Raw genomic sequence first — 72,089 nt, forward strand, 5'->3', positions numbered from 1 at the left:
GTGCTCATTCCTTTTATTTGAAAAGTATGTCCCGGAGGCAGAGAAACTGCAGCACATTAAGGCCGGTTTATTAATCCATTACATCACCCAGTCCCTGAAGGTAGACTGCGTTAAGGTTAATATTTTCTGAAATATGAGAAAAAGACTTGCAAGGCAGGGCTCCTCGATGTACCATGTTGAAGGAGAAAAATGCTTTTGCTAGATGTTTTTGCTTTAATAAACTTTGTATCAAAGTTGAACTAAAGACCACATTTTATTACTGTAAAACGGAATTAAATAGATATTCCTTTCTCTAAACATATTGCTTCATTCCAAATCCCTATTAGCAAAATTACACCTCATGCTGCTTGGTGTTCTCGGAGCAATATTTGCCAAACAACATAATGCTTTCAAGGCACGGGCATAATCAAACTCCTGAGTATTGTAACAAGATTCAATGACATGGCAGACTTTGTAGCTCCTGTGAGGGCACAGAGTGAGCATTTTGGGAATAGGGCACAGTGTTTGCAGGTCCTGGCCGAGCGTGAAGGACAGCTGACAGCTTAAACTGTGTTTATTATGGTTTCCTCTGGGTGAGGTCACCATCACAAGCCATGCTCTGATGAAAAGGCCCTTGCATGAAGTGAACTAGCAAGCCACTCTCAGATTTTAACTGCATTAAAATGTCACAATGAGTTTAGGACTATGGTCCACTTGGTTTGAGGTCAAGATGGAAAAATCTATTCAAGAAGGCATATGAGACTCAAAAACAAGAACATTCCGAGGGGTTGTAATGATAGGTGCATCAATAAATCTAAAGAGAACATTTTCAAAAGGAATATATTTAATGTGCTGTTTTTAATAGGTTTAAAACAGTGTGTGTGCCTCATAAGAAAGTGTAGACCTCTGTGCCGAAGTATTGCTTTTAGTCTCATTCATTTCTGGAATGTGTTTAATCTCCTTAACATCACCTCTTGGCTACAGAGGGAAAAAAATTGCAGTTTCATACAGAAATAACCACATTGACCCTAAGATCAGAATCCAGACTGTGACCATCTAACTACACTTGAACACACAGAATTCAATACTCAAGAGATATTGTACAATATACAATGAACAATGTCAAACTGAATAAATAGAGAAACCTGGAGGATGTTGTGCTTTTTTCCTTATCATCTTATCTCTTAGTCATTGCATGATATCAAACCCTCAAGTCAAGTGCATTCAAATATTTCCAAGTATACGACCAGTAAGGATGTACAAATGATGTGCTGCTTCAGCCATTACATTACATTACATTATTGGCATTTTGTAGATGCTCTTATCCAGAACAACTTACATCAGTTACAGTGTTTTTACAATGTTATCCATTTATGCAGCTGGATACTTGCTGAGGCAATTGTGGGTTAAGTACCTTGCCCAAGGGTACAGCAGCAGTGCCCCAGCAGGGAAGTGACCCGGCAACCTTTTAGTCATGAGTCCAGCTCCTTAACCACTAAGCTACACTGCTGCCCCAGCCAATAAGACACAAATGAAATAAATAAATGGTCACCATTTGCTTGTGTGTGAATGGTAGCAATACATTTCTTTTTTCTTTCACGACCTCTTCCAAAATAACTCCACCTGATGTTTCCTGACTTGGCCCTGTGCTTGCACCTTGCTATTTTGTTTAAGTAAGTTTTTGAATGATGACAGAGTTTTGTTTGCTGAAGGTGAGTTTTTCTTTCACACAGTCAGAAAACAGATAATTGAAAAGGATATTGTGCTCATCACTGTAATAATGTTAAATAAACACATGAATTTATGTGTTTTCTAGCTTGCTTGTTTTCAACATTTAAAATGTGGTATGCTTCCTTTTAATATTATTTCACAGATCCTAAAGATTTGGCTCCTATAACTTTAAATATTCCAATTTACAGGCACAGAATGCAGCAATGGACAAAGTAAGGTGACAGAGAACTCATTTGAACTGATGTTTTTTGTACTGAGAAATACACAAAGGACTGCCAAGTGAAAATAATATTCAAAACACTGAATTCACAAATGCATGTCCTTCAATGATACACGTATTTTTTCCATTAAAATGAAAATGGAATACAATTCTTATTCAGGCATTTCACCACTTTTAATTTCAGACTTTTTAAAAGATTAAATAAAAAGGCTTTGAATGATCTCCTGGACTGTGCAGACATTCAGTCTGTGTGATATCAAAGTCTCAGACAGGCACTTTGGGTATCTATCTTAATCCCCAGTTCTGTGAGAATACCCAGCTTTAGAGATAAAAAACTAAAACAGTCTATATTTTACTGTTACCCCTACAGTGTCATGAAAATTTTAGAGAGAGCTATTGAATTATAAAGATACATGCTTTTCCCCTGCCCTGATTAAAACACATTTCAGACACATCTCTATACAATGAAAGCTGCATGACAACTGATGCAACTGATGTTCAGATTCCTTAAGTACATGTCAGATCCTTAGTACCATTGCATATATGTGTGTGCAATGCTAGCAAAAACATGCTAGCAAAAATGAACATATTATTTTTCATGCTTTTTAAATGGTTAACTTTATCTTAATAGTATAGCACAGCCCAAAGTTATATTGTTAAAAAAACAATGAATGTTGTTCCAGAATATATAAGGGTCACATTTACTTTCACCTGTTTGGTTCGTAATTTGAGAACTTTCCCCTTGCGTGGATTATATCAGCAAAATTCTGCCTGTAGTATACTATGAGGTTTTTTGCATCTCCTGTAGGGGGTGGGGGGTTAGTTAGGTCCTTCACATCTTTTTTTTTTTTTTGTGAACTGCTTTCTTGAATTGAATCGTCTTTTATTCAGTTCATACTTTTTCTGGTGAATTAAGTGGATTAACTAGACAAAAAATGACTGGATCAGTGACAAGACTGCCATATTAGTCTGACTAGTGAGAGTGAGATTTGGGATATTGTCTGAATTTTGTGTATGCTGGAGAGAAAACAGCCTGCAGCAACATACAAGGGCAAGCACCAGTAGCAAGTGCTTTAGGATTTCCCCCCCAAAGAAGCGTATGTGAACTTGTCCAAATTTATCAAGGTCAGTCAGCCATCCTGATTTTCTGTTCAAGACTGAACTTTCTTTGCTAGCAGAATCCGGCATACGTAGGTTGGGCCAGTGCGATCAGGCAGTGGCTATTGGCCTGGCTTCAGCAGCTACAGGACGGATGCTCCAGTAGCTGTAGCACCCTGTGGCGAGGTCACATACACACCTAGAATTTACAATGTTTCAATGGAGAAGGTGGCTTTTTTCTGTTTATGTTCGAGGCTTGGCATATTAGGGAAGTTGTTCTCCCGATTACTTGCATACGCAGGATCAATAGCCCTGTAAATAGGCTGCTTTAGTGGGAGTTACCTACTGTGTTTGGAGACATGGATTTCAAGCAGGCACTGTGCAGCTCCACAAGTCTTGATGTTATATGGATGCATTAATCTAATATTCTTTGCCCATTATCGGTCCATCCAAATGATATGTTTATTGACTGATCTCTGTAGGGCCTGTGTTGCACTGATGCTGTGAATCATCACTGAGAACTACAGCCTTGTAAAAGAGCAATGAAGAGTATAAGAGACTGAAGCAGTAGTTTTGGCAGAAGGAAATATAAGAACTATGTCTGCATCACCAGTAATAAGGAGCTTTTGGCAGAAGTAGCAAGCTACAGCTGGAGCAGGTTTTGTGTTTGATGTATAAGGAAACTTTGTCAGACATTACACTGAACACATTCAAATCAATCAGTGGTCTTGCTTGAGGTCATGAACCGGACAAGCTCAGACATCATAGCATTAACTTTAGAATCTTAAATCAACCACAAAATTTAGAGAGGGTGGGATTCTTGCTCCCCAAGAAGCAGCAGATTAAAAATTATTGTTCCAAAGCCTGGAAGAAGGACACGAGACACTTGCAGCAAAATTCAGCTTGACCAGAAAAGCATGTTTATATTCAGCGCCTGCAAGTAGCACACTTAAGTAGAGCTTTCAAATGCAAACAAACCATTTACATTAATTACAGAAAAATCTGACCAGGAACTGTTTCCAGTGTTTATCAACAGTTCATGGCATTATTTGTTTCACAGCTGTCCAGGTGCTCTATGATAGTTGCCTAAATCTTTAGCCAGCATCCTGCAGTAATGAAAACTAAAATGACCATAATATAGATGTAAGAATGTAGCTCACAGCTGATCTTTTTTTTTCAGCCAAACAGAAGATCCGGCACAATCAAAGTTTCCACTTGTCATTTTATCTGAGTGTGACATTTTATCACATGGGACTGGGCCTCATTCGTCAAAAATGTTTGTAGAAATGATCATATTTTGCTCTTGGGAAAAGTTTGCATGAAAAAGTTATGTTGGATTCAGAAACTTTGAAGGTTTGGGTGGAAGCACCCTATTTTGTTCTTACCCTTGTTCATATGATAATGTATGCCTACTGTTTTTAAATTAGCTGCATGTGCATGTTATCTGTAAACACCCAACAATCCCATATAAGGGCATTCTGACTTCTGAGTCACATATATAGCCATGTTGCTGAAAGTGAAAAATTGAAGATTTTTTTGAGTTCATTTCAAGTGTTTTTTCTTTTATGGTTTTCATTAGGATGTTCAAAAGGTTCATTGGTACCTTATTACCAATGCCCAACCATCTCTCTGGTGAAGTGGTCTGCAGTGTTAGTATAGTGTAGTATAGCGTAGTATAGTATAGTATGTCATTTGAGCAAATCAGGGTCATTTAAAAATGACATACCATATTGACACCAGATGCATTTTAGCAGCATCCATTTTCTTCATTATTTTCATTTGAATTTCAGTCATTTTTTCAGGCAAATTGTAGAAAAGAACCCTGTTCCAAGAAAAAATGAGCAATGTAAACAGGATTGACTTCTGTGTATTTCCACTCCCTCTGCCCTCTTTTTGTGGTGAGTCTGTTATATCTTCATTGATTTAACAGTGTTTTGGGACTGTGTATCTCCATGGCAGGGGACTAAAGTATGCCTCACTTAATGTGGTTCAAGATTATATCCTTTTTACTATTATTATCATTTCAGAAGAATAATTAATTGCACCTATGTAAATTAAAATGGGGAAATGGAGACTCAGCAAGCATTATATTTCAACAAAGCAGACCCCACTGTCAGTAAATACTCTGTAGACAGAATATATTTTTGGCTGATATGATTAACCTTGGTACTGTAGAAAAGCCAATGCAGTGTTTGTACAAGAACCCTCAGGTTGGCTTGAACATTATTAGGTCATGGTGGTGTGGTTATGATTAGGAACTGCAACAAGCATTCAGGGAATGAGGTTTCCATAAATTACACTTGGATGTTGTGGTTCAGGATTTTGGGTTTATAATTCATTATGCATATCCATTAGATTAGCAAGTACAGCTCTTTTCAAAAGTTCTTCTTTCTTGTTAGTAAGTGAAACTGAAAAGAACCACACAACTAGAGAGTTGTGGGTGAAGATTCATCATCACATGAAGGCCATGGGAGCCGGACATGGCTGGGCTTTGGTGGAAAATGACACAAAGATCCCTGTGTATCATTTCTGCTAGAACCAGTCATACAGCTGTCAGCTGCCTGGGTTAATAATTAATTTAGCTGCCCTCTAATGGGTAATTGGATATGAAAATGATATCAGTGTGCAATGATCAGATTGACAGTGATTGCTGGGGATATGAATCTCACTGCATTCTGAAACTGATAAATGCAAATGTACTGTACTGTAAACAGACATGTGCACAGATGAAAATGTCCTGCATGTGTAACACCATCAAATTATACAAAATATGAATAAATAGATTTGTAAAAAAAAAAAAAAAGTTTTGTAAGTGCTGGAAAATTACATATAATCTTTCTGGAAAATACCTTTTTGAACAGATTATATAATGTATGCTCAAATGCTATGATATATTGTCAATGTTACATCAAAGGCTTTTTTCTGGTGTTTCAGGAGACTGTGTGGGTGTCAGGCAAAAGAAAAGTATGGAGAGACTTCTTTTGAATTTTACATTTTATTGGTATAAACATGCAATAAAAATAAAACATATAAATGCAAATCAAATGTAATGGTGTCTTTCAGGCTCAATTAATATAGTTATCTTACAAATCAGTCAATGTTTAAAACTGTTTGGGTATAACTTTAAATGGTTAAACTTTAATTGTTGGTTTTGCTGTTTAATATCATTGTGGCATTATTAAACACACAGTAATCTTGAAATTCTTCAGTTTCAATAACTAAGCTTATAGTTCAATGTGTAGTGGAGTCACAGTCAGTTTTACTGGGTTGGATTGTCTGCAGTTCATTCTGAATTGTACATTTTTGTTGATAAGATGATGCTAAAGCATTATTTTAGGGAAGCAATATCATTGTTTTCCAAAAAACACAATACTCAGCTGAGGTGACTAACAACATCAATTGTTTGTTCAAAATTAAGACGTTATGAGATAATGATACTCCTGACTTCCCCTGGATTATTGGAGCTACTCAGATGACCCAAATGCTGCCACTTCATATATTTAGTTTCACAGCTCACATTTCACATTGTTATCCCAGTATACAAGTGTTTACTACAGAAATTACATTTGAACTTACTGAAATTATTTGTTGTATTGTTTGTAGTATTGCAGTATTATTTGTTGAAAACTATGGCTCCTTAGCAGTTCCTTCAATTCTAAAATAATAAATTATTAAAACCTTTTGCACATTTCTGGTCAGTCCAGGCCAATGGGTTATATATTTTTCCAGAACATCCCTCTATTGAAAGAGAGGAGCAAGATAAGCACTTGCTTATTGACATAAGTAATACAGTAGTAGTGACAGAACGTTGATGTCCATTCATTTTATGCTTAAATTTAGTGCTGTGGTTTGCAGTTTTCCTTCCTTCTGTCTGCAAACAACAAAGATGAAGAAAAGAACACATGTATCTCTTCTGTCAGGTTTCTTTAAAAGCTTTCATAATTAGACTATGCATAATACTCTCTCAGAGAATGACATAAGGTCAGACTTCAGGCATAACAACACAGTGCCTTTCTTATCCTTTCCCTACTATAAAATTCAGTGAGCATTTAAAATGTGTCTGATATTCTCCTTTTATATTTTTTTGTTACACATACCAAGGAACAGCATAGAAATATTGTGGAGTAAATGACTCAGAAAAGATGTATGGATACAATGGATAGGAAATTAATGGTTCAGGAAAATGCTCTAGCAATTACATTTTGGCTCAGAAGGAGGTTGTAGGAAAATAAATCAAAAACCAAACACAATCCTGCCAGTCACTGAGCACAAGCAAAAAAACCATTTGTTGCAATGAATGTTTATGGACCCCTGTTTCTTAATTATGTTGATAAACATGTGAAATATCTGCAGAACACTCTTTGGACAGTAAAGTAGTCTGGTGAGGAACCTGGCCCAGTAAAAAGGTTCTGGGAGGAACATGTCATAGACCACATGAGCCTTTGTGACATTTTGCTCATAAATTGGCTGCAATGCAATGCCAGAAAAAAGATATATAATAACAGAGAAAGAGACAGAGACAGACAGACAGACTGATAGATGGATAGTTACATTTTAAAGACTAATATCAGTAAAGTTAATGACACCTACATTACCAGACTGTCAAAAGTGTGATTATTTTCTTCTGCTAAAAATTTCCATGTTGCATATCTTCCCCCTTTGAAGCTTCGAAACCATTCAAGAACAGTTCAGGTCTCATTTTGATCAATGTCCATGGAGTATGTGGAATATAAATATGCCTTCACCAGCTGAAAACGGAGAAATTACTGTAAGCCAAATGAAACCATACATATTATGATTAAATTATGAATGACTTCAACTTTCTATGTACACTTTATGGAGCATTGCATCATGGCATATTAAAGCCTGTATGTCTCGACTGCTAAAGGACTTGTCAGTATGAAAATTTCTGCTAATAGGAAACCCTCCAGTCTCCATTATCTGTTTCTCTCCTCTTTGTATTCATTTATTTGTTTTAAGTAATCAATATGGCATGGACAGATCTATTTGAACCACTTGTTTTGATCAGTTAAAATTATGCATTGGTTGTATGTATTTACCTGCACAGTCTACTCCACTGAAAAGGAACGCTCCACTAAAAATGCCTTTAGATAGATACCCAGAGTATTTTAAGATCAGTTTTAAAATAAAAGCAATTACCATTCAGGGTCATGTCATTGGTTCTGGAGGAGTCTTGTTTTCTAATTTTAATGTAAACCTCTCATAAATATTTTGGGTTGTGGTGCTTGCACTGGACCACAAATCTGGAAAAAGAAAGAAAATGAAAAACTTGCAGGCCTTGGAAAATGCAGAATAGTAGCTGTGCAGTCCCACTAAAATTCTCATTTGTAACAACAATGGAATATGTTGCATGCAGATCTTTCTTGCTCAAATATAAGAAAAGCAGAGGCTCAGCAGTGAATAAATCTTCTGTGTTTCCATTTCTCACATACACACACAGGGGGATTTATAAGTCTGATGTAGAGAAATAATACTACACAGCCAAAGACTTCTGTCCAATGCGCTTGTTGCTTATTAAAGAAAGAGTAAACTTTGCATGTTCCCTCATATTGCAACAGTAAATCCCAATACACAGTGAGAAAAACTATGGAAAGAAAAGTGATTTTTTTTTTTTGTTATGTTTTTGTTTTCATCTTGGCAAAGAAAAATGTTTGAGATGGTTTTACTGTAATGTAAAATTCTTCTGAAAGTTACTCTTTTTCAGTTGGAAAAGAGGCAGTGATATTACTGAGGTGCTAGAGTGCATACAATATATTTCAACTAGCACACAAGGAATTTATAAAGTCACGTCGGGTGGGGTGGGGGGGTTCAGAAATGTTTAACAGTTAACACATGCAGTGCTGTAAATACAGTAAAGTTTTAAAGAACTGTTGGAGAGCTTGTAGCAATAAGAACATAGGTACAGACAGCCAGTAACACATCAATGAAGCATCAAACTAAAATAGTTCTTAAATAGCTTTAATATAAGCCTGGTATTTCCCAAATATATACTGCAAACAATTCAAAATGAATAATTCTAATGCCAAGTGCTTAAAGGGAGAATTATATGCCAAAGCAATGGTAAAGTGTTTTGACTAACATTACAGCACTTATTTTCACATTTACAAGGAAAGCTCTAGTTTTTAGGTGTCACACTGACTGAAAATTGGTCCCTGTACTTTGTCATGCTGCTCCAAAAATGGAGATAATGTAGCATTGCATAGTCTGATAGCATAAGTAAGGCTGGAGTTGTCTGATTTCCACCTCTACCAGGGTGCACAGGAAGACCTGGCCTACAGTTGTTGCAGAGAGGTCCACAGAGATCACAACAAAGGAAAATGAGACTACATCTCCATGTAGTGTCCATCCCTGAAAACAATGCTAGAGTTCATGAATTTGTACTTCAGGGAAAATTTGGACTTTTTTTTTTTTTTAAATGTGGAATAATCACCTGTTGTGGAGCTAAAGGGCAGATGAGAGATACAAGGGCAAGAAGAGGGTAATAGTTTCAGCAATAAAAATGACCTTTTTGTCACCTGGTGAACAACTTGGAAGTCGTGTAAATTTAATTTGCAGCCACAAATATTGATTTGAATTTTTGGAAGATTTTAGAAATGTTTGTATGTCCTCTTCCCATCTGTGTTGTCTGTTTTATGCATTCTTCTAAACCACAGAGAATCGTGAAGACATAAATATTAATAACACTGGTTGCTACAAAAGAAAGCAGGACCTCATTTACTAAATGCTAAATAGCTAAATCATCTGTCAATCAGACCTTTGATTTCAATGGTCATATAGCTCTCTGAGTTTTCGAAGTATAATTGTGTCAGGACTCAGGCACGGACTCAGACGCGGACCACGAGTGCTCCAATTCCAGGTGTTTATTAACCGAATCGTCAAACAAGCAGGCAGTCCAAAACAGGCAGGGTCAAAATACCAGGTAGGCAGTCCAAGGGCAAAACAGCAACAGGCAGGGTCAAACCGTGAAGGCAGGCAGATCAGGCAATCAGGACAGAAGGGCAAGCAAAGACAATGTCAAGGAACAGGCGAGGCAAAAACCAGCAAAATCCAAACAGGGAAACAGGCGGGAAACGAGACAGGCAGAAACACTGAAACGATCTTGCAAACAACACAGAGACAAGCAGGGTAGATATAGGGCTGGGCTGATAGGTGATGGGAAGCAGGTGTGCAGGCAGGCAGGTGGAGACAATCAGGTGGGCGGAGACAGGGCGGAGAGTGGGGCAGGGCTAAAACACAAGGAAAACAAGAGCACATGGACAGGGAAAAACAAAAACACAACAACTAGGGGGCGGGAGCCCTGACAAATTGTATAGTTGTAAAAGTATAATGAATTTGGTATCACTAGCAAGCTTATTAACACTATTTTCAATTATGGAAAATCTCTTTTTGTTATTGTAACTCATTTTGCTGTCCAGAGTCACATATTAATGTCAAATTTACCCTGCACAGATATTTTTATCAAATTGGTTTGTAGCTGCCGTCCAATGTATGCAATTTACTTCTGTTTCACCAGAAAAGCTTGAGATGGTGCTTAACTGTAAGCTTGTTCATACATTGAACTCTGTTGCAAAGGCGTATTTAGTGCTTGCTAAAAAATGGAAAGTTGTGACAGCCAGTCTGAATATTAGTGGACTTTGATATAAGTCTAATTAAGCATCAGCTACAGTCTACACTTCACAGCAGTTACATTCCTCAGCTTTTTGAGCAGGAAGGGGAGGGGTGGGGGTGCAGTGGAACCAATCACACCAGACACAGCCAGTGTGCTGACTTACGTGGGATAATTTCGAGGTGGTCACAGCAATCACATGTGCATCTGAAAATACTTAACTATAATGAAGTGAACCGTGATTCAGTGTTGATCTAAAGCACCTGGGTGTTTGGATCCTTCCTCCAGAACACACTGAAGCATGTAATTGTGATTACCCCTCCGACTCCTCTCTGCAGCCGGGCATTGTGGAAATCCAGAATTGGAAGTACTGGACTCTGTGCAGATGGGGTCTCTTGTTTGAATGGTACGTGGCGCATTCCTCCTGTCTCACACGGCCTGCTCCGTCCATGCTTTTGTTATTCGTCCTTCTATCAGGACACAAAGCCAAAGAGAGGCGTGACGTGCATTGCAATCTTTTCCACATGCACGTCTCATCCTCAGTCAGAAGATCTGGGGTCACAGAGAGGATGTGGATAAACCTCTGGTAAGTTCCTCACTCATCATCCCCCTCACCATCACCGGAGACAGAGTGAAAACAGAACAATAGAAAAGGACATGTAAACAAATTAGATTCTGGTAATTACAATCCTGATAATGGTAATTAAACATCGTGGCCAGGAACGGAACAGAGGCCACTTAATGATGACCTTTCAGTTAATGAGGTAATGAAGTAAAAAAAAATGATTACAGAGTGAGGACCTGTGACAATCTGCTTATCTCTGACGCAAACTATGTATGTTGTCATCAACAGTATGATTCCTCAGTGGTTGCTGTAAAAAGCAACAGGGGACAGTGGCAGGATGAAGATTTATTGCAGAGAGTGCAATTTGTGGCTTCTCCTTTAGCTAGTAAACATTTTTTATCTTTAAATGCTCAAGTATGAATTACATTCATCTGTGTCCAATTGAGACCATGGCATATTTACAAGTGTATTGGATTTCAAAGACCTGTAAAAAACATTGGCAGTTAAATCAGTCAGCATAAACAAACAAAACATGCATGCATGCCATTGAAGCAAAGATGAATGTTGGATGAATGTGGATTAACACAGTATGTGACTAGGTGTCATTCAAATCCATGTGGAGCAGTATGTTAGGTTCCAGACTACTGACCAGAAAATATATCATTTAAACCTGTGCTGGGTGCAGACAGTTTTATCCTACAGTTAGTTGCATTCATCAGTTTGTAATACGTATTCTAGACATTTAAGTAAAAAAAGATCATCCTTATCATTGAACAGCAACATTTTTTGCTTGATGTGGTCTGTCAGGTAAATGCTGTGTTATGTGCATGCAGTGGTAATAATAACATTATATAGCCATTTGTAAAATTGTCACTCCAGTGACACACTGGTCACAGCAGTTAAGACTCATGTTCTTACATTATGAATCATGACTAAAGGATGAAGCAGATTTACAGCTGACATGTCTGCAACAGATTCATGCAATGTGTAATATTGTGTAGGTCCTCCAAAGAAACACAACTCCATCTGAGGCAAAGAAGGGACTTAGTAATACACTGAGCTCTACACAGAATGTACCTTGGCATGGACTGAGTGTCTAAAAGATGATAAATTTACATTACAAAAGGGGTAATAATGGGGGGAGCAAGGGATGGATTATTACCTCTGAAATAAAAGCTGCACTGTTACCAATTATTTCAATAAACATAGACTATCAATTATTTAGCTATTTTAAAGGTATTACAGGTATAATGGAAATCAGATGACAGAGGGTCATTAAATCTGCTCACTTGATTTGCTGGTCATATTAATTTCGGAAAACCTGTATCAGGGACTAGCATGTGAGTAAAACAGTGTTAGGAAATGAGCGGAACACTTAATAGGTTGGTAATGAGCATGAATTTTATTTCAGAATTTTCCAGTAAAAGGAAGTCTGTTACTGTACCAATCAGATGTCCTCTTCGTTATGAGTATGAAAATATGGAGTGCACTGGGCACTCACTCTTGTAATTAGATGTCAGTGTTGTTTTACAATTGAGCTTTTAATCGGCCATAACATTCTATGGTAAGAAAACGTGAGCTAACGAGCTAACACTTGAATTTCAAAGGCAGTCGCTGCGGTGTTATGCCTTGGTGATGGCTGTATATTTGTTGCCCTTTTGGAATCACAATGCAGCTACTGCAATCAGGAGTACGATAAATAAGCTCTTTAAACTGTGGTGTTTTTCATCCTGTACATTAACAAGGCTTTATATTCATGCCTTTTACACCAGTGTATAAAAGAAGGCTTGTTTTAAACTCAAAAGATGTAGTGTAATGATAAACAAAGAAAAATCTGTCACACAAAAGATGGGGGTGTTCACTCTGAAGGTGGATCTTGAGGAGATTGCTGGGCTAAGCCCTTACTTTAGAGGAGTTCCTGCTCTGGTTCCATCCAGGTTATTGACAAAGAATTAATGGGATCTTGTAACACTCAGCACTCAGCTATTGAGTGGCACCCCATTGATCTCGAGGTGTACCGCCATTAATAAACGGCTATCTGAATTACTTTTAAGGTGGAGGAATAGTACTCAGGCGGTCTGCAAAGATGGATCTGCATCCAGATAAATATTTTAAAACTTTGGCTTTGTTTATTGATTGAGCCGATTATTTCCGAGGATGGTACCCCGGAGACCAGACGCTAATGAGCCTGGTTCCATCATGTCCAGCCTGGATTTCCCACAAAGTCACTCTCCAGTGGTTTTGCTTGTGAATTATGGAATAAAACATTAACAACTTTTAAAAAGTTTTTTTTGTAAGTTAGAATGTGTTGGAGTTTCAATGCAAAAGTGTTGCTAGAAGATATGTTGTTTAGCTTCAGGTGAGTAAATGCATCTTGGTTTACAACAGGGGCTCTGAAAAATGCAGACACACTGTCTTAAAAATCCCCCCTTGTCCTGCAAGAGATAAGAATGTTCCCTTCTGAAAAAACCCTCTGTGAATACACCTGTTAAAAGGGAAAAGCTACAGCAAGCAAAATAAAGCTCATCCATAATGCACAACAAGCAGGTAGTTATCTTTCTCACCATGATATTGACCTCAATTCGCATTTTTCAGTGTAAAATATCAAAAGCAATATATGTACAAGACTGATATTTGACTATATTTGTAATTATGACAGCTTGGACACCTTCTACACCCGACTCCACCACATTCAACATACAGTTGCTGCCCTCAATATTTACCTGAAGTATGTCAATTTAGTGTCCTTGCTGTGTTGTGAATTTCTAGCTCCACATTACCAAGTCTGCATTGTACGCAGCATGTTGCCTCCGTTAGCAGAATTGCCGGCAGCACCCAAGATTGCTTGACACATTTTTTTGCCTCTGGCTGGCCAACCAGACTAAATCCCTGTTGTGGGGGTTGCTTGCCTTGGCTAGGCTACCCAAACAGAGGAAGTATTGGATTATTGTGATCCCATGGGCTAGGTGGAGGGCAAAATGATTCATGACATGGGAGTACTGCTGACCCCAAGGCGAGTGAGAGACCAGGCTGAGAGGAGAGTGGTTAATCTCTGTCCTCATCCCCAGCATCCTCCTGGCTGATGAGGCACTGAGATCGCGGCGCCCACCTGTGGGCTATAACAAATTGTGCCCACAGAGGGACAGGACTGCGAGCACAGAGGAGAAACAACAACTGCACTGCAATGAAAACAAGAGGGAGAGAGAGAGAGAGGAATGAAATTCAGATGTGCTAATTAAAGCCCTGCAAAGTGTACTGTGACTTCCCCCTGGCCTGGCGCCTTACACCATCAAGATAATGAGAACATTACTTTTATACTGAATACCTAAATAACTCCTTAAGTGATCGATAGTGTACATCATCATAAATCATGTCCAGGCTGCTTGATATTATTCAAAAAGTCAATACAGAGCTACACAGAAATGGAGGACAACTAATGGCAAGATATGACTGCCTTTGGGAAAAAATGGAGAACTATTTATGCATATGTATTGTATCACTTTTTCCCCCCAAAATAATGATAAGCAAAGGCATAGAGTCCTGTACTTTTGAGTACATCGTATGGCTTTTAGCCCAGCAGGAAGAGGAACGTTACCCGTGTCTCATTGTGAAGTTGGCCGCAAAAGCACACCATTAATTTTAAATGCAATTAAGCTGGCGTCTAGAAGAGAAATTAGCAGAGTTCCTTATTTAGCAGACAGAGAAGCCTTTTTAAAAGGGCATTAATACTGTGATTAGTCAGATTGTGTAAAATTATGCACAAAGGGGGCAAAATGAGGCAAGGGAGAAGTGTTCTGCTGGAATTGCATTGCTAGCACTTCACAGTGGTCTTTGAATCACTTTGATCAGCGCTTCCATCTTCATAAAGGTAAAGGTGGGTTTCATTTTGCATCTCTGTTGTTTAGACAGTAGTTGAGGATGGTGAGTCCTGGCACTTTTCTGTTAAGATGAATGGAGGATCAGCCAAGTTCTGTGGTTCAACTCCCCTAAAATGTTAGCATCAGGATTTAATTTACTATTTGCCGGCATTAGTTTTCAGCACATAGCTAAGGTAAAGGCTCAAAAATGTCCTAGTCACATCGGTTTAGTTGTATTGGAGCTATTTTATAATAGATAATATTATTATTTATATTTAATTTATTACTATATTTCTTTTATTGGTAATCATTTATAATAGGGCAGTGTAATTTATTTTAAATTAAAATATTTTAAAATTTGTGTTTGTAACTCTTGAGAATGAATTTTAGGGCTTAAACCCATTCTCATCTAAAGGTTGCACTGTGTAATATTCATAATGCCAGTGTGTGTAAATTACATGTTAATCATTTGAACAAACTGTCAGACAAAGGACAAAGGGCTTATATATTGCTATGAAAAGCCATATGATGTTCATGGATGTGTATATTGATCTAACACCTTTAATACTTATGAGGTAAAATGTGGGCATTTTTAGGCATACTGGCACAAATTTCAGACACTAAAGCCTAAATGTTCACTCAGTGCTCTCGTTTGTACCTTTTATACCTGCATTGTCCGACGTGATGAAATTAAACACACTGTCCTTTCATTCTTGCTGTCACAGAATTATTTCTCATTTTAAGTCTTTTATTTTGTCTTTCTTAGTACATTCCATCTGTGAGCTATAAAAATATAATGTGGGTGTGATGCTTTATCCAGCTTTATGAGAACTGCATATTTTGCATTTTCCACTGTGTTAATATGCAAATAAATGCTCCCTTTTGTTTCATTTATTTAGAATGAAAATACAGACAAATATAAATACTTAGGTAAGAGCATTGTCTGTGACTGGAATTAAACAAGTCTTGTGCTTGCGACTTCTCTAATGTTAAAGAAAAATATTACACCAATAAGCAATCCTAAATGATCAGCATTTTCACCCTACTGTTCAAATACTGAATACTTCCAGAGAATCTTTTGTGTGTTAAAACATAAAGACAATCCATTTCAATTTTGTTTTTTTCACTTTGAACATTACGTGTTTGAACTTATGATGTATGTTATGTAAATAATGATGTAATTGTTTCTCAACATAAAATACTGATTTAAATGTGGGAGAGAGACTGGAGAGTGAGAATGACAGCAAAAAAGAGCTTGCAAGCAAGGCACCAGTTTTTAATTCCCATTTGGGGTCTTTGTTTTAGTTTGTTGTGTTGTCTTGTCTGGCGTATTTTAGTCTGAAGCCTTCATTCAGTGAACTTGAGAATGGGAGCTGAAGAAGACTTTCTTATTTTATCCTATGACTGTGTGTGCTGCCTCACTTGCCCTGTGGCCTAAATAAACACCTGTTCGTAGGCTGTGATTTGCACCTTGCTGTTCTCCATGTCCTGTCATTCCCAAATGTCACACAGTGTGTTACAACACTGAATATGATATTTTACTTCAGGTGTGAGTGTAATTAAATGTGCAAATACGTATACAGTACTAATTTGTTAATTTTACTAATAATGAATGTTTGACTTTAGAGTTTATTGAATATTTATCTTGCATTTTATGTAGAAAAACTATAAACTATATATTTGTGACCCCGAAACATAAGTCCCATTTATGAATAGGATTGAACTCCTGACTATCTGGTTTATGGAATTAAGAAATTCCATGATTGAATTGTGTGGTAAAAATGGGGACCACCTGTACTTGTTGAAAGTTACACTTGCCTTGACACTCTACTTTGGAATGAAAAGTAGTTGGGCTAACATGCCTTCAGATACTGTTTCTTTGTTTCTTTGCCTTGCTTGTTTTTTTTGTTTTGTTTTTTTTTACTTAGAGAGTGGGCTCACACTGAATAGTTAATGGAGAAGATTTTCTGTCAAGCTATTGCTACATGTTTGTTTATTGTTGATGAAGCAATGAAGGTGGTAACAACAACACAACATATTTTGTGCATTAATGATTAGCTGAATTCTCTGTCTGGAAAGCTCACACAAATGCCCTAGGTAGAAGAGTGTGTTGTTGTTGCAGATGTAAAGTAATTTCCACGTTGGATATAGCTCACTGCTTTTTTCCACAAGGGGCAGAAATGCAATTATGGCTTCCACTCTAAAAAGTCAACAAGTGTAGACACGTAAACCCTATTTTTTGTCTTCACAACAGGAACCTGGTATAAAAAAATCCTGTTGGGAGAGTACTGGTCTAGGGAATATGATTGAGAAACAGTGGTGTTACGTGTGTGTATGTTTGTGCGAGCATTTGTGCATATGTGCGTGTGTGTACACATAAGAGGGAGCAAGAGTGACAGCAACCTTTGTCATTTGTAAGATGCATATTTCACTGTTTGTTTTATTATTTCTCACCTGTTTCATTTCATTGCTTAGTGCCACAATAATTAAGAAGCATTGTGTGCAGCAGTGAGCTGGTTGCAGTGGGCTTGTATCTTTGTTGAAAAGCCTGTTTATGTAATGAAACTCTGTGGCAAACACAAATTAAATGAGATATTTTTCTTTTTCTATGAGAGCAGCACCCTTTTGGGGGCATGTATGCAGGGTTGCTTCAAAGATGATAATAATTATAATTTTACTATATTACATTTCAAAAGAACATATCAGACAATATACTGCAAAATAAACCACAAGAAACTTCAGTATTATTTACTAATCTACAGTATACCTCCTCTTTGTGAATCAATTCTGTATTGCTTTAACAATATACTAAGAGTAAGACAATTTTCTATACAGGACATACAAATATTATTATCATTAGTAGTAGTACTAGTAGTAGTAGTCGTAGTAGTGGTGGTGCTGGTGGTAGTAGCATTCTTATAAATCATAATAATAAGAGCCTTAGCAACATAGTCAGATCACATTTAATTCTTTTGTATTTTGTATTTGTATTATTAACTAAATCTGATCTGTAATTCTGATTTGTGAACTTGATTTGTGGTTGTCATATGTTATTTCAGTCACCCTGAATAACAGTGTCTAATAAGCAGTTGCTAAGAAACTTCAATGTGATCTAAAATTTGTTCTCATCCATAGCAATCCATGTATTTAAAGTGCAGTACAACCTGCCCTTTTGTACTCAAAATTATATATTTTCCTGTTTAATGTGAATTCATGTAAGCAGTGGTTGTAGCATGTTGTCATTTATCAACAGCAGTACTAGATTTTCAGCAAACAGGGAAGAGTTAATGGTTAAGACCATAAAGGCACATTTGGGTTGGATGTGTCTGGAAGTAATGTAGGGTACAGTATTTTCACTTGAACCTACTCTCACACTCATGTGCTTGGTCTTCTGGTAGCTGGTAGTCTTGGCATTTTAATATCTGTACCCAGTAGTGACATTTAGCCGGTATGCTGTTCACTTTGTGCAGGAAAAAATAACATTTAGATGCCAATTGTAACGCTACGGATACAAATATGGAGAATGTGTTTTGCTACTTCTTTGCATTCCACTAGTGTTGGGTTTTAAAGTGCAGCTGTTAAGGCACCTGCAGAATAATTTGCAAGCTGGCATTTTGATTCTCAAAGGGCCCATTTTAGATTGTGATTGGACACCTGTCAGTGATATGAGCTTATGAAATGTTATTATGCTGTAGTTAATGATTGTTACATTTCAACCAATCACACAAATTGACAGTAGGAATCCATAAAGAGGGAAGTTTATGTCAGCACTGCTCTGATAAGGCAAAAGCTCAGCAAATTAGTGTCTGTTTGGATTTTATATTTGATCCTGATTAGTGCATACAAAATGTGTTTGTCAGTTATCTTGAGAATGCTGACAAAAAGTGAATCTTCTTAAAGTACTGTCAAAAAGTTTATGTGTGTGTGTGTGTGCGTGAGAGAAAGAGAGAGAGAGAGAGAGAGAGAGAGAGAGAGAGAGAGAGAGAGTGTATGTGTGTGTTTGCTCTTGTCCCAGAAGAAGGGTGCTGAATAACAGGCCCTGTTTGACAGACTGGGACGCAGAGAGCTTGACAGCCTCATGCCAGGCCCAGGATGAGCAAGAAGGGGATTCAGAGCTCCATGTGTTTTGCCTAATAGGAAGCCAGTGCTCAGCGTTTCCTCAAGCAAGAAAAGACAGTTGAAATCTCTGGGCAGTTATCTTGGTGCTGCCTTTCAAAGATTTCCTGTCAGATCACGTCTATAAAGGGAGAAAGGTTTTCAATAATAAAAAATACCTGGCAATATCCCCAGTATTTACAGGAAGTGAACAGAGTTTGAAACTTTTGTCTTTATAAGGCAATCGGCAAATTGCAAAGGTTTGTTTCTCAGTCATAGAATCAAGTAGAGTGCTCTATAACATTTCAGGTATCAAAATGGAAATCATGTGCAAATAAAGAAAAGAGAGGAAAAAGCTCTTCAGACTAAATTAAATGATACCAGGCTAGAAAAAATGAAAAATGTGACCTATCCATGACTAACAAATATTAAACCTAGATATAAATGTTTGAATTCTCAGAACTTCTTCCAGTCTTCTGAAAAAGGAAAACAATTATAAAGATAAAAAATTATGTTAGACTATTTCAGATGACTGGGCACATCAAAGATTGATTTTGTTTAATTTAATGAAGTCACTGACCCACTTGTTTATCAAAAAAGTGCAAAGTTGGAAACCCAGTACAAAGTGATTTATGTTTTATGTTTTCATAAGTCGCAGCTTTGACTTTAAATAATTCTGAAGTAACTTGCATATTGGCAGAAATCAATATATCTGGGCAAAAAAATCATGTGTACTGTCATATCATTTAAATGTTTTCACGAATTACATTTTTTTTTCTGTTCTGTTTTTGTTGTTTGTCTTATTGAGACAGGGAGATGAATAAATATGGATATAATTTAAATTTTTTTTAATAAAAATTAAATGCATTTTTTATAGCACATTTTTACAATCAAGTTTGTCACAAAGCACTGTACATGTAGCATAGTGGGTTTTCCAGAGGGAATCAAAAAACTGAAAACCAAGGCCAATTGGGAAAAGATTGGAAAATTATTCGGCAGCACTTCACTTTACAGATCGGTAATAAGTGGGTGATATCATGGTAATGAGTGGGTAGTTTCGTGGTAACGTCATTTTAATGTTGTAGAACCCACAAATTACAAAGTAATTACCAAGTTCTTTCTAAACAATAACCATGCAATTGCTGTGGTTTAAATCTATAACAAAATGGTAATATCATGTAGTTAATATATAATCATTTAAACATTACAACTCAGGATTTACTTATTATCAAATAATATTTCTGTAATTGCAGCAGTATTATGTTGGCCATAAAAGAGTAACACGTTCATAAGAACATGGTTACTTTTAATGGTTACAACATAATAATACACTTATCAGGGGGAGTATCAATGTAGTAGTTAGATGGTGAAATTCGGTATTTTGCCTGTTATTACCCTGAAACAAATGAAGTAGTTTTAGGAAAACTACATGCTATCAGGGTTGTAAAATGCAAACTAACCTTTCCCACCTTAATTCTATATTACAGCAATACACACCAGGTGATGACAGCAGTCTTCCAAAACAGTGCAGGTAGTGTTTGCACGGAAATAGCTATTAATCATGTTCATTAATCATGTTCTTTTACACAACAAAATGTAGGTAACAGAGAAATAACCTAAAATCAGAGATATAAAGTGCAACAGTACGTTGGGTGGTAAAAATCAGTTATTCTGGATGGCATTCACTGGTTGAAAGCAACCAAGAGTGGTAGAAATACCTGGATTGCACAACAAAAACTTTATCAAACTTCTTGCCAGCAGCAACTAAGACATCCCTTTGATCACATTATTTTTGTTCACATTCTTTTTGGTCAGCAATGGAGACCAATATTCTTTTTGTTTATTTCACAAGATAATAAAATTACAAATAAATACCAACTAAAAAATAATGACAACAATACCAAAAACTAAAAAAATACTGAAAAGTACCAAAGAAAAGGGATGTCAGGAGAATAGACAAAAAAACTGCACAAATCAGAAGAACAACTAAGTGATTATTTTGTAAGCCACAGGCAACAGATCTCCATTTTCTTTCTTTTATTTATTTTTTTTCTGCAGCTGTGGCTCACTGTCTAAGAATGTTTTACATTCCTTTGCATAGGACATGAGTTTGGAGCCTGTGAATTTTGGGATGCGCTCCGTCTCCTCATTGGCAGCAATGAAGACTTTTGCGATGACCGCTGTTATTGCACTTATGTTCCTATCCATGTCGTGATGCTCACAGCTTCGGCGAGAAAAATCATTACATTTAAAATGAAAAACTACAGAAACTTGAGTTATGTTAAATCTTGAATTTCAAAGCCCAACAACACTCAGTAATGAATGCACTTAACATGCACTTTACATACTTCTTTTTCCAAACTCCACACATTTTTTCGACTTGGTGCTGGTCTTGGGGTGTCTCTTCTTCTTGTTCTTTTTTTTCCCCCGTGCATCAGAGGAGGAGGTGGAGGATGGAAATGACTTGCTGCTGTCTGCATGTGATGTATCAGACTGTCTCCTTTCTGCAGCGGATTACATAGGAACAGTAATTATCAATTTACATGGCCTACCGAAAATAAATATTGCACAATGCCGTAAACACCACAATGTGCTGACAATAACACTATAAAAAATTATTTAGGCAATATACAATAGAATGATAGAACACAATAAAACTGCACACAAAATCATTGCAGCTAGCTTATTAACTAGCCAGCAAATTTAGCTTGGGTGCAGGCTAGTGTCTTCAGTTCATTCTACTACACAAACACAGCTTTGAGCTCCCTAGCATTTAAACTGGCTGGATCAGCTTTTTTTTTTTTAACCAAGGAAGTTAGCTAGCTTAATTTCATATACTATTTTGATGGTCATGTAAATAGATGGTCATTAGCTAGTTAGCTAGCTATCACTAGCTAGCTTATTAAAAAGCCTACAATACCTGATTAACAACACGAAACATACAGCTAACATGTAGTCAGATGGATAAATCAGAGAACGGGCAACTAACAAACAAATCAAATTTTGCTCACTGAAAAATGTGACCTGCTTAGAACATTGTTTAGATAGCTAAGTGCATGCTTACCTTGTCAGGGCTCCAAGATAACTGTTGTTGAATGGAGGTCACGCTTGCTGGCAAACTCTCTGGTTGCTTGGCAACCTGTCCGCGTGTCAAAGTCACACTAACTGCAGAAGTGTTGATGGGTGCACAAGCTAGCGAACATGAATCTGGCAAAGAGGCTTGTGGACACACTAAGGAAGGGCAATAAAAAAATCATTCATTGGATGCAGAAAATAAAATTGCTATCCAGAAAAAAGCTATGTGGGTTATGTGGTTGGTGAATGAAACTGAAAAGAAGCGGTTGCACCAAAGATGGATACAGATGGTAAGAGAGCTGGCTAGAAATTAGGTATTTGTTCATCAACATAACTTTACTACTTTTGCAGTGTGGCTGCTTGAAAGTTACAGAGCCAATATTACGCAAAAGCATAATTATCTAAGCTAAAATTGTTCTGAATGAGCTAGAATTTCATATCGATGTGTTCATGATGAAATATGATCAATATGATGCTTTAAAAGGAGGCTTTTGTCATCATAAACTTTACATGATGAGGTGATGTTGTGTCTGAAATTAGACATCCTCAGAAAATGTCATCAGGTCCTGCAAAAGTTTTAATTAACAGTAAATTAAAGTGTCAAATGATCAGATGTGCCTTTGCTGCTTGCTTGTCATGAAGTTGCAATTCTCCACCACCTAAACGCTTCATTGTCATTTGCACCAAGCTAAGATGACATTTCCTTTGGTAATGAATTTCACCTCACCCACTTAATTTAAAACTGCAAAATGTTTTACTTTTTTCAATTAAACTGAGGGAAAAGATCACAGCTATTAATATTTTATGTCTGTATTTATTCATGTATTTATTACAATGTATGAATATGTCATGTCAAGTTTAAGTAAACAGACATTTTTAAAATATGCATTACAGACAACTGAGTTAAACAGCAAATTAAGTTAAAATGAGTGTTTATTTACCAATAATCTTAATCTTAGAAATATATGGGGTTCATTTATGACTGACCTCCAACTGTGCGGTTACAAATAGCAAGACTTTTTGAGCAAAAGAAAATGTCAGCATTACCATACATTCTTGAACATAATTGCATATCTGCATAAATACATAGAGTAGTCTTCACATTGTATTTTTGCCATTTTAATTGTCTAGCATGTTGTATTTTCAGCACTCTTTCATCATTTTAACATGTTATGGGTGGACACCAATAAGAATGAACAAATACATAGCATTCTAGTATATCTGGAAATACCATCATCCTTGGCATTGAGATTTTGAAATTATGGCAAACTAGCATTACAATGTAGTCCCTGCATTACAATGCAGCTTGAATCCATCCACATACTTCACTACACTGAATGTTAGGAGTGTATGACAAAGCATTCCTATCGTCTGTTTCATTCTCATATCCCTCCCTGAGGGAAGTTTTCTTGTTCATCATATTGGCAAAAAGTCATTGTGTATTGATTGGATGCTTAGATCAGTTCCTCAATTATGGTATCTAGAGAACCAAAGACTGCTGGACCAGTCTGGAAATTCAAAACATTAAGTCTTGATCAAACTGTCTGCTCGTCATGTTTGCACCAACAGCTGTCATACCCTGGCTTTGTCAAACAGATTATACCAAATGTGATATGTGAGCATGCACACAAATGCATGTACATTTAAATACACTACAGCAATAACTACAATAACTGTTTTAAAAGGTTTACAATTATATATTATATATTACAAGTTTAACAATTTCTGAAAGTACATGTAAATGTGAAAGTACAATTATGGGGCAATCTTTTATTAACAATAAAAAGCAGTACATGTCTACACTAAAATCTCATAAACAGGAATGTTGTCTGTTCTTCTCTCTCTACCCAACCTCCCCACCCCCCCAACACACACACACACACAGGCACACACAGACAGTGAGCAAGAACATTTGAATCACTGCATTCAGACTGTGTTGTCAGGGATGAATACTTTATGGACTGTATTTCTTTAAAAAAAAAAAAAAGTTGTCAAACATATTAACTGTATTTCAGTCAGAAATTTGCCATTTAGTATATTCAAAATAATCAGAGTGAAAAGTGCTGTAAAATGAGTCAGTCCTCTGTCAATTCAAGTGAAGCAACTTAAACAGCTAACAACTTAAAATAATAAGTCCCTTGTGTGACTACAATAGCCAATGATTTAGACTAATTAGTTAGCTGCTGAATTAAAATAATTCTATGTAGCTTGCTTTCCAGTGCAGAAGCCTGTTAGTCAATAACCTACAAATTTGCATAAATATATCAGGTGAAATATCAATAATCTGTTCAGTGGACACTGTCACCATGTCAATTAGTTTGCATGACTTTATTAATTAACAAGCAGCAACGGCGTTAGGTTGATGCATTCTAATTATATCAGGGTGAGTAGCTAAATGCTATCGCCATTATTTAACTAGCCAGTTAACCACCCATTAATGAACACTGTTGATAATTAGCTAACTTGCCCATGCTATATGAAAACTTTCATTTTAAATGTTAGTTATATTACATAGTAAAGGAAAGATTGTCTTCTACACTTGCTTTCCAAATGCTTTCCCTTTGTACAGGGCTAAAACAAGGGAAGCTGCAGTCATTGAAGTGAAAGAAATGGAGTGAAAGTAGTTCAGACAGGTAATTCACTAGATTGACTAGGCACTGGCAAACGTCGATGTCAGATGATTGCACCTACTTTCAATCATCTAAAGACAGGTGTTGATATCTTTCAATAGGTAAGGAAGGGTTAGGGTTAGGGCAGTTTTTTTAAAATTTCCTCAGAAAGTGAAATGCATTGTGCTTGCTCTGCCTGCAGGCAAGATTTTTGGCTTTGCCTGATGGGAGACTGGCAGCTTCTCTGCCCCCACTCCATTGCCTGCTACTGGTCAGGCATGGTAGGTGTTTGTGAGTTTGTTGAGACTGTTTTATGGTCTGTGATCTGTATTTGCATGTATAAATGTACAATAAAGTTTTTTAATCCAAAACCTGCTAGTGTAATTGCTTAGGCATCTACTATTTGATATTTACTTCTATCCTAGACATCTGTCCTAGACTGTCCTCTGGATTCAACCAAAATTCATAAATAACTTTGACATACAAATGATGCAAGTGTGCTTTTTTTCAGTTATTTTTCATTTTGGTGATCTCTGAATTTGCCAGACAGTGTTTATGACCCAAACCTTGTATTTATTTGTGAGTGACCATTTAGAACAAATTTTGAATTAATGAGGAAAGCCAGAAAATATTGATGTTTTCTGCTGCAGCATAGCAGAAATGCAGAACTGCATCATCCTTAAAATGAAAAGTAGCTTCAAGTCAGTGTCTAAATAATGGGACCTATGTAAACTGAGTCAGGGTCAACATTATGGGGCCTGCTATAATGTGTCATTCTAAAAACATGTCAGAGTTGTATTATAGGGTCTGAATCAGTGCATTCTTTTGAAGTTGACTCTAAAACAGTCAGGGTCCGCATTAGAGGGACTGCATCATCATGTTATTCTGAAGCCGAGTCAGTGTGTCTGCCTTAAATTTAAAATCTGCAGGTCAGGACCAGATCCATTGCGTCATTTTTAAAATAAAAAATTAATACATGAGTCAGAGTCTGGTTGATGGGGCTTCACTCATCACATCATTCTGAAACATATGGTCAAAGTCTGCATTATGGGACCATTTTGCCTTTTTGAATGGGTCAGGGAATCACTTTTCAGTCTCGCTTCATTTTTGTTTTGTTTTAATTATTATTCCCTGTGCAAATAATGCCTTGCAAAGTGGTCTGCGACAATATAATTGGAAAAGACGCAATACCAAATAAAAGTTTATTGATTGATTGAAGATACAATTTCAGTCATTATTCACACAAAACATTTACAAAGTACGCAAATTATTGCTTACTTTGTCACTGTTTTTGTGCACCCTTTATGACCGCGGCTTTGTCACGTCATTGAACGGAAGATGTCAGTGTTGATTTTAAAGCTTCAGGGCACATCCTGGCAGGCAGTATAAAGGGAGCGTTGTTTTTATTTCTTTTTACCTTAGGACTAGGGCTAGTGTGATTTGTGCATTTATCTCTGAGGTAATTATGAAGGCTATGCATTTCTGATATTTGTCTTATCCCCATAGAACTCCATTATGTAGGGATGACACCACCTGTCAGAGAAAATAGAATGTGTCTGTCTGCCATATTTTTCCAAAGACTAATTTACGCCTCAATTTCCCCGTAACTGTCATTGCATCTTTGTTCTTTTGCTTATTTACTGAGAGAGTGGAGGCCTGTTAGTGCCACAGTAATTTGTTTTGGTTGCCAAGGAAATAAGTGGTCATAAAACAGTACATAAAAATGGTTGTATTGCATCAATGGTCAATGCATTTGATGTCAATGCATGAAGAATAAAACCACCTTGACCACTTACTGAAGGAAAGAGGTTTTCACTGTGAAAAGCTATGAGCAAGCATCACAAGCATATACACATGAAGGAAGTGCATTACACCTTAAACTGTCTAGTTTATAAAGTGTCTATATTATAAGAAGACTAATGTTGAAAAAATGAATACACTGAAGTGATTACAAAACTCTTTTGCTATTGGACAAGAAAATGACCCCTAATGATAACAGAATCTTTGAGCTACTCGACATTGGTAGCATGTCTTCTGCAAGTGTGTGCAGCAAAGATTCAAGTCCAAAGAAAGGATGCTACAATAGAGGTTTTTACTTAGGTTTTTAGGTTTAAGGCCTTAGTTTTTCACCACTTATACATATGTCATTTTTCCAAATTAACAGTGTAATGTGCACATTCTGTGAGACTCACACAATGTAATGCTTGTTATGACCAGTTCATACTGCATGACTTCAGCAGATATATTACTTTCCAGCATTCTCTACATGAGACATGCCAATGAATTATGAGCATTTCCTGAGGTGATTCTTTACAATGGTAAAACATCTGATCTGACCACATAATGTGAACAGCAAACTGATGTAACTATTATGTTCAAAATCTTGTGGTCAGAACTGTCCATTAGAAGCTGAAGCGAGATTGTGATTCTCCTTTTGAACTTCATACCCATCTACTCAAAGGAGAGGACAAATTGTTTGGAGAGTTTGTACAGCTTTCACACTGAAGATTTCTCCTGACAAACTACTTTATTGACTGTCAACAAGGGGACTGTACATTTTACATTAGCCATCATCACCAAGCACAGAGAATCATATGAAATGAAATGCATATGAAATAAAAGACGTGTTAAAATGGAATTTAACAAAGCTTTCGGTTTTTTCTACCTAATATTCTGATGATAAACGAACACCCACAAAAGCTCTCTCCATAAACCTTGATATCTACCTTCTTTTATTCTAACCTCATCAGCTTCTTGCTTTCACTGTCAAAAGTGTTTCACCTCTAATGCCAATGTATCAAAGAAGCTGTACCCTACCATTTCTCACACATACTAAAAAAAGAATAATTTACCTCTTGCACTTACTGAAAGAAAAACAACTGAAAGAAGTGCTGGTCACAGTTAGATACTTAACCTTAAACCATGGCACATTTCAGTGAATTATGCATGAAAATTCATAACAGTAAAATTATATATTATTGCAATAAACCAGCTCAGCCATTTATGTTTTAATTTGGGGTATTTGTGGAAAAAATACAGTTTATTTTAGACACATGTTGTTATTCACTTTATTAGAATGACTATGAATTTGCTTATTAAATGCATTTAATACAAAATTATAATAAAAGTTATGAAATGCTTTGGGTAGTATTGCCAAGTGCATATGTGACTGCATACTATTAAATTATAAGATGTGTAACTTTTATGATGCATGTCTCATGCACTGTTAACAGCTTTTCTATGCTGGGTTTGTGTGTGTGTGTCTCTCTCTGTATGTGTGTGTGTGTGTGTGTGCGCACGCGCACATGAGCATTGGGAATGGTGTGCCAATTGGGTGAATAGCTGAATCACATTTTTTGCTAATAAGACCTTTTAGTATTAATATTAACAACATCTATTTATTTTTCAGGTTTAAGAAGCTTCAAAAAAGAAAGTGGAAAGTGATTTCAAAATAAGAGTTACATTTAAAAGCATAATAACTACAGCAATTAATGTCATACATCAAAAGTTCTAAAAAAGTTCCATTAATACCTGCCCCAGTCTAAAGCTAATAATACCATCCAAATCAACATCATTCAAGTGATTGTTCTCACATGTCCAATGTTCAATTTGGTATTTTAAAGTGACTTGTTATGACAGTAGTTCTCTGAGTATAACTCATAGATGAAAAGGATGTGCACATAGAACATGTGTCTATCAGATAACTTTCATATTTCCCTAATGTCTATAGTGTAGGCATTTGTAAATGTGAACGTCAGGATGTACAACAGCATTCACTGTGAAGTTTGCAATATTTGCTCATTTTGTTGTACATGTTTACTGTGTATCTACTGTCCACTACAATAATTTAGGAAGGAAGTACTCCACCAGCAGATTTTGGCTTTCAAGAGAATGCGCTATATGTGAATAATGCTATTGGGCTCACCACTTATATTTCCGACCAGAACAACACTCGATTTACTGTTTTATTTAATCAGTCATTTCTAATTCTTGACATCACTTTTTGTATGTCTCCAAAAACTACCAACCTTTTGGTATGATGCAAATAGTGCTAATTTGCCTCTCCTCAGGTGGTTGCTTCACGCAAAGGATGAATAATTAATCCAGACATATAACCAGTACTAATAAATAAGGCATAATGTATTCTACAACAGCCTCTTAGAAGCGAATTGCTCAGGTCACAGCACAGGAAAGTAACATCAAAATTGTTCAGTTTCAAAAAAAAGTTAAAAGTGGAAATTTCCTAATACTGAATGGAAGTTGGCTCAAAAAGTGTGAAGCAGGTGGTGTGATTGCAAACTGCAATAACAGCAGGGCTTTACAGAGCACCCCCACCACCACCACCACCACCAAAGACCAAATGCTGTGTCCAAGTGTTCTTTTGATATTTTGGGATGGTGCAAACCAGAGAAAACTATACATTTATTGAATGGACAGAGGAGGTGTCCACACATAGACTAGAGTCACCACTAGAGACACCACTAGAGTAACAATATGATATATATCAGTCTGGTATAATCTGGATAGTTATTCACCTGTATCCCAGAGTATTGTCAATAAATCATATTAATGTAGCCCTGCAATTAAGATACTCAGACCTGCCTGTTTATTTATGCATTTCCTAGAGCTGGTAATGTTCTTTATGGTTAAGCTAACATTGGGACTGATGGTGTCAGTGTCACTGTCCCTCCATAATCATCATGAAGACAATATAATGAAAATATATACCCTGGTGTGTGTGTGTGTGTGTGTGTGTGTGTGTGGCATGGAGACATATATATATATATATATATATATATATATATATATATATATATATATATATATATATATATATATACATAATTTGCTTTGGGGAAAAATTCATATGTAGGCATTAACTTCGTAATTTATATTTCTCTAAAAAAATTAAAGCATTTAAGCATAAGTCATTAGATCAAAATGTCTTACTTAATGTCTTATATAAATAATATTGGTCAAAAGTTTGGACACACCTGATTAAGATAATGGGAAACATACATTCAAAGACATTTTGATCAAAATTGGATTGCAAAAGGTCATTTTGTTCACATGTAAACTTGATACTTGCACAATTTTATTGGAATGACAAAAACTTCTTGCTCAGATTTGAGGGCTTGCATATGTACAAGTACAAGTGGTCTGGAGCAGTTGTTGAATTTATTCATACATAGAAACAAATTTATCAATTTGAACATGTGCATTATTTTGATCGTATGAACACTGTACACACAAAACTTTCATACACAAGCGAGTCTGGCCCACTGACTTTTGTATCAGGATGCATGTTGCACTTGAAGGTTAGAAGCACTGACTTGATTGTAATTACACTGACACATTCTGTAATAAACATAATTATGTAACTTCATTGGGCTCATGAGTGGCTCAGCCAGTTGCGGGGCTTGTTCCAAACACAGGCTGATGACCATCAGTCTGCAGTAGCCAAAACAAATTGATCTTGGATGTAAGTTCATTGAAAGGTTGTATCTGTCACACTTGAACGCTCCTACATGCTTAGAGAGGGTGCGTAAAGCAAAGCAAGCATGATGTAATACAATTAGTGATCGTTAAAATGGTGGGGGGTGTAGCTTTATTTCAATACAAAACTGTTAAACCAATTAATGATGATGCTTAGCAACTATGATTGAATGGTGAGAATACAATCAGAGTGGGTGTCTGCTTCAGTCGGTGAGACAATGTGCTATATTCGCATTTGCTTGTAGGGTGCTGTAATTTAATAGCAGGCAATTATAAACATCAATTTGTATCCCAGAAAATCATCTATAGTCTATCATATTTTTTTCTAATGTGTAAATACATCAAACATTGAAGAGTAGATCTGAGGAAGAGTAAAGCATAGTAGAACATGTGTAGGCATATGTGACAACTTGCATCTGAGGTGTCAACATCATTGTTTGTAGGACTGCTTGAGAGAGAGATCTGCTTCAGATGAGATCAGGTTTAATGACTAACATATATAATATATAAAGGTTTTTTATTGAATTTTTCATATTATTAGTCTTTGCATTTAACACAACCCTCTTTCTTGCAAGTCTCAGTAGAATTCACAGGGTTTTGGCTGATATAAAACCATCTGGTTCTGTCTTTGTAAAACTCTATCTTCAAACCTCAGAAATGTCAACTGTGTGGTGCTCATGACCCCCACTAATTGCTTTCATGATAATAAATAGCAAATCTAGTTAGGGAATACTGAAAGTCATACTTTTTGATACATTAGCTTCTGTGTGGCCCAATGTTCAACATTTAACATAAGTATGGTTTTTTTTTACATAATCAAGATGGGCAAATGGATGTGTTTTTACTGTTAAAAGGTGTGCTCCACAATGCAGTACTGCATTGGAAGAAAACTAAAAACAGAGACACAAACCATAATGGTGATACCTAAACTGTAGTCCACAGTATACCATTCTGCTGGAGCTGTATCAAATGCCTCAAATGTATGAAACGTAGAAATAAACATGGTATAAGCAATGATTTGTGACTTGATTAACTTCTGTGACTGGCAACCGAGAGTTTGGGAAACAGACATATAAACTGGGTGCCTGGTACCTTTACCATTTGAGATCTCAAATTTGTCCAAGATTTGTGAGTTATAGTGGACGAAAGGGAGGAGGTTCATTGGCTCTTAGCCAAGCAGTATTTTTCCTAAACACAATGTTATCATCCCAACACAGTTTTGTTTTACATTTTGCAAAAAAAATCATTTAACTAGATCTTTGACATTCAGCTGCCTGTGAGGAGACATACCACCTGGTGGGTGGCTTTGATGTACACTTTGAGAATTAAATAATTTAGTCTGAAGGCAATGCAGCTCTAGCCAAATCCAGAACTACAGAGGTAATTTTGATGCCTGCAGTTCAGCAACACTGGCATTCAGTACCCTTTAGCATGTAAACTTAATTTGATTTCATATGTATTTACAGACTTTTCCCCCTTTTTCTGCTGGTAAATCTAAGGAGACCAAATTATGAACAAAGAAAATGAAATTAAAATGTAAATAGGCTGAATTTCGTTTGGAATCAAAGCAACCATTGAAGATTTTCAACAGCTGACAATGGCATTGTGCCTTTTTCATATTAAAATGCCTGCAGATCTGTGGCCTAGTTTGCAGGCTGGCAGCAGGACATCTTAAATTTGGAATTATTATGTCTAAAAGGAATTCTTATTCACTGCTAATTTACTTAAGTGGGGATTCCACCTCCCTGAGTGAGTATGAGACTTTGCAAAAATAGTGTGATTTTAATGTACAGAGATATGTACAAATAATTTCCTTGTTTTTGTACATAGATTTCAGCACACTACTATGAAGAACAATTTTGTGATTTATTATACCTACTGTATACAGTAGAACACAGTTTAATCTCTGTATAGGAAATCAAAGGACTATAAAGCATAATGAATCTGAACCAGATTAATCCTGATGTCTTTTTTATTGCAATTAATGTCCTTAAAAACGAGTAGTCACAATGAAACTGGGGGTGGTGGAACCTCACAGGGACAGAGGTGCAGGAACAAATCACGTTGATGGCAACTATGATGAATAAAAGTGTTTGAGTAAACTTACAACCCATTGGCAGTACTTTGCCCTTGCAGTAAATTGTGCATTAGTTTTTGACAAGTTTAGTTTGTATGTCATGTTGTGTTATGTTAACCTTTCTACAGTAGTATTTTAGGTAATTTATCAGGAGGTTTAAAAGCCGGACCCAATGCAACCTTTGTCATTCTGTTTGTAGCCACTGAAACTATATGGACACTAAAAATGCATGTACTGAAATATACTAACTACAAGAGCCTGGAGACATGAAGGAGTCATAAATGTGGAACATAGATCTTTACTGTGCTGATTCTGCCAGTGATTTTTCGATTTTGACAAATGCTGTCATGCTCAATTAGCTGGGTTTGTAGAGGAGAGTTTAAAGGGAATGTTTGTGAATGAAATCATATAATTCATTAACTGTTCTTGTCATGAGGTGATATATTTGCTTTAGTGTTTGCACTCAATTGTTCTTCACGAAAATGCAGATATTAGCCTTTTTCTGAACGTCCCCATTCTGGTGTTTTTTTTTTTTGTTTTTTTTTTTTGCAAACAAGTGTAGGTCATTATCTTCATCAGCTCCATATGTGCATCCAGATAGGAGCACTTAACCTGTCTCCCTTTATCAGCAGGCTTTGGCACTCAAGGGGAACCAGGAAAATTACCCATTTTGGCAACCTTTTAGGCATACAGGATATTCCAACTACTGTGTGCTCATGCAGAAAGTAAGTGAATGAAGTTCACAGTACAGTAATCACTCTGTTTTTACTGGGGCGCTGTAACTATTTACCTTACTTTGCACCAAGGGTATATATTGATAGCCTTATTATTGTCAATATTATTATTGATGCTGTTGTTGTTGTTATATAATAATTACAATACATACTGGCACGCTTGTTATTTGCTGATTTTGCAAAGTATATCTTATTTGCTAATTTTTTGTTTGTCAAAATGCAAAATATACAAAGAGCCCAGCTGGATAAATATCAGCAATATTGTCTTATTCCTTAACCTTCAATAGGTGGTCATAGTTATTTGGGACTACCAGTACCAGTTGAAACCAAGCTGGTTATGATCTGAATGAGTGAAGTGCTATCTCTCAGTTGCCTGAAAGTCAGAAATATAATGTATAATAATTAAATTCAACAGTAATGCTTGGATCAGATAGTTAGCTGCCAAGTATTAGGAATTCTGGGAATTTTTAAACACTAAGGGATCATTCGGATTCCATTTTGCTCAATATTCAGAATCATCCTGCTCCTGGGAATGTTCATTTTCCAGTAACATTTATAGCCTGAGATGGAAGCGCAATGTACCATATGTTTAGAGCTTCCTACAAAGCTTCCTGGTAAGAGGGGAAATAATTCAAGTTGTCACATCTGCTCATGGGGGAGTCTAGTAGGATTTATCACTAATTCAAATGGTTCCTAAACTGTTCTAATATCAACCAGAGGGGCTTTACTTTTTACCATAATCTTCTTACATTTTATAAACAGTCTGGACTATGAAGAAAAGATTCTGTTGCCATGCAGTGCAAAAGGAGGTTGGCTAACACAGCAGTAATCGTTGTTAATGGGAAGACAGAGGTGACTTCTGTCAACCAGGGTAAAGAGGGATTGCCGATTCAATAGTCATCCTCGTGAGTGAGATTAGCACTAATAGCACAAGAAGCCAGGAGACTTTGAACTGGCTGGAGCCTATTTTAAATGCTCGCTTTCACCCTCACGCAGGAGAATGTCATGCTTACTCTGGGAGCAATGGTGTGCCAGAGTTTTATTTCCCAGTGCTACGTGTATGGGACACTACACAGCCTCTTACACACTGAAGAAGGGAAGTATTTGTTGCAACAGTAACCTTACTGTGAACCTCACAACACTGTATAAAAATATCTTTTTCTGTGTACATAATACAGTAATCACATTATTGTGCCCAGAAAACTGTTCCCCCATGAAATTCTAAATATTGTTTCTGAACAGTTTCACTAATAAATCAACAATTTGTTAACCTTGTTTGCCTCCTGGTCCACTGTGGGAATACACTCCTGCATGAGTTCAACAGTTGTCACTGCGATGGTGATGAGCTTAAATGCACAGTTGGCAGTGTATATATAGTGGGTCTAGAAAGTCTACACACCCTTTTAAAATGTCTTGTTTCTATTGCCTTGAGGCCTGGAATGAAAACCCATTAACCCAGATTTTTTTTCCACTTTCATATTGACATGGTAACCTACAACATCAAAGAAAAGGCAACACACTTCTGAATATTAATTTAAAATAGAAAACTAAAACTGAAGTTGATTCTGATTAGTTCAGGATTAAACCAGCTGTTATTGCAGGTTTTCAGCAGATTGTTTTAAATGATCAGTTTGTTTTTTAAATCAGTTTGATTTTTAAATTAATCAGCTTCAAGAGTTCGTAACGAGTTGATCATTTGAATCAGCTGTGCTGGAGCAGGGAGAGATCTAAAACATACAGGACAAGGGGTACTCCAGGAGAGGTTTTGGAAAAAGTGATATATACAGTGCCTTCAGAATTTGGAAGGATGGCCTGATCTTGGTAGCGCCTGGGTTGTGCCATATTTTTTCCACTTTGTTAAAATGGATTTCACAGTGCTCCTAGGAAGGTTCAAAGCTTTGCTGGTCTTTTTATAACCTTCTTCAGCATTTTTTCTCCTAACAACTTCATCACAAAGTTCTTTGGTCTTCATGACAGCAGGACTGATCTGACCTCCCAAAACAAATGATATTTATTGTGTAAGCATACAAGTGGACACAGGTTGATTTGAAATGGACACAGATGTACCTTGTTTGCCATATTTAGTCTGAGCTCTCAAAAAAATGAAACACGTATCCTAATTTAGTTTGTTTACAGAAAGGGGATTGAATACTTATCAATTAAGCAGTTTTCAGATTTTGATTTTTCAGCTAATGCTGAAGATATCTAAATATTTTATTTCATTTTATTTCTGTAGAGTCACTTCAAAATGAACAGAAAAAAATCCCGTTCTAATATTCCTAAATTTGATGTTGCAACACAGCAGAAAGAGAGGTGACTAAGATTAAAACTGGGTAGAATGTAATACAGGTATACAGTGGAATTCCTACTTGGTTTACTCACTCTGTCCATTACTCCTCAGTGGTGCTTATAAAAGGTGAGTTCTGATGCAAATTGTTCCTATTTGTCTGTTTGCATTCCAGTGGTGACATTGGCTGAATATCATTGCACATTGGTAGGTACTATATTCATTACTAAGTCAATGCAGCTTAATATTTCCTGAAGTACAAACAGACATTGGAGGTAATAGGCTTAGAAACCAAGGCATGCCTTTACTAGACCACATATCAGGGGGCACATTAACCCATGAGACCAGTTCATTCATGCAGTTCAGCTTGTGAAATTTTCTCTCTCTTCCATTTTCAACAAAGAACTTCATACATCACTTAGAAACTCCCTTTTGAAATCATGATAGGCTTTCTGAACATGTGTTTGAAATCAGGCAACACATCATTATAAAGCGCCAAACATTAGGCTAGTTGAACCAAGTATGTCAAAAGGTGGATGTCTCCTCTTAAACTTATTATTCTGGTAATGCAAAGTAATTAAATCAGTGATTGCCAGATGTTTTGGGTTTGAACCATGCACACTGGGCATTACTTCCCTTTTATCAGATGTTGTAATTTATACTGTAATTTGCTTGTGTTCTTTGCCTTAGGTTTAATTTCACTGGTAGATGGTGGTTGGAAATCTCTGTTTACTAACAGCAGCATTGTTCACTTCCAGCTATCCCTTTGTTTCTCCCTTTGTTTCCAGGGTCTTCCCATAATGTATTTTAGCTTTTGTCTGGATTGAGCCTAAAATAAGTATATTCAGATTTGTGTTCCTCTGAAGAGCAATGCAGAACACAAAAGGACTAGCCTGTGTTAGTGTGTGTATGCGTTAGTGTGTTTTCATGGGGTAGCAAGCAAAGCAATGATTGGGAACTATCCTCAATTCACGATAGTATTATACATATGTTATTCCCCAAGGCATGGCTTGGCTATCCCAGTCAAACGATGAAGGGCAGCTTGTGCTCTCTGAGAGAACTGAAAGAGGCAAACCTTTCAGGAGGTCAGCTTGGAGCTGTTGACATTGCTCCCCTGCTGCCTGTGCTTTTGGGCAGTACCTCATTATCGCAAGGTCTGCATGGGAAGGAGCAGGAGTTCGTTAGGAAGCAGCTGTCAGTAAATAGAGAGGGCAGGGGAGATGACCAGGGCAACTAATCAAAAGACAGTTTTCTTTTGTGCTCCGGGACTGCTCAGACTCCCCTGGTAGGTAGTGAGTTAGCCGAGGGCCAGTCTTCGAACCATAATGTACATTGTTATATGTGTTTGGCATTCATGTAAATGAGTCTAATTACATTTTGAGTGAATGCCGAAGATAAAAAAAAAATGTTAATTTGATGTAAAATTGAATGGGGCAATCATAAGGGGAAATTCAAAAAATGGAGGATGAACTTAAATAAAGGCTGAATGGGAGGGAAGTGGAATATATGCTGTCTTCTTTCCTGTACTGCAACCCTATAATTTGGTACAACTGTCATCTTACTCAGTTTTGGTAGGTGTTGCTAGCTGGTAGTAGGATTAGGACTGGATGTATGATTCACCTGCTTGGTAGCTAAGTCAGCAACAAAAATGGTATGGTTTTAGAAACTGTAGGTTCAGTTCTCTGTTTTGTGAGATCCACTCTGGTTGGGGATGATCCAAGACTGACTTGGTTCTCCAGCAGCAAGTGCCCTGATGGAAAGCCACCTCTGAATGTGAAGTTCATTTGACCACCTCAGCCGAGTGGACAATAAACTATTGTCTGTTTTTTGTTCACAGCGCAAGACCCAAGTCCAGGACTGTGACTGTTTCTTGGTACTTCAGAACTCTTCTTCTGGTAGTAAATTCCTAGTGTCTGTAACATGTTTTTAGTGAATGCTCCAGTCATTACTATGTCATCAGGGTAGGTAGTCTGTATATCTGTGACAACACAGGAAGAAAAAAAAAATTTTGTCTTAAGGAAGATGGTCAGATAGGCTCCACAACAGCAGGGTGGTAGAATGATGCACCAGAATAGACCACCCAGTGTGGAAAATGCACATTTTACATGGATCATAATGCCAATGGCACCTGTCAGTCACATTGTTTGTGGTCGAGCCAAGTGGTAAATGAGACTAGACACTTTGGCAAGGGAAAAACAGCACACTCCGTAAAATCATTACACAATTATGCTGCAATATGCCTTGTACAAATCACACCATATCAGTGTTACTCAAAGATTGTTTAGGGGGCCAGGTAGAGAAACAGATTGGCTTTTGTGCTAGGACTGTACTCATGTCATAAGCCGATATCAATTTCCCAGGTAGGGTTTCATTTTTAAGTTGTTGAATTTCTTTGCATCTCAAACTTCTGTAACACACAGGTATGGAATGACTATGGTCATCTCTTTAGATTATTCAATGGTTTCTTTTAAGGGAGGGAATATCCTTGGATATCCCTGACAATCCATAACATCAGAATATTAATGTGATATGTGCATTTTTTCTGTGAGTGCACTGTGTCTCTTTGTCTTTCATCGGAGAAATATTGTCCAGTATCTCTGCCATTTGATTGGCACATTAGAATATTAACAGAAGGATTTGGCAAGTGTTAGCCACTGTTTAGTCTCTTTGTACACTTCCCAGGTTTTCTCTCGTCTGGGGGGTAGTGAGTAAAATACATTACCTTTTGTTTGCTGTGTTCTTACCAAAGAACACTGAAGTTAGGGCTGTTCCTACCAAGATTCCTTAGTGATCCTACAGATGTCCTGCAGTTGGTGGTACCATAGATCTACATTATTGTGGCCTTACAGTGTAGCTAGACTAAGTATATAAAGTAGAATGTAAATTTTTTTCTCAAACTTGGAATAAAATCCCCAAATGACACAACCACAATGGTCTGTAGGTAATTGGATGTTACTTAACAGTCAAATCATCTTGGTTTATGCCATCTGATGGTCTCTTGCTAGATGTTGTATGCTGTGAAATTATGAGTACTGCTGTCTGCTGCCATTTCACGTCGTGAAATTTTCAGAAGGTATATGTACTGTAAGAGTTTCAGTATTGTTGCAACAGAGAAGCATCCATTTTCACCTGTTTTAAGCCCTCATAGTTAAAAAAAGTGGTTCTTTGTTCACATATGCAATGCATGCATACAGTATCAGCTTGCAGGAAAATGAACTAATTAGGAGTCAGCCTTACTGGAGAGGATATACAGCGTAATTGGGTAGATTTAACGTGAACCAGGTCAATCCCCATAGAGAACCAGTCATTCGTAATTGTATTTGACACTCAAACCAAACACCCACGCTTAACATTTTTGATGTCTTTGCTGAATAAACATCTTGACATGTTGTTCTGTGAAAAATTATTTACATGATCAGAAGATGTCTTAAGCAGTGTTTGTTCAATAACTACATGAAAATGTCCCATCTGCTTCACATGTAAAAATTTCACATCCAGTAACACAAAAACTAATTGAAATACACATAACTTCATGACCTTGAACTAGCTATAACAAAGGGCTGTTCCAGACACACAAAAATAATTGAGATTCAGAAAGCAATTTTTCAAAAATCAAAGAGGTAGGATGAAATAGCAGGAAATCCAAGGCTGAAATCTCTGCCAAGTGTTATATTTCAAAACTGTCACACTCAATCAGTAGTTAATCCTAATGAATCAATGTATCCTACTTGAAGTTGAGGTTGGAAAACAGCTCTTCTGGTGTACATTAGAATCCAGGGAATTCCGAACATTTGGCTTCTGGAAAATAAAGACCAAGCCTCTGTGCCACCTCAGCCATTAACCTGATAGCTTTGCAGAGTGAGGTTACTGGAACAAAATGCTTGTTTTCAGTTTACGTTTTTAAAACGGTCACATATTTGGCTTTGCCAGTTTTTATTTGCAGATGCAGCCAGAGCTAGAGATCAATGTTAAATGTAATTTCCAGTTCTTAAGGTGATAAATGACTAAACTACTTGCTACTTTTAAAACAGCAGAAACATATTGTAATGACATTAGACTCTGATTTGTGGCAATGAAAAGGTGAGAAAGTAATTATCAGTATAGTACATAAACAATAAAACAAAAGTACCTTGATTATTAATATATCACTAAATTTGCCATTTTTATGCATGTTTAAAGCATAGGTATTGTCAAAAGAGTGGGTAGGCAATGAGGAAAATGTTGAGGGACATCATCTGTGGGGAACAGAAAAGAGGACAAATGACAAGTCTGGCTGACAACAGGTAGAATGCTAATTATAAATTGAGCTAGTGCTGTCTGCACAGAAGGCAGGGAAACTTCAAATGCAGACAAGACAAAAGGAGTGAATACCCCAATGCAGGGTGGAGTATAAGCTGAGACAGTTAAAGGGAGAAATGACAAGTCAGGAAATTCAGATGGGTAGAGAAAGGAAAGGAATGGGGACTGGTATCTGAACAAGGGAGGGTATGATGCCTTAGCTGAGGAGATAGAATGGAGCCAGTGATTGAAGGTAAATTTAGACAAACAGATGAGATTACAGGTGAGGGGTACTGTAACTCTCTGAACTTAAAGGCTTTTAGAATTGTGAACTAGTGACCTGCTGACCTTGGTTCACAGTTTAAATGGGGAAAAAAGTATACATAATCACTGCTAAATCCCTTTATTTATACTGATGGCTGAGTTAAGAAATCATTTGTGCTCTAACTAGCAGTTCTGTTTTTATGATTCAGTGGAATTCTTTTAATGAAGTTTAGTAGATGTCCTTGATCACAGTAATGTACACAAGATGACAATAATTGCAATAACAGACACAACATCAAACTAAATCATATTACAATAACAATTACAACCACATAAGTCTAAATGAAATAATGTGATCAATTTTTGATAATCATAAATAGTAATCATTAATATTTTGATAAAATGTAATAATACTTTGATAAAAGTATAGTTGATAGAATAATTGATGACCCTGATTATATTCTATTACTAATGAAACCACACTAAGGAGTAATAGCTGTCAGAATATTATGGATATCATTTTAGCATGTTTGTTTTCTTTGTACTGAACAGTATACGTGTTGCCAGTGTCTGCAAGCATCTGACATCCGCAGAAGAATCAATAAAAATCTTTTAAAGCAATTTCCAGGCACCCTGATGCTATTGATCACACTTGCCAAATATCTCTCTTTTATCATTATGATCCTCTTGTCTGCTTGCAGTCTATTTCCTGTAGTTCTTCATTCTCAAAACATACATGGTCTTCACATGGCAAAAGATTAATGACAAGTAAGACTGTGTTTGTACCTACACAAAAATGACTCTAGTAAAAGGGATGGCATGAATAATGTGATTGATATATTCAGTATCATGTTGCAATATTTTCAGTGTCTCTGAGAGATTTACAGACATTATTTTGATGGCTTAACTTGTGCACTATTGTACTATGGGCTTAATTAGAATAATGCTAGTCATCTGTGAGTTTTATGCACTGAGCTTTACAATAGAAACATTCAGCATGTGTATACATGGTATTCATTTTGGTAACCACTTATATTCTCAAGAAGCATAATATTTTTCTGACGGTGAATTAGATTGTGTGTGGTGCAATCGTGGTGTTGATACACCAGAACGAATGTAATTTGCACTGTAAATTGAACTCCAATGGCAGCTACATTTAGGGTTTTTTTTTAGTTTTTTAGTTGGATAGTTTATTTAGAGGATTGAATGGCTAAGATGTATGAAGCCAAACCCATGTTTTCCCTAAATTGTCAGCATTCAATGGACAAACTGCAGAAAATAATTGTTTTATATTATTTTCCATTTGGCCATATATTTAGTATTAGAGTGTTTGGAATATGTATTGCTTTGAAAAGAAACTTTTAAAAAGCCTTTCAAATGTACTAATCAAAGATACAAAATGATTCCTGAGGATTATTTACACTGGATTATGAAATGCCTGGCTTTCCTGCCTATCTTTTAGCAACTGATCCAGTCGCTGCAGTCATGGTACAATGCACCCCTGAAAATCCCATCTTAAAAATTGTAGGGATTTACCTGTAAGTCATAGTCTTCCATTGGTACAATGCTGTTATATGCAACACTTACATTTGGAACATTTTTTTAACAAAAAGGCTGAATAAATATTGGTTACATCAAACATTCATAAAATATTTATACTGTATAAACATTTGTAGTTATTCATACATATCCTTTGCTTTTTTCCTCTTTTTCATTCCACAGTCCTATATCTGGAATTTGAAAAACAGTTAATGGGCGCATACTTATAAGTCATAAACATGGATCATCCTAAACCAAATCATCATAATGTGGGGACTGGCTTTACTGAGATCAGTTCATCTTTTATTGATTACATTGTATTTTTTATCCATAAGTATTTCCCTTCCAACGTTTTAAGTTTTACTGCAGTGTCCCTTCTCTCTGATACAAAAGCTGTCATCCTTTCAATCACACATCAGTAAAGTGTCTACAAATACTTTGGAACCCATTGTTTTTGAGAGCACTAATCCAAGTGTGGGAGACTGCAGCGATCCTCAGAATTACTGATCTCATTAGAAAACTCTGAGGACTCCTGGTAATCTTTGTCCAGTGTGAATAGTGCTTTTTAGACAACATCTTCTGTTGAGAGATCAATGTTTGGGTGTTGACTTTTCATTGTGTATCTCCTCTTAAAGCTAGTTTGTACAACTCTAACATTAATTATTAAAACTAGGGTCATTTTGCCACTGCCTCCTGTTATTTGCTCTTGCAGTGTGGACCAAGAGAGACAGCAAGGGGTCTTTCTGCACAAACTGTCAGAATAAGAGAAGATGAAACTGAAAACACTGGAGATTAATTAGAGGCCTTCAAACCTACAAAGCTCTTCAAAGTGTTGTTGTTGGAGATTTACAATGCCAGTGACCCCAGGTCTCATTTAATGTTAATAACTATCTGTTAATGTTCCTTTGGCTATGTTTAGAGCTTGGAGGAACACAAGGGCAGGAGCAGATTGATGACATGCTGTAGACACCCAGCAGGCAGTGCCTGAGAGATAGAAAATACACACTCTAGCAATAAAAACCAGAAAATCTTATTCCTCCATTTAAGCCATTACATTTTTAAAATATATTTTCATTTAATAATTTATTTGTTTTTCACTACTTGCACAAATCAATTTGATATATCCATTGGAGAGGGGAGGCTCATTAATGTCGGATCTGTAGTGCGCTAAGCTCACCGGTTGGGCAGCAGAATCTGCTGATAATTGACATTTTCCTGAAATGAGAGCATTCATCATTCTATCACTTTCAGAGTTCTGTCCATAGGAAGCCTCATCACAGGCCATTGCCACTCACTCTCAGAGGACAAGCAGATGGTGCGATATAGGTATTATGCTCTGCTTATTTGTTTCTACGTTCAGCTGTGAATTCATTCTTAGGGGAGAGCAGAGGCAAGAGAGTAGAGAGCCATTTTAAAATTGCAAAAGAAGACAAATATTAGCGACTACAACCCAGCAGCCAACTGACAGGACACAAGTAGTCAATCATGAGTCATGTCAGTTTTACTGTCGGGCTTCATCTGATTTGCATTTTTATGATACCATTTGAACATTTGTTCTGTTTGGAAATAAAATTAAAAATTCAAATGTAATGCATATCTAGATTCAGCAATTATTTCATTTATGCACGATTGTAGTGTAATACCATGTGTTAAAGATTTGCTTTCATGTTGAAAAATCTGCCGTCTGTCAAAGAAGAGGAGGAAGCAGGAGTGAAAGGCAATACTGGTGAAGTTCACAAACTGCACAGAGAATGTTAGATTTTTTTCACCCATCATATAGTCTAGGAGTTTCTGGAACTTGATGATTATGCTAAACTGTATAGGTTTGTAATGAAGTAACAACATCAACAATTTCCCAGTAATACCAGTAGGGGTGAAAACTATAAAATCTATGTGAATTAAACACCTCTGTCTGAAAAAAAAATCTAACGGCTAAGATAGTAGCCAGAAGTATCCTTCCTCTGCTAAGCAGTTGTATTGATTGAGTGATGTGCAGAAACATATTTGTGGAACTGTATTTATGCCATTTTCATCACCATTTTAAGGTCATAAGAATACCAGAAAACATGTTAAACAGGTTGACTGTGAAAGTGTCAAATCAACAACTAATAGAACATGAACATGGAAACAAAAATAATTATTAGGCTCTTCCCTCTAAACTTTGACTGATGAGAAATTACAATAATGATATTTTCAGTGTCTTGCTTTCTAATTAAAAGGTTTTACAATGCTACAGCTGTTGCCTTCATTATTAAATCAAACAAAGTATAAGGGCATCTTGGGGTTTCCTTTAACCATGCCGGTTATGAAGGCTGAGTAAACAGTCAGACTGAGTACATCCTTTTTCTATCTCCATTTAGAACAAGAGAGGAAGATATCCACAGACAGATCATTTTGATAATATGCATTATGCAGCTCCATTTTATACTCTACAGTACCAAGAGGGTAAGGCAGCCCTGAGACAAGATGAGGTTTATCAGTCGCAAATGACTTGGCACACCGTCAATGCCTCTAATCAAATTTGAGACAGATGAATTTAAGGACTGTTCTAATCATTAATTTTCCACTGTTTAGCGCCTGTTGTAGATGCCAAATAACATTATGTGTGACAAGACCAAATAAAAAACTAGGAAGAGTAAGATGTGATGCATAACAGAGATAAGTCACATCACAGAAGTGTGTCTCACTAAGGGCCTACTCCAACTGCATTTGATACAGTTCATTTCATTCTCATCTTTCAGGTTTAGTGTCAGATGCTGAAAGAAGCGCAAAGCCTAATGAATGTGAGATAGTGATTTATGAAGTTTTAAAGCAGTCAAAGCGCTGCCAGTCCACTTCTCTAAATACGGAAGTCATTTGTATCAGCACTGACATGATTGACTTACTTCTACTACGTTGTTGCTAAATTGGCCACACTGTTAGGCTCAAGCTCGTTGCATGAGAGCCGTTTTCCAAACAGTCCATTGGAGCTTTTTATTATCTTTATCCACAAGCACTGCTTTCCATTTACGTTTTGATGGATGTGTCCATTTATTTCTGAGGTTGTGAGCAAATATCGTCTTCAATCTGTGACCATTCTTGCTGTTGAGATACACTTGGATATGTCATTTCAACCAGCCAGATGAAAGTTAGACAGAAATACCAGCCTAATGTAACGCAGAGAGATTTGAAAAGCAATTTCTTGCCTACTAAAATGTGCAGGATACGACTTCCATGTCCCTTTGTCCCTTATATAACAATACTGCTGCGGAAAATTACTTTATAAATCATCTTACAGAGTGCAGATCTATTCAGATGTCAAAGGATTCTCTTTTATGCTGTTGCTTGTCTTGATTTGAATTTTCTTTGGTGCAATTTCATATCTAAAGCTTGTTTAGATATCCCCTGACTTTTCAAAGCATCTGCACAGTATTATGCTTTGTCCACTGGTTTGGACCATGTTGCAATAAACGTGTGCTTTTCCTGAAAAAGGCAAAGAAGGAAGATCACTGCCATCGAAAACATTGTTTCAGTCAAAATTCACTAACAAGTTTTTCATGGTTCCTCTCCCTTTTCTTAATTTTTCAGTTTAAGGTATTGCATTTCTTATGTGAACCTATGAATACATCTGTATTATTTATGAAGGTTTATTAGGGCTTTGTTTTTATAGCCACTTCCATTTCCTTCTGTTGTGTTAGTATAGTGTAAGCCATTTCAAATACAGAAAGTGCTCCTCATTGGTGAATTTTAGAGCCCATACCATATTATCTAATATAGTATTCAAAAACAATCAGTGATATATAGGTTGTTTTTCTCATAAGTATTATTCAAAAGGGGAAAGACACTATAAACATCGTTATCAATGCGCTCTTCATTCCAGCATTTTATGTACAGGAAATTATTATGCAGTGTAGTAAAAACTGAAAAAACTTTTTGAAAGGCCCCCCACTCTTTTTAATGGGGACATATTAAATAAACCAGCATTGTCAATTAGATATAAAAAATAGTTTATCAGTTAATGATATTTATTTATTCAAATTGCAAATAAACTACTGTCACCATTTTAATAAACATTGCTCTTTATTATAAGCAGATGATATCATTGTTTCTTTTATACATGACATTGTGAGAATAGGACTCAAAGAAATAATAAGAAGGAATGGGATAGTGATTTCCAAATGATTGGCATTTATTAAAATATATATGTGGATTTTCAATATATGTGGACCTTGGCCTGTGAAAATTTTAATAAAATAAGGATGAAGGGAAATATTTCCCTTTTGAGTCCAGTGATATTGAGGTAGATTAACACAAAAAAACTCTGAAGGAATTAAATTAGTTTTTTCATAAGCTAAAACTTTTGAGATGCTGTCTATATGACCAGCAACCTTAGTCCACACAACTCAACACACTTTTGTGTGTTATTTTGTCTTTTATTTAGACCAGTGCAATCTGAGTAGTTTTTCTCATATGTTAATATGTTTTTCTATGCATAAATGTCTCACATTTAAGTTACTTCCAAAGCCTGGAAGTATTTCTAATTTAATTAATATGCAGACAAAGATTAAACTAATTTCAGACCCCTGTTCTATCCAGATTTCCGGAAAACATGTTTATAATATTTTAGAACAGAGTGGAGGTAGAAATGATGAAAACTTAGTCTGGATCCTGCCAATGCCAAGAGTTCTGGGTTTATTCTTACACTTTTTTCACTGATTTCTCAAGGAATAGGTTCCATTTTCCTCCCTGAACTCATCACTTAATTTATTTTCTTTTCGCAACTTATAAAAAATAAATAATGCTCTATCTAAAAAAAGTTCTTAAAACCTCAAATGTTAATTTGGAGATGATCGAAGAGGTTTTGATCAGTCAGACATCATTAGCTTCAGTTTCCAGCATACCTCGCTAGTCAACAGCAAGTTATCTTAACTGTGAATCAAAGCCGCCTGTGCTTCAGTCTGAGTTACTTCAGCTGCTCTCATTCTGTTCCCCCTGCATTTCAAAACCCTTTATGAACTCGAAACCCTTTAACTATGCGCCACCAACAACACTAATTATTTTAATTCAAAGATAATTATCTGTCGGAAGTGGAGAACTTTATCTTGGAACGTTTTAGTATGGGGAGTTCAGCCGACTTTCTCAATGCTGTGTGGTCCGTCACTCTTCTATGGTTGGAATGAAGCCATTTTGGAATGTGAGATGGATTTGTGGCTCATGGTTATTCATGCCCCGTCTGCAGTTACAGTACATGGCATACTTTTGTAGCTGAGTGAGACACCTGAGTGAAAGTTGTTTATAGTTAGCCTTTGTTTGCCACTCATTAATGTAATTAACACTGAATGTGAAACTTTATCAAGAAGTGTTCATTGAAGATAAGTAAGCTCAAAAGAAATCCCTCTCCACTTGGAAGCAGAACATCTGGTCTTCATTGGCCTAATTATTGGAGTAATGAGATGTTAATTTCAGCACTCATATCACATGCATGAGCAGGCAAAATCTATGCAAAACAGAACTTTATGACAAAACTAATAAATAAAACATCTTGATGGTGGTAAACATTAAGCAACTTTGGGGGAGGGAGGATTCTGGATCGTAATAAACCATGTTCTTATATAGGAGTAACTGTGCCTACAGGGCAGACTACATTCATTGCAGTTGATGGGCTTGCATGAAAAATGATGGAATTTTTTGTTTAGTGTGTGCTGAAAATCTGGGAGCCATTTAAACAGTTACTACTACTATTTTGTTCTACTAATAATAATAATAATTAATAACAAGGTTTATTTATTAATTGATATGCATACATTTTTCCTTTGTGTATATGCTTGACTACATAACACACCATGCAGACTTTGCTGATCAGGGCCACTAAGGATAACACATCCCGTTCTGGTATCAAAGATCAAACTAGTGCTAGTAAATGGTATGGCTTCACATTTCCTTAAAGAGCAAATTGACTCTGACGTCTCCTACAGTGAGGTGTGATACTCACCAGGTGTGCAGCACAGAGGACAGCTCTCTGGCTATAATACACACTTGCACTGATCTCCAAGACTCACAGGAACATTCCCTCCCACTGTGATGTCATCAAAGGGCTTTATTTCAGATGCCATGGCAACAGCAAACCTTGCCAATCAGTTGCAGGGCCACTGTCTGAGACCACAGAAAGATACAATACAGGACATTTGTTATCATATTTCTAATTAGTTTGTAAATGAACCGTTTAAATTGAAACCCATGGAATGATTTTTCATTATTTAGCCTGCATTAAATGAGTCATGATTTCTCTCTTCATTTTCTCTCATTACTGTCTGAATGCTAACAGGATGATGTTTTCTTTGACTTTTTTCTGCTGTGCTCTGAGCAGCATTAGCAGTTTCACAGGTTCTGGTAGACACAAGAATAAACAGCAAAGGTACACTCAGGTTCCCTGCCACAGCATGGTCTCCTTCATAAGCAGTGACACATTTGTCATGGACAGCAGCTGTCTTTCAGTAAAAAGGGATTTAATTTTCTCCCTTGCAGAAATTATATAATCTAATATGTTCTTTAATCCAGTGACATTTTTGTTTGTTTTTGTGTGTGAACATGCAAACTACTCTTAGAGGATCCGTTTTACTTTTTATAGTACTTAAAGCTGTTGTATCTCCTGTTTTTACCTGGATATAGGTGTTAGCAAGTGCTGTCTTTGAGTGAGAAATATCCTTGTGAGAAGTGATACAAAATCATATAGCTCGTAGCATCTGTATCCATATCACGTAGCATCTGTATCCAATCAAGGAACAGTAAAATGAGTGAAGCTAAGTGATTATTTAGGACATGACAGCCATCAGTTTCAAAAGAATGCTACTTGATCATTCATTATACATTTTAACATTATCCCTCCAGCCATCTATTCATTTATATTTTAATACAACTACATTAGTCCATGAGGTTCTAGCCTAAATTTTCAGAAATAACACTTAGAAGTTAAGACGAGGAAGAAGACACTATAGAAATGTAAGGTGTTCATTCTGTGATACATTACAGGTCTTAAGATTGTTTTCTTCATTTATAGGTGCACTTATATGCCAGCACAGGCATATTTTAGGGAGATTTTTTATCAAGCACTGCAGCTTTAGAGCATTGATGGAGGAGTGAACAGATGCTGAATTATCAGAGAAAAGCAAAAGAAAATAATGCAATAAAAAGCATCATGTTATTAGCACATTTTAGGTGACAAAACAAGAAGCTGAAGCCCTCCCTTTTTTTAGCTGTGTGGTTCAGTGACCTTCTTATCTGTAATAATAGTGTTCTGATTGACAGCATGATCCATCAAATAGATCCCATAATATTGTAGCTGAGAATCATATAGAGGAAAAAAGGCAGCTGTTAGTTGGCTATGGAACGCTGCACTTTTCAAGAGAAGCAGTGACACTTTTCCGATATTAAAGGAGGAAATGCTTTCAGAAGCCAGTGTTTTCACAATAGTGCTGGCAACACGAACCTACAGTGGATACATTTTAGCATATCACATTAATTTGTACAGTTGAGATTGAACTGCTTTATATACAGCAAATGTAATGGCAGGGGTTGTATCTGTTTCTTTCTATGAGGTTATATAGAGCCAAATATTAGTTTTCAAAATTTCAAAACTTCTGTCGTTCAAAAGGTATGGGAATATAAATGTCACACCATAGAAAAGGGAAATGTATAATACATGGGTACATCATATACGTGTATTATACATGTATTACACATTTCCTGTAATATACATTACACATAATATTTTAATGATTTAATATACTTAATGTGCACCTTCCAATGCTCTTGGAAGATTTACTGCACTTTAGGTCCCTTTTCTCTTCCCTTTCTCTACCTCTAAACATGAAACATAAATGTCATATTTGGGAGCAAAGATGAACCAACAGTCCATATTGGTTTCAAATTTATGACACATTTTTCATATTTCATTAAAGATCATTTGCTTTTGGCAAGAACTTGGAATCTTAGATTGAAATTCAGCCACAGATTGCTCTTGCAAACGCCCCAGATGCTGACTCATCTTCTCAAACAATTCTGTTGTAAAATGTGATTACTAAACACTGAATAAGGATGTATAAAATTTAAGTGAAGGATTTTAACCACCTGTGTTCCTGCTCCACTCACTGTTCACATACTTAACCCACGTTGTAAGGTCACCAAGACATCATGTTGAGAGGGTCTTCCAAGAATGAGAGAGGGAAGAGGGGGTGGATTGGAGCTGGCCCGCGATCAAGGGTTATTTTAGTGGGTGGGCACTCTACTTTATCCCTCTGTGCTGGTCCATGCACAGCCAGTGGTACTGTTTGAACATGGAGTTGGATTGTATTTTAAAAAGAGATTGATAAATCAGTATTCAGTAAAAGTCGGCACTGTTTAAAAGAGTGGTTCCCTTTTCTCACACCATTTCCCAAGGTAACAGGATGTTAAAAGAAATCTCTGGCTGTTGCTCTCCACTCCAGCAAGAGGTTTTGATTTGATGTAGTTAATGTAAAACAAGGCCAACTGTCAAATGTAAGTAAGTCACTGGTGGTACACTTTGTGCCCCCTATTTCCAAGAAATAATGATGCATAACCATCAAACTTCAGCCAAGCCTTGTGCTAACATATAAAAGAGGTGTCACTGGCAGTGAAGGAAATTATGCAGTCCACTAGTTCCCTGACTGTTTTGTCCTGTGACAAGCATGTATCCCTAAAGGAAAAAAAAATGACACAATGTTTGTATGTTATCCTATGAAACAAGCTTTCACCTATGATAATGCCCCTGTCCCCTCACCACAGACCACTGAAAAAAAATAAAATATTGTAAATCTGACTAAACTAGATTGGATGGCAGTTTATATATACTGTAAACTGTTCTATTCATTTCTAGTGTGAAGTGTAATTTCCAGTACATGTGTATAGGACACTGTTGGCAATGTGTTGGTGTACCTGAAATGTTACTATCAGTTCCATACATGGCTCTGTAATTTAAATTTGTAACTGTGATTAGAGTTCTGCTAACATTTACTGATCTAATGCCCTTATTTCCATTCTATTCATGTATATTTGAGTGTATACTTGGCTGTTGCACACATACCGTTTTTCAATTCAGGAGCAAAAAGTAATTCTTGGTAGTGTAGTAAATAGAATGAACTATCTGAATGGATCCAAAGTGATCTCATAACGGTTACCGTGCCACTTCACCAAAATGAATTAATGAATTTATGTATGAATTGTGAAAATGATTAAAATCCTGGTTTAGCACTGCAGCACACTGCTTTCTTTTGAGGGGTGTAAACAGCAGGTTCACTTTAATAGCCGAGGATGCAGAGGGCCTTTCCAGAAGAAAGGGGACCAGCAATCATTTCCTGCTCCACAACGTATGATACTATTGCTGCAGTGTTAGACTATCCATCACTGTCAGGCCTAAGACCGAGGAAATTGGGAAAAAAGTCACAGTAAAATGCTGAAGTATGAGATTAAGAATAATAACAACACAATTGCATAAAATGTTCTCCCAAATCACATATGCATCCTAAGTGTAGCATAATATGTGGAGAAACTCATCAATCCTGGGCAAACCTTCAGTCTCTCAGGCAATGTGAATTAGCTTTGGCTGGATCCTCAGTGACTCCCATGCCAGGAAATGACTTAAGAGTGCTGGTGTTGGAGAGTGTCAGAGTGTGATATAGTGACTGCTGTCAAGTTCCCATTCACTCTGATTCCATTCCACTCTCTGCCTCTCCAGTGATGGCAAAATCACCCTCACCTTGCTCAGTGAAGAGAAGAAATGTAATCCTTCATTTACAATTGAGTCAAATTCACTGTACATCAATTGAAGTCATTTGATTTTGCTTGGTTTGTTCAGTGCCATTGTAAAACATCGTCATTGACATATATGTGTGGTCATGCAGCACTGACAGATGTTTCAGATTCCTACCTTAAGTTTTAAAATGTTTTAAAATGTTTTGTTGACATATGAACTGTTTTGATTGTAGACAAGCATATCAATTTGTACCTATACGCATTTCATTATCATTGGGTGTGTATTGAATTAATGAGAAATGTAGTGGTTTGATGCGATTATATACTGCATTGCTGTATGTATCAGTTCCCAGGTATATGCAGTGGTTTGGTGGCACATGTACTTGGTTTGTTGGTAAAAGTATTGGTATTGGACATGTATTGGTCTGATCGACATATGTGCTGGTTCGATTAGCATTAATTATGTAGATACGGTACAGCATTATTTCTTCCTGTTTTTAGGTTTAGCGAGGTGTAAAATATTGAGTGCTGGCAAGATAAATGACTAATTGCAAGCTGCCTAGGTATGTTAACTATTCCAAAACAAGAAAAAAATGTTTGGTGACATAGCCACCTATTTTAGAAGAAGTCTCCCCTTTTTATTACAGTGACTATGAAAGCCCAGGCCAGGGAGGATGGTGGAAGTTCATTGGTGGTCTCAACATGTAAGGTGATGTCTCTGTGCATCTTACATTTTAATTCCGCAACAAACAGTTTTTGACAGTTTATTACATCTTCCAGTGTTTCTAATCAGTTTTCATAACAATTTCATAACAATTTTGGTCATTTCCTTGCTCTTTTAGATAATAGTTTATACGTCTGACATCATCAAATATGGGTTCCTCAGTGAAATATTTGAAAACAAGAAGCACTTCCATTACCTATTAATTAAAGAATGTTTTTTGTACTTTCATAGTGAGTTAATTCATTCCATTGGTTTAGACAAGTTTGAGAAAAACAGATATTCCAGTGGTGTCAGCATTGACTTTATTAACTTAACTTTATTATAACCTAAATTAACTTCCAATACATGCACCAGCAAACCAGTGTAAATGCAAAATCAGTCCAATACAACAAACTTTTACATGTATCAGTCACAATAACATATGTGTCAGCAAACCAATATGTGTGTACTTACATCCAGCCAATACATGAAAATGAAATTAATACATGTGCCAGCAAACCAATACACATTTTATGCCAAACGAACCACATCATTCCACTCATTATGAATTATATAACTCCAGCTAATCTAAAAAATACCTGAAGCCAAATCCTTTCATATAAGTACAATTCAGAATGATGTTTGCCAGGAAACCAATACATTTACCAACAAAGAAATACATAAGTGCATTAAACTAATTATTTTTTTCTCTTAAATAGCTCCCTATATTTAAGGCCCAGTGAGCTCATGCAATCAATAGCAATCAAATTTCATTCTTGTTATGTGCTTTTAGTGATATTTATCGTATCACATTGTAATAAAGACAGAGGCCAGGTGAAATTCAGATATTGTAGTCAATTACATTGGCTATCTTTTCTTAAGGTTTATGACATGGAGAAAAGAAACAGTCACCAACAAAACTGACACAAAACTGTCATTTTAGACTGCAGGGAGCCTTATATTCATATTGGCCCCTTGCTGTCCCATCAAAGAGCTTTTCATACAGCAACTTTCAATTTGAATATAAACTGCAGAGTGATACAGAAAATTGTGTAATAGCAGAGGATGGAATCCAGGCCTAATCCCTCATTTCACTGGTGTAACACAAGTCATTCTTCAAGCTTCCTGAGAAACCCCATTACCATGAAATTCAAAGTATTTCTGCAAACAATTTTCAAAGTAGTTGATGTCTGTTTTAAGATGGGAGTATAACTGTGGCAGGAGGCACACCAGAATGAGTGCTGATTACACTCTGATTGTTTACCATCAGCCAGTACACAGAATTGTCATGTCCGTGGATGCTGCTACCTGAGTTGCTTGTTGAGTTTCTTTCCATTCATAATCATAATAGTTAAATTTCCCTATATATAAATATATATATATATATATATATATATGCAAAGGGAAATTTAGCCAACCTCATTCATGTTTAGAATGTTAAAATTGCTGTTCCTTTCACTCAGTGGTTATCAGTGACAGCTCAGGGCCTAAGTCCCCTGACTCTAGTGTAGAGAGGTTCTTTCCTTCCTAATCATTTCCTGTGAGTTACCTTTCATGTCAACGCATATGCATAATAGTAACAACTACCCCAGTTAATGAGCCATTTTTCAACATTCCATTGTACATTTATTTTAATCTTTTTGGTCATAAATTCTGCAGCAATGATATCTAAATGTTATAATGTCATGTGCAGGAGATAGTTAGGCAAGAATTAATGTTATCATATTACCAAACCATTGAATGGGATATGATTCAAAATTTTCTTTGCAAAGCATGACAATGCCAGGCACAGTTTAAATTTCTTTGGAAAATGGTGTTCATTGTTTGCCCCCCACCTGCCCCAGAAAAGCCATCTGTTAAAAAAATCAGATCATTTCTTCTGCTGGAATTGAATGCTTTCAATTTGATAAATCCACAGATGACACTGAAAAGGCTTCGTGCCAGAGATATTAGCTACGAGCCAAACTGCAAAAGGCACAGTGTTTTAATTAAGCCTCAGTCATTCCGTTCTTGAGCATGAATCAAGTTCTCATTATGTGGAGCGTTACCAAGTAGCATAAGGTGACGAGACACTTGAATGATATGAATGTCTGGATGATTTTAAATCTTCGGCAGTGATTTCTGAGAGACACAAAATTGGTTACGAGCAGCAGAGTAAAATGAAAATATATTCTGTGGAGTGTCCAAAGTTCCTTTCATCACGGTTCCTTTCCATCGCTTTCAGTGAAGAAAATGTGTCTTTATCTCCTAAAGAGAAGCAGGACTGTTGTCAGACTTGACTTGCAGCTGTTCAGCGTCAGTGTCTCAGCGCAAGAGCATCCCCTGCTCTCTGCCAAACCTGTCAGTAGAATGGGATGTCAGACACTTTCTATGAGTGCGAGCGGGACAGTATCTGTCAACTGCATCTCCTCTATCACCTGCCAGTGCCCTGTAGTCCACCCCTCAACAGCTCTTTCAGGACTTCCTCCATCCATCCATCACACTTTTGCCTCATTGTGCCCACAGTCAGTAATGTAATACCCCTTTCTCCCTTTTTTGTTTATTTTGTTCTACCTGTTTATGTTGACAGTGTGTGGCCGCAGTGGTGACTCCATGCTTCTTGGTAATGTTAGCCCTTTAAGGTTGGTTGTGTGTGGCGGTGCCGTCATATTCAGAAAGGCTTGATTGGGATTTCTCACCTCTATGTCTAGCCTCATTCTTTTTTTTTTAATTTGAGTGGAATATACATGTAAGAGTATGAGTGGTTTTAGGTCTGTTGGTATAAATGTATGATACAATTATTTTGATTTTGCCTTTTTCCTGAAGCAGAAATAAAAATGAGAAAACAAATGTGCTGTATAGTTGTGAGAAGAACTCTTTAAATCTTTAAAGTTTTGGGTTTAAAGATGTAAATTCTATGGAATAGGTGGTCATGAAAGATTAACGAGTGATCATTGATGCATGTGTTGTTTTAATGCTGGATTAATATTTTCTTTTCATAAAATTTATTTGATTGTCTCAATTATCTCATTGAAATCATAACACCTCTGTTTTTGTCATCATATTGCATTCTACATGACCGTTGTTAAAAGGTACTGTTTTACTGTTCCTGTGTGCTTTCCATAATACAGCGTTTCCAAAACCTCTCCTAGAGGACCCCTTGTCCTGCATGTTTTAGATCTCTCCCTGCTACAACACAGCTGATTTAAATGATCAGTTTGTTATTAAGCAGCTTCAGGAGTTCATAATGAGTTGATCATTTGAATCAGCTCCAAGAGAGGTTTAGGAAACGCTGCCATAGAAACCACCATAGGTACATGCCACAAACAAGACTTTATATTCAGGTGTGACAGCACATGGGAATTTGTCAAAAGTAGGTTTCACAATCTGGTGGTAAACCACCAGCTTGCTGATAACAACTGTCATGAATTTGATTTTAGGGTTAAAGCACTCTTTAAAATGTCAGCTTCTGTTGTGCTGAACAAATCCATTACTTGCACAGAATAACCTTCAATCCTATGTGGTAAAAGCAAGTAAACAAAAATAGCTTAAGGTAGCTCTCCCATAGCCTTTTTTGTTCTCAGGTGAAAGGGTGTTAATATTAAACTTCCACTTAGTTTGCAGTCCAGTTCTCGATTTGTAATGTAATAATAAAAACATGCAGGAGAGAATTTTGCATTATATCTTAATACACAAAAGTCTACCATCCTTACTTGTATACCTGCATATGTCTCTGGTGTGTGTGTGCAAGTGTGTGTGTTGAGAATGGGTGGGGATTGGGTGGAGGTGCAGGGTAGAGAGGTTTTGTGTCAAAGGTTAGGCTGTCTGTAAGTGGGATTGGTACTGGGCTTAGGCCTTATAAAACACAGACTAACTAAATATTTACTGGAAGGCATTTCATCTGGCCTCTTATGTGTACTATATTTATTATACAATTATTTAGCCCCTTACATTGCACTGGCCAAAGTTAAGGCCAGGGGAGGCCAGCTACTGCCAAGGAGCAGATAATCCACTATCATGAAGTAAAATAAATTAACACTTAATAATAATTGACCAGATTCATTATTACTATCACTTTTACTGTATTTTTTTTTTGAGTTTAGAAAAATTGTGATGTGTTTCAGTGCTGGAACAGCAGAGACAATTAGGGTATTTGGTGAACACGTGTAGTGGTATATCAACATCATTAGCTATGACCACTAATTTTGTTTTTCTTTAAACCATACTATTACATATCTTTTATTTTCCATTGCAAAGCCTAAAAACAACTACTTAGGTTAGTTCAACATTGCTTCTCTTTCAGACAAGTTCAAATAAGTATCATTGATATTAATTCAGTTTACATCAGCATTTTAAATGTTCTCCACTGCCACCATGAAACTGCTTGCTCATTCCCAGGTGCACATTTAAACCATTCAAGGCAACTGTGAATTTGTGGACTGAGGTCAGGTGTCTGCGACTGCTTTTCAACATGTGTCCGTTAACAGAATAGGCAACAGCCTTCATAGGTCACTGTATTTATCAATACAATGGAGTCACTACCCAGGCAGCTGATTTGAGTATCATTCTCCTCGTATATGCTGTGCAAAGCCTATTTATTATTTTTCCTTCAACTGCTGATGGCTTCTGGTTACAAGAATCCTTGTACCATGTTTAACTATTTCAAACCTGTCTTTGCACATCCCTTCTCAGTGATTTTATTACATTACATTATTGTCATTTAGCAGACACTCTTATCCAGAACAACTTGCATAGGTTACAGTTTTTACATGTTATCCATTTTTATATTGATAAATTGATGTTGATATTTACTGAGGCAATTGTGAGTTAAGTATCTTACCCAAAAGTACATCAGCAGTGCTCCAGCAGGGAATTGAACCAGCATCCTTTAGGTTATGAGCCCTGCTCTTTACCACTATGCTACATTGCTGCCCAATTTATAGTCATTCTTTGGCTGTGTTGGTTATTTGGCCACATCTTGTGTAATGCATTTAATATAAATTATCCCTGGTTTTTCTGTGGCAATGAAAATCCTTGGTTAAATTAAACAACTGTTCATGGGCAAGGTTTAATTTTTAATTTAATTGCATTCTTATGCAATTAAATGTAACTCTTCTAAGCACAAAGTATTGTAAGGAAAGGTTACAGGGAGGAATCATTCAATTGGAGCTCCTAGACAATAACCACATTTGATTTTTAATGCTGATAATGAGTATACATTGTCTCAAAATTGTTGAATGCTTCAAAAGATTTATGTATGCAGCAATGATCAATCAGTGTATTTTGAGTCATTTTGCAAAAAAGTCAAAAGATGTCATATTTCTTGTTGGCTAACAAGCGACATGGAATCTGAGAAAACATAATTGGAAAAAACGGAGACTGGTATACAGGTTCTGCAGCCCATGAATAGTGATTTATGGCAAACAAATGCATATGAAACTAATAGGCAAAATTCAGCATTTCATGTCTGTATGTCCTTACTTCATTTGGTATCCTGCATATGTTTTATATCATGTTGACTTTTTTCAGTGCTATAACTTCCATTTGGATTCTTATTTATTTTACTGGACAGTAATTGTTGTCTTTCATGCTCTGTCTTTTTATGTTTTAAGAAGTAAACCATATCCAGAAAGGTTTTATTATTAACATTTTAAAAAATGTTCCAATTCTTGAGTTCATGTTGAAGATGTGGATGGCTTGAAGGAACAAAGAAATTTCTTCACGGTTTGCTCATGTTTTATTGTTTTGCTCATTATGTTGGTTTAGTCAAACATCCACTAATTTATATTCAGCTACACAGTTCTTTTCAAAATAACCACTATTATTTCAAGTCAGAAAAATGTTACAAGAAGCGGGAGTGCCCACCAGTGTCAAATGTTTACTGTGTGAAAACATCTTTGGCATAGTGAATTGATCATTTCATAGTGGGAAGAAGATGGGATCAGCAAGGGAGATACTATGCATACTGAGCTGTGGTCTTAATATCCTATGGAGAGATGGCATTTTCACTAGAAGACGCCATGGACAGGAAACTACAACACATCATGCTATCCGACTTGTCCTGGATGTGTTTATTTCACATTACATTACTGAGGGTTGATGTACAAGAGGAAAGTAAACGCAGCTCCCCAAAGATTTCTGAGCGCTGTTATCTACATGTTTATTGACGATGCATCGGCCAATGTCAGCGATCCTGACAAGATTGTCAATTTAGCACTTTAAGTGGACTATCAGGAAGTTATGTGCAGAGAGCAAAAGAGCTCCACTGAGTCAGGTCTCAGGGAAATTTGTGTGGTGGAATATTAATGTGACAGCATGACCCAACAATGTGACACCAGAACAAAGGCGAGGCAGCTGACAGATGTTATCTGTCAAGGAGAATGTTGGGGGAAACAGAGAAAAGACTGCCTTGTGCCAGCAGTCAAATGTCTGCCTGGACAATGTATTGTGGAAAATAGGAACCAATGAGAACCTTTATTATTTCATTTACTTTCTTTATTGCATTTCTTACCATCCATTTCATCTTTAAAGGTGTTGCGTAGCATTCTTGTCAATTATCAAAAATGATACTGTTGATGTCGGTATCCATGAAAACTATCAAGTGTCCTAATCTTTTCAAAACATGCTGGGACCCAGAGAAGTTTCATTAATTTCATACATTACAGTTAAAATGGCTTTTGATGAGAGAATCATTCTTTGGGTGATAGGTCAAACACAATTATCTGTGTTTTGCAAGCAAAATCAGTGGGTTAATCTCAACAGGTTTCAGTTTAGTTCGATGTAGAGCTTTTTCAGTTAGCCAGCTGTCAAGGCATGTGAAATCACTGTGATTTCCTAAAAGTGACTTATGGCAAAAAATTAGAAACATTTCAAGTATGTATTCCATGTTTATTCGATACATATTCCATATTTACGTACAATTATATTGCTATATATATATTGCTCTAATAAGGTGGTGATTTTGTGTAATTGTGTAATTATTTTTATTTTTTTTTATATTTTGTGTAAGGAAAGCCAGTGGCTCTCACACTAAGAATTGAATCACTTCTCAGTATTTCACAGGCACAGTGTTTAAATGCAATTAGCAGTTCTCATTCTGTCTGATCCATGGTTTTGTGTTTATGAGTGGGAGCCCTTTTCTCACTCTGTGCATGTCCGGGGAGCCTGAGCTCCCAGCCGCTTTTCACATGAGTGGTCCAACAGAATTAGCAGATGATTGATTCCACTCTGGAGGGAGTCATTTTTTTAATAGATATGATATTTAAATAGGGAAGCAGCCATTGACTTTGTAATCCCTCATGCAACACTCGCCGACTAGAAAGAAAAGTCAAGTACTGTATTTGTCTGAATGCCACGTTTATCTGCCCTTGTTCCCACAGGCTTTGGTTGTCAGTGTCTGTGGCTTTAAGCTAGCTGGCTTCCTGATATTATTGTACACACTCCCCAAGGTGGACCTTCAGAGAGACTTCTTCATTCATTCAAAAGCGTGGTTCACAGTTTTCACGGGTCCACAAACACAATGGTGTCTCATTGGTTGAGGGGTCATGAGTATCTTATGTTACCCACTTATATCTGTGTCTCATAAATACCATACTGTTGTTTTATATTTAAAAAAAAAAACACCTGCCTTTTTTTCTCTGAATCAAGGAAATGTCAACACATTTTCTGAACATTTGCCTTCAGTACCTCTCCTCTAAAAGATGGTTTTGAAAATTCTCTTTGAGTCCATTCAGGAGAAATTTGTACATTTGTACATTCTTTGTGCACTTCCAAGTGCAGTACCTTGCAATATAATGTAATAAAAGCAGAATAGATATCAAAGATATCATGAATTGAAGAAAACAGCAGGCTCTTCATATTGCCCTTCTGTTGCTATGTATCGTTCATACATTGAAGATATATTAATATATCAGTGGGAAAGTTCAGAACCCTGCATGGGCCAAGTTCAACACAATATGTGGCATCACTCCTCCTCTTTAAATAGTGTGTTTAATAAATGGAAACCTGCATAGCAAAGCACATATCGCACCAAATTGAACCAGGTCTGTTCTGGCCATATTACAGTAGATAATCACTTAAAGCATTGTAATCTGAATTCATCTCATGGTACCAAGCCCCCTGCTGGGTCTTAATGCATAATTGCAGTTCAGCCTCACTTCTTGTGATGGCTGCCCTCAGACTGCTTCTACAAAGCTTCATTCTCCACCTAATCTCACTCTAAACTATATCGTAAAGACATCGTGTCAAACCACTAATGATGGCTAAAATATAAAAGAGGTGAAGTAGAAGTAGCAGGGAGGGGCTGCTCTTTGCAAACTATGATTACACATAGATTCAGAACCTGATCATCTTTCTGTAGCAGCTATTACTATATTATTTCAAGGCTTATTTTTGTGAGGCTGCTTCCCCCTACATACATAAATCACTTTTCTGCAGCGACAGCAGGCTTGCTTGGGCAATTAGAGAGCAATATTTGAAATGGAACTGTGGTCCAGTACTCTGTGATTCTGTATAATAAAGCAAATGAACAAGTGAAGTTCAAAACAAAGATTTGGGGGGGAAATTAACGCACAATTCCTATACAAGTTATCAATCCTAGACAAACTGGTCCTCTCCATGACTATAAAAAACTTATTTATCACTTCCTTTCCACATTATCTGTTCATGGCATCCTTCCTTCCTCTCCTCACTTTTTTTCCCTGTTTATCATGTGCACATGAGGGATGAACAACCTCAGCCCATTGCGGGGTGTAATCCCTTCATCGGAAGCCAATCCAAATAAAGTACCACTATGAACACAAGAAACACAACCTTTGACTGCATGGAAATTCATATCTATTTAATGATAGTTTTCCTTATTATGTTATTATTATTATCCCATTATGATTAAATATACAGATCAAACAGAAAAAACAGCATTTATGTGTAACATGAAACTCATTAATTAGTGCAATTGTTTGGATTTAAATATGGTTACATTCTGAAACCATGCCAAAATCTGCATTGATAAGTTAAATAACACGGCAGGTCTATGCAATGCAATTTGCTGATTTAATATGTGTTTTTCAATATTACTGTAATTTTTTAGAAATTCTCTCAAAAAACACTGGACTGAATACTCTCATGAAAAAATATTATTTAGTTATTATTACTGCTATGTTAGCAGTATTGTTTTGGTAACCACTGTGCTATCATAGTTGTCCTGGGCAAGAGCATTGGCTAAAATAACAAAATAGGAAAATTACAAAAAACATTTATTTCTCCCTAACCTGAGGTAATCAAAAATGTCTAAAAAGAAATGATCATTTATGTTACAAATGTCTTCATACTGTCCAAAGGGATAATGTCTGTGTGGCAAGTTATTTTATATTAATTAAATTATATGCCAGTATAATGTATGTTTCTATTAAGCCGTGGCATTTAAGAACATCTTCACTTATTAATTGCAACCAAAGTAATGGCTAAAGAAATAATTGTGGGGAGAGTAAGATGTATTGACCAAAGTGAACATTTTCCCCATCCGTGTACTATTGTACATCTCCTGCTCAAACAGTGTGAAACACTCTTAACTTATACCTGTCATATTACAGCATATGGCAGTCTGGTAGATATATCAAGGTATTGAACACTATTTTTCTCTTTCTCTATCTCATTTGGTCATTTTGGACAAAAATAATGCATTTACAGCGGAAAACCTATTGAGTATTTAGGAACCTTAGTGTGAGTTGTGCATTTCAGTGACAGGAAGAATGATTTCATGGTAGAAGATTGGAAAATGACCCTTTGTAATAATATAATTTACATAAAAAATTGCTGATGGCACACAATAACAAATGTGCCGTAGGCATCATTGCAATACTGTAGGTTGTCTTCCACTGACACTGAGTGTAGCACAGAAATGTACAATTATGCATAATGCACTAATGGCAGCTTCGCATAACTGTCAAGGTGCTGGAGGAGGAAATGTTTCCTTCACAGACAGCTTGATGCTATCCCTGTTGCCAGCATGTTTAATTTAGCTGACATTGCAACTTTGTCAAGGAAAATAGGAAGTTAGAGACATCAGCTATATCCTTGTAAGGGCATCTTCATGATACTGTGGACTAAGGTTTGAGTTCAAATGTACAGTCATGGGAGTGAGCAGCTTTCTCAACATTAAAAGAAATGTACTTTTTAAAAAGATTCTTAACTTTAGTAATGCTGTTCTATGTTGTAGCTGGAAGGATAGCATGTAGGTAAAAATATTTTTTAAAAAACTGCTTTCATTAAGTTAAGTAACACGTGCAAACAAACATTCTCAATATGCAAAGAATATGATACAAGTGATTAATGTGGTTTTAAAACAGACAATATGGCAGCTAGTGTATCCTCACTAGCAATGATAAAACTACTAATGAGCATGATTAATTTTGAGAATATGAGAATATGAGTTCTATGATCATATTGGCTGTACTGTCAAAACTAATAAGTCAAATACTGGTTTACCTGGAAAGAGGGAAAACATCACATCATTAATGTATTCATGGAGAAATATATATTTAATGCTGGTTGATCCGTAAGGATAAGAGAGAGACACATTAATGGGAAAATGCAGCCATTATAACAACAAGCTTATGAAAAATTGATCATGTTTTCAGGCTAAATTATTTTCATTGTGTCAGAGGGTTAATTTGCAAAAGCAACAGCTTTTGCTTAATGACTTTATATTGCAACAGCTTTTGCTAAATGACTTAATGCTGTCCACTTTTCCTTCAAACATAATCATACAGCTTTATTTTAATATCACAAAGTAAAAGAATATTTGGTAAGATTTCACTCAAAAATGGCAAAACTTTCATAATTCTTTTCCACAATATTGTGAATAAAACACTAAGACACTAACACTAACACTAAGCAGACTAAGAGTGTTTTAAATAGTGACATGGCACTGCATCACCCATTTTGTTACTGCATGTTTTATATTTTATTTAAACTAACTTATTAATGGAATTGTGAATTAATGTTGGGTGCATATTTACTGTTACAGCCATTTTCCATAAGTCAGTTTGTCACTCATCATCATCCATATTCTTTTGCCACACTCATTATATTTAAAATCATTACTGTATGTAATACTTTACATTGAAGTAAAGAACCAGTGGCATGTTCATCATGGCTATAAAGTTTCACTTTGATTGCAACCGCCACTAGAAAATTATCTACTTTATAAGTAATGAAAGTACACTCACAAGGCATGAATGAAGGCACATTTGAAGCCTGAAGGTGGAACAAAATGCTGTCTGTAATTTGTAACCTTTGCTGTTCATGTTGTAAATATAAATGTTTACCATTTGATTGATAGGAGCGAAAAATTGCCTTATAGGTAAAAAGAACATTTTAAGATTTTTGCTCTTGAGTCCAACCCCAATCAATTTGTGAACTCACGTGTCAAATATGATTAATTGCACTGTATTTCAGTAACAATAGGAGCATTTTACAATTTGATTTTATAGATTGCATCCATATTGCCAGACCATTTTCAGCCCAATATGTAAAAGTCCATCTCTGCTCCATCTTCATCCTCATATTCTTATTTTATTAGTTTTTACCTGAAATGTTTGTATTCTTTCTGTAAAAAAGGTGAGATTTTATATTCATCTTCTGATTTTACGGTTACCTTGAACTACTACTGTAGGTAAGACCATATTTATTTTAATATATTTAGTTATATATGACATGCATACAGAGAGAACTACAAGGCAGTGTTTCGAACTGAAACATGAATTAATTCATTTTAGACCCAAAGTGCATTGGCTTTAAGTTCCATTTTTAATTCTGTTGTTGAAATGTTTTTGGTATAAAATCCTCTCTCCAGCTTTTCTTGGGGACTTTGTTACCCTCATTCTGTTGTGTTACTAATCATTTAGAATTTTTTTTTTGAATAACAGATGTACTTCAATGTTCAAAATTCTAGGCGAAACATTGGTCACAGAAATGTGATATTCGCTAAACCGACACGGCACTTAACTCAGACTTCCAAAACCCTACTCACTAGTTCTGCTTTGCTGGGTACATCCATAACCAAGAAAAAGATATATACAAATGTAATACATGAAAATGAAGTGATACAATTTTAGAACAATACTCAGTTCAGGGTGCTATTAAGTCAGATACATCTGTTTTCCAAATATAAGAAAACTCTGTTTTATGAAGATGAAGAAGCAGCCATGCTTGCTGTCATGCATTCTGTTTTAATGAATCTTAACACAATGTGATTGTCAGTTGTTTGCCTCTTGATTCAATAACTAAGGGCTCAGGTTATCTATCCATTGTTTGTATCATACTCCATGATCTCATTTTAGGCCAGTAATCCCAAATTCTTTTTTTTTAAAGAAATACTTATTTATTTATTCAACCCCTCCTTCTGTCTTTGAAATTGAACTTGGAGCTGGAATGTGTAGTGCTCCTCCATAATTTTCCACTTCACTGTCCACACTGTAGATTAATCATTGTGTCTCAAGATTATATTTTGTAACTAATCACAAAGTCCTGGTACAGACTGACTACACTAAAACAGTCACACTGGCTGAACATTACAGAACAGAAATAACCAAGACCATGTTCTGCCCTGATGAAACCCTTTTTTTATCTGATTGGATTTCATTCAACCTACGGTATATAAAACACACCTCATGCCTTTTAATTCAAGATGATACTCTGTTATAGGGCAAAACTGAGAGTTTTCACTCTTTTGGTGGATTTTCTTTCTTTTTGTGCTCTACTCTCAGTATAACATGTTTTGCTAGCCCACTACCATCAGTTGCACGTCTGTCAAGCATCACACGTCGTCAACTCACTCCCAGTGACATCCTGTGGTTCTGACCAGTGATTGGCAGGTTAGGCAGTGTGCACAAGCAGGAAATCAATAATGGTGGACCTCCAGACGGTACAGTGGTAGTCTTCGAGGAACTGGCCTGCTGGACATTCTGCCAATCACTGACCAGAAAATGTAAAACTAGCCAGCCATGAACAAATGCTATCTAAAGACAGAAACACAAGGCTGGGTGCGCAGAGTATTAAATGGATTTATGTTTTAAAAATTCTATGGAAGACCAAAAAAGAGCTAGAGTTTGTAGCTTTATATGTCCATGCTCTCATTTGTATGTGAATCCAGGGCTTTTGGGATTCTGCGTTAATACAAATTCAGTTTTTTTTTTTTTTTTGCATGTGGTTGTGCTCGGTCTGCAAATGGTAAGCATGAAAGAACAGGCTTATTAGTATCAAGTCAGCCTTCTGTGAGCATTGAAATACATATGGCTTTATCTTATAACCCCTTTAAAATGTGGCCTGAAGGGCTCCTGGGGCATTGCTATACTTTGTACTCTGCATGTAAGCTGTTCCATAAGTCTTTGATGTGTACTTTTTCAAAATGGAAAAACATTGGAATCTCCAAAATAAGCAGGCCATTGACACTAGGAAAAAAAACTGAACAATTCCAGAGAACATTAAAAATTGAAAAGGCAAGGAAAAACAGGTATTTATCTCTGACACTTACTTTTTACCCCCTGTCATAAGATGTGCAGCTGCTTCTGCCCTTGATAATAAAAGATGGATTGTGGACAGTTTCCACTTCTTTAGTTGGTATCTTCATCAAGAACAACATATAAGTGCGAAGATGATGTCTTCTTTAAGGCTGCTAGGAAAAGTCCTTGCCCATCTCTGCAATTATCAACTGCTTCTTCTGAAGGGCCAAACAAATTATTGGTTGTGTCAGCTACAAGCATGAATTCATAATTCACATATCAGTAGAAACTTAGTATAGGTTTTTTTTTGCCTAATTTTTTACAGTTTACACTACAGTCATTTCATTTCAGATGAGGGAATTTTAATCCAACTTGAACTGATTAGAATTGTAGACCAATTAAAATTTGTCTGTTTGCTGCAACACGTAATAACTGTTTCACCTTTCAGTCAAATTCAGTTGATATGTACCTGAGCATGAGTTTTCTGAACAATATAGATATCATGGCGAAACACTCTATGCTGTGTTCTTGCATTCCCTTGTGTTTCCAGTGCAACTTGCAGAAGAAATGGCACATACCCGAGAATTAAGTGACATATCACCAAATCAAAGGCAAATACCATTTATCCTGTTTTTATGTTGACTTTCAGTTGTATAACAGCCAAGCATCTGGCTTCATGTAAAAGGTAACACTTAACAAACAAGCCAAGCTGTTTTTTGTACCTGCATCATATCATGTATTAGTGAGTGTGTGTGTGTGAGTGTGTGTGTGTGTGTGTGTGTGTGTGTGTGCGTGTGTGTGTGTGTATGCGTTTACCTGAAGAACTGTGCAAGTTGTAATTATCGTTAGAGTTGCCACAAGCCAATAGTTTAACAACCTTATTCAATGGTGCAGTGACTCAATGTTTTTTACGCCCTTTTACTTTTTGAATGTGGGGCAGTATTTGGAGCAATTCGGTAATGCATTCACTTGAATGCATACATATTTGAAGAGGTAATGTTGCAAGTGAGTTTGCTTTAAAACAAACTAAGCTCACATGTCCTACCAGCCATGGTGCATTTTATTCTGACTCAATTACATCACTGTCAGAGATTTCACATATAGCACCAAACTGTGCCATAGTTTAGCTTATAACAAGTTGTCAAATGAACTAGAATCGTTAATGTGCCCCACAAACTGCTGTGTATTTGTACCATGAACATCTTTACATAAAGGTTTCCCTGCAAAAAATACTCAGTTATTGATTCATACTTTTTTCAGCCATTCTCAGTGGCGCTCAAAACATAACCTCTAAATATGCAATCTTTAAATTTTCTATTGCTTTTGAATTTTCTTGCCTTGTTCTAGTCTATACATATAGTATATACTGTACATATCCCATATATACACATATCCCATCTTCTGTGTATAAAGGTGGCTTCAATTTATTGTCTCCAAATGAGCTCTGCATTCAGACTGTAGCTACTGTTGTGACCTTGCCACTTATTTCATCTGCACTGGCTGAGCCAGTCCATAGCAGGAACATTTGAACAATTTTTCAAATGTTGTTGCCCTAGGCCCCTGCCATGCACCTGCCTTTGTACGTTACTGCTGTCAAAAATCACATTTCCATGGTTACTACCAGAATTAAAAATGCATCGAAATGTCCCTCCAAAGAAAGAATGGCAGCAAAGAGCAGGGACAGCAGGTGATGGTACGTGTGCTCCACTGTGAGCTGACTTGAATGAACTGCACAGTGATGATGATCAAGCCCCTTTTTTATTTTACAAGAGACGTTCTCCACAAACAAAAGAGCAACAAAACACACTCTCCTCCATTTGTACTGGCAACTACGCTGGCCCCCTCCCCGGCCCCTTTGTCCTGCCCTCTCTGCTTCCCAGCCCCCTCATATTGTACCGAATGAATATGGTATGGTATGTACTTCCAGCAGATAGATGTTTGTGAAATGGGATGGAATGAAATGGAAAACTGAGTCTTTCTTATTTTCCATTTCTCCACTTTCCCTGCAGATTAATGACAAATCGTGTAGGAAATGAAATGGTCCCCATCTCTTCCTACAGTCCAGTCTCCATGGCTATGTGATAATAACGTCTACCCATGGGTAAATTACCTGGGCCTTAGACGAACAGTACAGCTCAGGTGAAAGCAGCACAAGGCAAGGGCAAAGAGCTTAGATCAAAAGCCGCTATCCTCAATTTCACCGCTCCGCTCAGCAGCTCTGCGTTATTGTGTTTCAATCAAACCCGATTCTGGTGAGGTTTATCCTCCAGTAAATCCATCTGTTCGAAATGTGCCCATGTATTACCAACACAGATGCTGCCGGCCCCCATCAGCCTCCTGTAAGCCATACTGTGACATCAGCACCTGGGTCCCACCAATGACAGTAGGCCTCTGCCCATTATGATTAAACATGACACATCCTGCCTTTGTGTTCCAGTCAGATCTTTATTTCAGATGTTGCTGGCCAGTGTTCGTGATGGACTGATGAGTTTCAGCAGACAAAATTAGCTAAGATTCTTTCTACGCTTCAAATATATGCTTCAGAAGCAAGCTTCATAGCTATGAACATAAGTGCAGTCAGCTACACACATAACACAATTCAAGCAGTTAGTATTTCCCTCAAACAGTTAAAAGTAACAGTTAACAGTTAAAATAACAGATATTTCAGTAACTAACCTCCTGGAATTATAAGAGGCAATGCTAGAGATGTCACTTTAGCAAATAAGCATGTAAGTATGTATTTGTTCTATGAAATGTAACATTTCAGTGGACAGCAAATTCTGCTTCAAAGATGTTTGCTACCTCAATTGTACCAAAGGGACAGTCTGGGCTTATTGCTAAAGGGCCCATTTTAGTATAAGGTTAAAAATATGGTGCTGTAACTCTTACTAAGAGCTTCAGCTATTGATTATCTGTCTCATGGTCAAAAGGTCATCAGACAATGGCATTTTTTTTCTTTTTCAATAAACAACTCAGTACTACAGAGGGTGGCTCTCTTTTATATGGGATGTGTTCAGAAACACTCTGCTGACAAGCAAGGGACTCCTCTGCTGGTCGGTGCTGTCAGGGAGAGCTGTGGGCCTGGGGGATGGATTCTCTTTCTGCTCCGTTCTCTGTCTGAGTATTGCAGAGACACATGTCAAAGGTCAGAGCAAAGGAAATACTTAACTGCTTGTTGTTCCTTCCTGCTGGCACTTGAAGGGAATCTGGTGGGAGATAGATGAACCTGTCTTTCTAAATAGAAGAACCGCCAGCTTACAATGTACCACTGTTCCCCCGTATTCCATCAGTTTTATGTCACCCTGTTTCTTCATGACAATTGTTGAAAAAGACAGAGTGTAAAGTTACTGCTACATGCCACCTATCCCAGACTGCCCTGGTGAGTTTCAAACAAAACTAATATTTTGCCTTGTCCTTCTTTACCAGCCCCAGTTGTGTTTGATTCAATGGTAAACAAAGTTAGCGTTGTTTGTTTTACTCTGGAATTGCACAGCAGAACGAAGATTCTGACAGACTGCAGACTTCACAGAAGTATGGACTCAGTTTTAGCAGTTGCTCCCTCAGAAATATGGGCAGAGACTTGGTACATGTACGTTTTCACCTTTTATTTTCAATTGTACATTCATATTTTCAATTGTGGAAGATGACATTGTAGATTATGAGGAAAGTGACATAATTCATTGAAAATTCAACAGTGTACGGATAATTTTTCCCTTTAAATATCATAAATGAGATAAGATGGTCACACACACACTCATATACATGTACATATAGACAATAGGTCATATTTTTTTGTTTTTTTGTTTCAACAAGTATACTTCAAAATGAAATGTAACTAATACAGAAGTGCCATTGAGAGGTCAGAATGTCAGAGAGTGGCTATTGTAAAATGGCTATTGTAGACACAAAACACATCTGTTAACTTCACAAATCATAAAATGTTACCTTTCTGTCCTCAGTGATGGGCAAGTTTCAAATTGCTCTAAAATCACAGACTATAAACCCCTCAATGAGTCTTCTTAATTTAAAATTGGAAATACTAAAATACCTTTTATCTGAAGCAAGTGAATGGGCACTATTTTTATTTCCAATGTTATCTTGCTGAGGGCTTCTAATGTGATACAGAGTTCCACAGTGGAATCATGAAAAGCAATTTTTAGCTGGAAATGAAGAAGTGTATGAATAAAAGGAGTACTTTACAATTATATATATCAGGCATGTGCAACTGATCCTAAGTCTAATAATTGCACTGTTTAATATTCCATAAAATATTGTGTCCTGTGCGGTGTGTACTGCCTAAGAATAGAAGGTAACCATGATGCTGCTAGGCAACACCGTGGTGTCACTCCAGCCAAACACTCTCCATGAGGCATTGGTCCTATCTCACAGCTGAGCCAAATTTTGTCATTGGAGACTTCTGGCATACCTGTGCTTGTCCTCTACACACCAAACTCTTCCTCATCAAAAGGGGTACAAAAAGTGTTACTGATCAGAATTAGGAGAAATCACAGGCGTCTGTGACCTAGCACTTCTAATGAATAACATCTGACAGTAAAAAGCATTGTCGGTACTTTAAAGTGCTGAACACAAGGCCCTCTGATCTTGGGATACTGATAAATAAAAGTCAATACAATGCTTGGGACACAAAGCATAGAGTGTACAGTATGTGTGCTTCATCTGTTATTTGCATCCAGATGATGATTTCAAGGAGACAGTTTTTGGTTTAAAAATTGGCCTAAAGTACAGCCCAAGGAGCATGGCTTTTAATGCAATGAAAAGTGGAATCTACAAGGAGAAGGACTTTAAAAAGAATTGTGGATACATGGCTGGCATTCCACTGTCGCAACCTTGAGATGTGTAGTAATTTATTTCAGCAATGCATACACTTGTGCATCATCACCAACCTCCTGTAAGCATACCAAAAGCCCTAAAGATTTGAATGTATATGCATTTTAGATGACTTTTTATATACATAGGTACAGTACATGTAAACATCTCATTGTTGCAAAGCCTTGAACCACTCTTGTCCCTCTTTATTTGCCTAAGAAAACATTCATGCATACAGACCATAAAATTTCGACACGTTCATTGCTTTGCCATAACCTATTAACATGTGTGTTATAAATCATTCTGTCATGCCTAAATAAACACTCAGTAGGGTGACGTAAACCTAGCAACCATGTGGGTAGGCAACCATCTCACCAATGGGAAATGTGTCAATGTGAGTTTATCATGGCACCTTTGAGATTTTGAGATGTGTTCCCCCTACATTTTGATCTTACATTGGTAACATTCTTTAATTGTCTTTACCATTCTGTTTCTAATTGTATACAATTTTTACTCCTACATCTTTAATCACCCTGGATAAGAGTCTGCTAAATGACAAAAAATTAAATGTAATCCTGCTTGTAAATTGTCTGGCCAAAGTTGAAATGTCATCCTGTTTTATGGGTGTTATACCAATTATTTGCCATTGAAGGAAATATTGATTTGACATAACATGCACATAGATAATAAGGATCCTCATTTTAACATGCTTAGTAATTAAGAATGTTTTTTCTAAGAATTGATTATATGATGGCACATGACCAGTGAAAATGTAGCCAGGTGAAGATTCTTCCTATGGTTTTCATGTATTTTTCAATCAAGTAGGCTGCACCGCTCAAAAACCCAGACATAACTTATTCATTGCCTACTGCTCTTTAAATGGCTATCATCAATTCCTGACCTGATAAGTCGTGATGAGTTTAGAGGAGAAGATGGTAGATTTGTATCCTCTAAAAAGGCAGTTACTGGAGCATAAGTACATAACATATATTTTAATCACTGGTCCACCCCTAAATATTACAATATTTAATGTGGATATGAGTTGACAGATATGACTCTGATTACAGTAAAAGCAATCCCATCTTAATTTCAATGGCATGGTAAAAATCTGAGCCCTTCTGTCCACACTGTCAAATCTGTATTGTAAGCACAAGGTTTACATGTTTACACTTTGGTTCCAGACGATTGAAATGTTAGAGCTGTGTACTCATAACAATATACAGTATGTCTAAAATGTCTAAAACACCTTGTGAGAGATATGTGAAGAAAGTTAAATTTAGCTATTTTTACTGCCTTTTTCATCAGTCAATGGCTGCTGCAACCCGCAGCTGTAATCAGTGCATAGATAGATTCCAGTTTAATTCAAAAGTTATATGGAGCATAACACAGGGTTATTATTCTATGGATGCCTTACTTTATTAAGCATACAGATTGCTGGTGTCATTGCATTCATAACTTTATCATATGGACTAATTGATCATTCATGGAACTGGAGTGCTTCGGTAATATTGGACTGAGCTGGCAATATGATGAAGATCTATACATATTAATGTAGTAGTATGAGGAAAAGGTAGAGGGAGTAGAAAAAAGGAAAAAGTGAAAAGAGTACATCTGTGGTTTAGAGGTGAAGCAGAGGGATTATGTACTGTCTGAGGCATAGGAAGTGGGATGTCCTCAAATGGACAACTTACCAAGAACCTAGCAGCCCTCCCTCTACTGATTGCCAGTCCTCTACTGTAATGGAGGTATTTTCTGTGTGCCATAGACCCCAAATTATCCACAGACATAGATCCTGCCTCA

This window comes from Megalops cyprinoides, chromosome 2, assembly GCF_013368585.1.
Source record: "Megalops cyprinoides isolate fMegCyp1 chromosome 2, fMegCyp1.pri, whole genome shotgun sequence".
In the NCBI taxonomy this organism is placed as follows: domain Eukaryota; kingdom Metazoa; phylum Chordata; class Actinopteri; order Elopiformes; family Megalopidae; genus Megalops; species Megalops cyprinoides.